At 33.6% G+C, this 72,089-nt stretch overlaps 1 protein-coding gene and 3 pseudogenes across 1 annotated transcript; all 4 read left to right on the top strand.

The window, feature by feature from the left end:
- The first annotated feature begins 21,749 nt into the window (after window positions 1–21,749).
- On the top strand, window positions 21,750–34,013 carry LOC149568137 (universal stress protein PHOS32 pseudogene; annotated as a pseudogene).
- Window positions 34,014–36,511: 2,498 nt separating this feature from the next.
- LOC149568136 (nucleoside diphosphate kinase-like) lies at window positions 36,512–41,273 on the top strand (annotated as a pseudogene).
- Window positions 41,274–41,360: 87 nt separating this feature from the next.
- On the top strand, window positions 41,361–51,201 carry LOC149568135 (amine oxidase [copper-containing] gamma 1-like; annotated as a pseudogene).
- A 9,470-nt stretch (window positions 51,202–60,671) lies between these two features.
- Window positions 60,672–63,206, top strand: LOC149568134 (voltage-dependent chloride channel 1, chloroplastic-like). The gene is made up of 3 exons (XM_089821134.1): window positions 60,672–61,563; window positions 62,294–62,461; window positions 62,560–63,206. The coding sequence occupies exons 1-3, from the start codon at window positions 60,904–60,906 to the stop codon at window positions 62,983–62,985; spliced, it is 1,254 nt and encodes a 417-aa protein (XP_089677260.1). The 5' UTR covers window positions 60,672–60,903; the 3' UTR covers window positions 62,986–63,206.
- The last annotated feature ends 8,883 nt before the right edge of the window (window positions 63,207–72,089 follow it).

The following is a 72,089-nucleotide window of genomic DNA, read 5'->3' as shown; positions in this document are numbered from 1 at the left end:
CATTAGGGTGGTATTTGATGTTGTGATTAGGCTCAGTTTTGGGTACCTTTTCTCATTTCAATTTATGAGTAGTTGAAGGAATAGAAGACACCCTCAAAGGATAAGAAGCATGTGCTAGAGGATATGGAGAAAATTTTTGTGACCTCTTACCCTTAATGAAAGGAAATGATGTCCTATTGGATCAAAATATCAAACAAAGGATGGACCTCATGGAAACAACAATGTCTTTTCTTTGTCCATGTAGGGTGATGAGGCTAATTATTGCCTCTATTTTATGTTAATATTAATACTCTATTTTTAATGTTGCCAAGACATTTGTGAACTTATAACTAGTTGAACTTATGATAAAGTCCAGATAGAACGATTAACCCATGGGTAGATAGTTATGTCCTATTTTGCCAATATTATACATATAATGCAGTATTTCATATAAAAATTGGAATGTATGTTCTAATATTTGGATTTAATTTAATTATTCTTATTTGTGTAAATATTTCTGCATCACAACTAATTTGTTAGGGAAGAAACTAGAGAATGGTCAATGGCATTCAAGAAGGAGTGTCAAGGCCCAGCTATAGTGGAAGAATCATAATGGCATCAGGAAACACAACTACTTCAAAGGAGGAGCTATTATTCTAGGAATGCAGGGATGAATTGTTGCTATATTCCCTTTGCATTTACTATTGTGTTGAATTGGTTACCTAAACTTTATTACTTATATCGTGAGCTATTATATTTCCTTCTTCTCTGGTAGATTTGTAGTCAATTTGTTTTCTTTCTTGTTTTAGAATAAGTGTTTATCCTCTATTTATAGGGATAGGATCGATAGTTTTGGTAGAGAAAAGTTTATGGAAAAATATTGTTGACTCTTGTAGTGCGTTATTTTACAGTTTTATGTATTGTTCTTATGTAAAGAGTTTTGGAATATAATGAAGTAAGTCTTGGTTTACATTCTATGTTAGTAGATTAGCAAAAACCAACCAAGGGGGGGCACTTGGGAGGTGGATTAAATTAGAGTAGTGTAGATTTTACTTCTAGTATTTTAGGTAGAAGTTATAAGTTTGTTCCTGCAACATCATACTTTGTGAATGTCTTGCAGCACCTGAAAGAGTAGTTATGGTGGATGGTCTGAGTTGAAATATAAGTTAGCACATAGTTGTATTTCTAGTATTCATTTCAAAAAAGAGTTAAGTGTGTTACTTTCTTGCAATACTAGTGTAGGTAATTTGTATGCATTTTAATTTCCTATAGCATAAGCATAATGACTCCTTAAGAAACCTAGTGCACATACTGCGCTGACCATTTCAAGTATACATCCCTAGGTTGACAAATTAAATGTACCTCATGGTGGGAGAAGTGATCCTTAGATTGAATAAACTATTCCTAAGTAAGGCCTTGGGCATGATTATCATATACCTATTGTGAGGCGGACCATATTTTGGTGCCATTGCCGAGGATGGTGTCAAGCTAGGAACATCTTTTTGGGTCATAGTTTTTTTAGTTAGTTTTTAGAGATTTGTACTCCTAAAAGTTGCTTCATAAGTGTGAAGAATTCAATTTCATGCATTGAAGAGGAAGACAATGAGATGAATATGGAAGATTTCTTCCATGAGAGTCTGTTAATTTGAATAATAGAATTGAAGAAGTTGATTTTTCTTTTGAGGATGCAAAACCTAATTTTCCAGCAGCATCTTCTTCTAGAGAAGAACCTTTGGATATAAATGGTCTTCAACCTTTTTCTGAAATCTTGGCCAACTTTCTTGATAACTCTGGTCCAAATCCACCTATTGTTAACAATCTCGTAGCCAATGTTCCCTTTCAGCAACAACCCCATAATAAAATACCTCCAGTAATGGCACACCCTACTTTTCCATTTCCTCTCCTAAGCCTCATAACCAATGGTAATCTCAAAAATATGCTCGCAGCTACTCTTCCAAAGTTTTATGGCCTTGTAGCTGAGGATCCTAATACTTTCTTTTTTGAGTTTGACATACTCTATCGTAGCTTTGACTATAACACTAATGCCCACAAGCTCAAGTTGTTTCTAGCAACACTAAAAGAATTAACTTTATGATGGTTCATGGGATTAGGAGCCAATGTAGTAGGTACCTAGGATGAAATGCAAACTCTATGTTTGGAGAAATATAAAGATTATTGCAAGGGGAGTGATCCAAGAGGAGATGATATTTTTAGAATATCACAAAAGGAGGATGAAACATTAGAAGACTATGTTTCATGTTTTTTGTACACAATGCAAAAGAACCCCTAGCATGTACTAGTAGAGGATTCAAAGAAACTAGTCTTCTTGAGAGGGGTAAACGATAATTGTCTGGAAGCATTAGATCTGATGGTTGGTGGTGATGTATACCAATCTTCTTGGGATGACCTCAAGAAAATCTGTCTTAACTACTCAAGGTCAACTGTGAAGAAAGGCAGAGGATACTGGTCTACAATCACTAAAGGGATTAGTCAAGGCATTTTAAAGCTCAAGATATCTAATTTACTCTCATATTTCAAGCAAGAAATCATAAATGATGTCGCTACACATCTCGACACCATGCCTACAAAGAAGAAGTATGCAGAAGCTGAATCATGATTGGCAAAGTACTATCCTTACTGCTACAAACAAAAGAAAGATTGTGCATGTAAGCTGATAACCAATATGGAGAATCAACATTTGCCAACTGAGTACATGAAGATAGAGGGGGACAATAATAATGGAAACTCTCATTGGTGAAGTAGGATCCCTACTAGAATATCCTATAATTGATCCAATAAGAAACCACCATGAGACACCAAGGGATAATGTCCAATGTCATGGATAGTGTACAAGGTACCCTCATGGGAGAAATTAATGAATTTATAGACCACTACAAGAACTACCTCCATAGAGATCATTCAATGGATACATGCATTCTCTCATAAGAGATAAGAATCAAAGGTAGTGGAAAAATTTGTAGAAACCATCTTGGGTCCCATTATAAGGACCATCAAGGTGGTTGACCCCAAATGTTTCTTGACACTTGTCATATTGTGCACAATGTATTCGATTAATGAACATTAATTCCTTTATGATGACATCCACTCAACAAATAGGATCAAATATTACACCTCTCATAGTTTTTCCATTGATTTTAAGTAGGATGTACAAGGGTAAAGGATCTCTTCAATAACGACCATCCAAATGGGTAGATGATATCTCTATATTATGCATCCTTTAATTGAGTGGTGAGATGCAAATGATTGTCATCGTATTGATAAATGAGTTATTTCTTAATGGAGGGGGAGAAGATGATGATGTAGAAATGTAGTTTTTAGAATGTGGTGGAAAATGATTAGTATAAATATGAAGTTCATTGTTCATCTTGTCCATTGACTTTTTCTTTTTTTCTTTTTTCTTCCTTTCATTGACCTATATGAAACTAACATAGCTATGGTCTTGGATGAGATGTCTAAAACATACATAATGCTTGGTGTCATGACTAGGTACACAATGAAATTGACAAAAAGTTGAACTATCATAGAACCAAGGATCTCATGGATGATATTAAAGAGAGGTCAAACCTCAAGGAGGGTCACTAGGTTGTCTTTTAACAAATTTTATTGGATACTTCCATTGGAATTACTTAATTTTGAAAATGAACAATTTTGTTGCAATTTTTTAGAGAAGTTATTTATTATGTGGTTTAGAGGAGTATGATCATACTATCCACAATATTATTTTTTAGGGAACCATCTAAGGAAGACATGCCTCTATAGGTGCTTGAAGAAGATGTTAGAATGATTTACAATAACTGAGAGGGGGGCTAAATTAGTTATCCAAGGTCTAGATGTACCATTTGAACTTTTGATCACTTCAAATACTTTAGATATAATTTCATTCCCTAGCTTGACCTCTATAGAAAATAATCAATAACATAAAATTGTAGTCCACTATCCTAATAATTATCAAACTAGCAGAATGTAAAACATTGATAGTAAAACATCTCAAATGATATCCCCACAAGTATGACACCAAGATTTAACATGGAAACCCAATTTGGGAAAAACCACCAATAACACCTCACCAATTTTTCATTCTTCTAAATTGGTCTTTTTTAGGATCCAACCCTATTAAAGGTTACAAAATACACTATTAAATGTGACCTTCTTAAAAGATTTTGTCACCCTATTAGCAGTGGCCTTGTTAGAGGACTTGAGAACATTCCATTAGAATGTCACCTTGATTAAAGGATTTACATATGACTATTAGGTTAGCCTTGATTAAAGGATTTCACTACTAATATAATGGTTAGAAAGTAACAACAAATTTGATCTAACAAATACAACTCACTTTGCAAATATAGATCACAATTTGGTCCACATGATTATTCACTGACTATCCTTCATTTTTATCACCATCTCTGATCTTCTTAGCAACCCTAAGTTAAGAAATCACACTTCAACACTTCACAACTCTTCTCATCCTCCTACTCAACTTTGCCAATCAATAGCATTAATAATAGCTTTAACCTTATTAGGTCTTCACTAACTTTGCTAACCTCTCTCTAAGCTTAGCCCTTGTACCTCCTTAAATAGGTAATTATGATCTTTTATTGCTTAAACATCACCATAGATCTTAGGGTTTGGTTAGATTCATCAAATCCTTCCATCATTTCGTCTCCTCTTTTCTCTTCTAGAAACTTCACCTTGAATTCTTGCATAGAAATGCTCAAACACAATTTCCTTCAAATTAAATGATTTGAATCATCCATCCTTATCTTCAAAACACTTTACATATTCCAAGAAATCAACTGTGTTCCAAGAAATCAACTATGTTAGTTGGAAATCATGATTTCCTCATCATCTGCCAAATGTTGTCCCTCAACCGATACTATGTTCTAACACTTGGTCATCACTGGATTACTCGATCGCTACTAATTTATCTTGGTTGACACATATAATGTCACTCAGTTGATGTTGATGCTCATTCAATATTATATTTTCTCAGCTTATATTGGTGCTTGGTTGACACTTGTATCACTTGACATAAACTTCAAGTTCCTTAATCTTTGACTATTTTGCTCAATCAAGCTTATGTATTTGGTCATTATTCTATCACTTCTTCTAGTCGTCAGTACAATTATCTTTTTTACTTGTAACATGATTAAAAAATCACTTTATCTTTTCAAAGTCTAACTAATAAAGTGCCTATTGTAATTCCTTATAACTCAACCTTACCTCTAGGTGCTTTTGTTATGTCCTTCTCAAATCCTCTTCATCAATCATCTAGATATGGCATTCTAATTAAATAGTAATATATCTTATCAATAAGGTTTAACATCAATGAAAACATAGCAATTGTCTCAAATGTAGTTTTCAACAAAAGATTCTCCATTTTTGGCCACGATGTGTTGATATTATCAGAGCATTGTAAATATTAGAACTTGAGTTGGGGTATCCATTTAAGAAAATCATATCTCTCGACACCCACTACAAATTATTGTTGAACATCATTTGAAGGTCATCATCAAGTAGGATAGGAGAACTTTCATAGACATGGACTATTACCTTAAAATGAAGTTAATCACATTCTTATTGATCTTCTATTTGAAATGAACAAGGTCAAGGATAGTTATTGTGTTCCCTATGTTTTCTTGGAATCAAACAAGGAAATTATATGTGATTTGATTGAATGTTAAGATGTAATAATTTAGAAGAGAGCTATACCATTCCATCTTGGTTCCTTTGAGAGACCAAGTGAATATCCTTAGAAAAGCATAATAGAGGCTATGATTATCACTACCTAAAGTAATAAAGGAATCAATGTTGAAATGAGGATCCCATCATCATTATACCTATCAAAATTTAAGGGCTTAACACGCCATGGTGGTGAAATATTGATATATTACAAAGAGAGTAAACTACAATGATAATATAGACTAAAATATCTCTTATTACTCATAGCGAAATGATTAGCAAGCAATTTTTGCAAATGATCCATATTTTTCAATATATATTGAGAACATGATTATGAGGTGAGGGAGGTTGACATGGATAACCTATGTTAGTAGGGTGTGTAAAGGACCCACTAGTAAAAACACCTTGGCTAATTCTATTATTAACGCCAATAATTTTCATATTGTATCCTAAGGTGACCTTTCTCATAGTGATGTTAAGTCTCGTATTGTTGGAAAGGGGATAATATTTAGATTCGATTATGCTATATACACATACATTTCAAGCATAGAAATAGAAATATGTGCACCAATGACATTGGATTGAGTTTATTGGGGGCTAGGTGGATTGAGAGATATATTATTGTACCCATGATCTTCCCTATTTCCATTATAAATTCAAGTCAGTTCTCATCTAAAATTAGCATCTCTCTCATATTGCTAATGGAAGACCCAACCTCAAAATACACATCCTCCTTATTAAGAAATCTTTTGAAATCTCTCAAGTTTATCTCAAGAACTAAATTTGAGAAAAAAAGAATATAGAGAGAATATTAGTGGTCTACTGTGAGAAGAGAAGTGGGAGAAGAATTTGTCAAAGTAGAATTCTCACAACTAGATCTAGGAGAAGTGAGTTGATTCCTAGTATTAGATTGAAAAAATGTGATGCAAAAGGATCATTGTAATTCTCCTTTCCCATAAACATTAGGCTTGGTCTAGTTGAACTATACTAGTTTGGAGGAATATTTAGTTGTAGGATATCATTATGATAATTCTTGAATTGATCTAAGTCATTAAGTTAATTGAATAGCCTCACAACATGAAAATGATGAATTTGAAAAGAAATGGAGTTGAAATAAATTTCACGTCAAGCTCAAAAAAATATGGAGAAGGGAATTCACCTATCTTGAGATTGATAAGACCCCTAAGGGATGTATTGACTCTTGCACCATTTCACTAAACTAGTTATTTGTTCAGCTAGGGTAATAAAGAAGATTAATTAACTAACTAGAAATAAACACTTAGTTAAATGTAATGTAAATTAATGAAACTAAAATAAATCTAAAATAATAGAAAATAAAATCAAGCAAGAGCCTGTAACACAATGGTAACTTGTGAGCCTCTCATGTGGGAGGTCTTGGGTTTGAATTCCCTTAACACATAAAAAATAATTAATTAAAATAAATAGCAATAATTAATCTAGGCTTCGACTGTTTACTGATCAAAAATAAAAGAAAATAAAATATTTTAATTATTGATAATTGGAAAGAAATTTGCAAAAGCCCACTAAGACACTTTGTGAGCTCGCTTTCTTGAACACTAGTATGAGTTTTAGATTGAAACACAAATGTGGGATGCCAATGCAATATGTGTGTTTCTTCTACAAATAGGGTACTAAAACTAAGAGAGAAAGGGTATAAGACTAATGACTAACTAAACAAAAAATAAATGTAGACTAATTTCAAGAAGGAAAGTGTGAATAAACTATGAAACTTACTATTACAAGGAACACAAGATAAATAAAATGCTCACAAAATATAGATAGGATAATCCCATGATCTCTTGCTCCTTCCTCCAAATATTTATCACAATTAGAAATTAAAATATTGAGGTTTCTTGCTTAAGAGGCCTTGCCACATTCAAACCTCCACTTGGTGTTTCCACCTCCATTGTTAGCCAAGATTGATAAATAGATAATAGATTTCTAATACAAGATAAATGATAATAGATGATAAATAAAATAATCAACACATAATGATATTCTTAATGAAGTGAGATGTTATGGTCCTTCATTTATTCTTTGGCATATTTGGTTGGAGAGGAACAAACAAAGCTTTCAAGATGTCCGGGTTGGAGCTATGGAAGTCTGGTGGAAGATTTTCCACTCTCTATATGAAATAATTCAAGATAACTATATGTGTTAAATGGGGTATGGCTCCTAGTGACCTTATCGTATGCAATCGCCTCAATCTTCATCTTTAGGGAGGGGTCTCAAGGGTTGGAAGTCAATGGTTCCATTGTCTTCCCATACAACATAAGTGATAGATGAAGAGTGAGGTGAATCATGAGGGGTATTGGACTCCTCCTCCACTTGGAGTTCTTAAAGTTAACACTAATGGTTCTTCCTAGGGGAACCCAAGTCTTGTTCGCATTGGGGGAGTGATTCATTGAAGTTTTAGTGATGTCCAATTTCTTTTCTTGGTGCATAAGGGTTGTTATACTAACAAACTTATGAAGGCATTGGTCATTTTACATGTTATGAAACAATATTGTTTGAGGGGATGTGGACAGATTATCTGTGAGTCTAACTCCCAAGTGATTGTGAAATTTCTTACTTCGTAGGCACTTGAGAATATTGGTTGGCATATGGCTTCAGTTGTTAATCAGACTCTTTTTCTTTTGAAGTACTCTAGAATTAGTTTATTTTACTTACATCCCTCAGGAATGGAATGGAGTTGCAAATTACTTGGCTAAATGGGATTCTAATCATGTGCAAGATTGGAATGCTATAGATAGGGGGAAATCACCCTCTGAATTATCTTGTGAATTTGATGACATTGTTGATTAGGATAGAGCTCCTTTTTGACCTCTCCCTTTTGTATCTCTTCTTGGCTGAATAATTTTTTACCCCTCTTTTAGTAATGAAATAAGATGATATGAATGCGAGGTAAATCCCCCTCATGGCCACAAAGTCAAATCTTGATGGGATGGAGGCAAGATTGAGTAGGTAATTGGAAAACTTGGTACATTCATAATATCAAAGTGCTAAAGAACTATGAAAGTTTTCCAAGATGATGATGAAGATTTTTAAGAGCTAGGAATTATAAGGAAGAGAACACAAATAAGGAAATTTGTGAGGTTTTAAGAAGGTTCAATGATTCTTAACATTAGTAGGTAGTTGAAATACGTATTTTGCTATATAAATAGTAGTTATAAACTCCAAAGGCCACCTATTCATTTTCAAATCTTTGGGGTAAGTGAATACTATGTGGATGTCTCTGTGTGCATCCTAAACCAAGTTTGACTTGTGATCAAGATTTCATATGGGGAAGGTGACAAGCTAGATGGAATCATATGAAAGCTTGAGAGGAATTTCAATTTTTTCCTAAGGTAGATGTATTATGCGATGAAGAATTATTCAGGGTATTATTTACAACACTAAAATATATGTATGTGTGTGTAAGAAAGTAGTCAGAATATAAAGTTTAAAATTGCTAACATATTTAATAGTTGAAATTGATAATTACTCACAATGAATATTAATCTCTATTTAAAAGGCTAATTATACCAATATAAAAGAGGTTGCACAACCCAAAAAACCTTAAGATAAGTTTAAATTTTTACAACACATACATCACAAGGTTTGACTCTTTGAAAGCTATTGTTGACAGAAGAAAAAAAAGAATGAAGTTAGATTGAAATGTGTGTCAATATCTAATAATTATATGTCTAAATATACTACTATAATTTACATATGATTGATAGGAAAAAAGTAAAGAGGAAAAGAAACATGATAATAAAAATCTAAAGGCTATTACTATCATTTTCTTAAGTAATACATATGAATAAACAATAAGACTTCAAACCTTCTAGTTAATAATAATATTGATGTTTTTCTTGTTATAAAAAAAGTCATCAACCATCATAAAAGATAAATAATCACTATTAAAAATTCAAATATTAACTTTACTAACATATGTTATTAGTTAACCATTTTTTTTCAACAATAAGTCAAATGTATGGCATGCAGAGAGGGATTGATAGTAGGAGTGGGAATTAGTGAGATTAGAAATTTGAATTATGCTTCAAGCTGGCCAGTTTAGGATTGTGCAAACAAGGGTTTAGGGGCCTATCAGGAGGAGGAAGACCAGGGGAATAAGCTAGCCTCTAGGCATGAGGACTCATGTGAACCAAGGAAGGACCCCGGGAAGGATGCATTGAGATTTGGTTAGACTATGTCAGGCCCACACCCTGCTCAAAAAGTCCATGATGCAGATTTGATTGGTTGGTGGTCTTCTCTCTTTGGTTTCAAACCCATAGGTAAGTCTTCCTTGCCGAAGATAAAGGATATCTTGGATAAGAAAAAGGGACAATACAATATTGAGATTCTCGATGAGTTAGTAGACAATAATATTTCTATAATGACCTCTTCTCTAGTTGGGTAGTTCATTGGACCAAGGTCGAATATCAATATTGTATGGGCCTATGCTAGGAACAAATGGGACTTGAAAGGCCATGTTGAGATTGTGTCAATGGAAAAGGTTTTCCTCTCCTTTGAGTTTTCTTTTCTAGAAGATCTCACAAGGATCCTCTACACAGGATCTTGGTCCTTTGGTTGATCAACCCTTGCTCTGTAGAAATAGGCCACAAAACTAGATCTTAATGATTCTTTCTTTGTTCAAGCTCCTGTTTGGGTTCACCTTCCTAAACTTCCAATGGAGTTTTGGTATGAAGATGTTTTTCATGGCATAGCAAAATCTTTTGGGGAGCTTCTTTTCATTGACCCCACAATGGTGTCAAGAAGTTGATTAACCTATGCACAAATCTATATTAGGGTCAATGAGAGCAAAGACATGCCGAAGGCTATATATCTTCACTCCAAAATGGGAATGCATATTCAAAAGCTATACTTTGAAAGTGTCCCTTTTGTGTGCTTCCATTGCAAAAAAGTAGGCCATGTGGGTAAGTTATGTCCTGTATTTTGGTGGAAAAATCTAGGAAACAGTCGTTGAGTAAGAATAAGACCAAGGGCATTTCCAAAGACAAAATAAAAAATACAAAAGATGGAGATAAGGTATGGAGACAAAAGGAAATTGTGAACCATGAAGGAGGGCCTAAGAAAAAATAGGAGGACCAAGTGGGTGCCCAACCATTAATAGTTATAGTGGTCCAAGGGTTAGAATCCAGAGGAATCTCCATAATGGAAGTTGATATGCTTAAGCCTTTGGTAGCTCAATAGTGAGCTACATAAGAGGTAAGCACTAAGGTTGTTTCTCATGGAACAAAATCTAAGGATATTGATATCCCCTAGATTTATAATCCTATGGAGGCTAATTAAAAGGTGGATTTTTTTCTAGGGAGTTAGGGATGGTAAACACTGATCATGCAGAAGATGAAGCTATATCACAAGTTCCTAACTCCCAGGACCTTGAAAGGTGTGGGGATGCTTCTCAAAGACTAGAAACTCCCTGAGGGAACCTATTATCAACCTCATCCTAGAGGTAGTATCCCCGAGGAAGGTTTCAAGAGTGATGGAAATGGTTAGATCCTCATCACTAGGCTAATTAACAAGAATGGGGGCTCTTTTTGCAAGTTGTGCCAATGAGAGACAGGGGGAGTGGACTATGGTTAGAAAGAAAAATAAAAGTAGAGACCCCTCTCTAGTTTCCCTAGCTACTACTAGGGGTAGAATGAAAGCTAATTTTGGAGAAAAACCTAAAACCCCTAGAAGGAACAATCACGTCCAAAACATGAAAGAGGAAACTATAAGGAATCTAACATATGTAAGTCAAAAGATCATCCAAAAGGCCTACCTTTCAAAAAAGAGATGAAGGTCATATCATGGAATATACATGGGCTAAATGGAGTCCACAAACAAGAGGTACTTAGAAATATGATTGGGATCATAGACCATATTTTATGCTTATTCAAGAAACCAAAATTAAAAAGGAGTTTGTGGAGAGCATCTCTTTAATTAGTAGTTTGGAGTGGTTTGCTATGAATTCTAATTGGGCCTCGGGGGGTCTTCTTACCCTCTGCTACTCTTAACATTTTTAAGACCCAAGTCTTATATGGTGAAGGTAATATTCTTCTCATTCAAGTACTTAATATCAAAAATCATGAAAGCTGGTATCTTTTGAATGTTTATGCTCTTAATTCTAAGATTGGTATGAGGAACTATTGGGTAAATATTATAAATATTTTAACTAGATTCCAAGTGGGAAATTGTATCACTATGATGGACTTTAATATCCCTAAGGGATGATGAGAAATAGGGTATTTGGCCCTGGATCTGGATACTAGGTAGGACCTTTCAGACTTCATCAATGATTTGGCTTTGATAGATGTTGACCTTTAGGGAGGCTTCTTCACCTAGTCTAATAGAAGAGTCAGTAGAGATTGCATCCAAGTGCGGCTAGACAAGGCTCTCATATCTTTAGATTGGATGAATTCCAACAGCTATAATTTGTCATTATTAGCTCAAACTAGTTCTAATCACTCTCTTATTTCTCTCACTATTGAGCCCCTTGCCATCAACATAATTTCCCCTTCAGATTCGAAAGAATGTGGACTTCCTACCTAGATATCTCTCTTCATATCTTAGAGAGGTGGAATATTCACATAGAAGGCACTGCCATGTTCAAGGTGGCCAAGAAGTTGAAACATATCAAAAATAAATTCAAAAAGTGGAATAAGTTAGATTTTGGTAACATATTCCAATCCAAAGCAAAAATCTCAGAGGACCTCTACTGGAAATATAATAGGAGTAATTGAGAGGGTAGGGGTGAATCAATTACCACAAAAATTAATCCTAGATCCCTTAGATGTCAGTAAAAATCAAAACTCAACTCTTTTGTAACTCAATAAACACATAAGAAAAATGTTGTAACTCGGTAAACGCTAAAATAGCTCAACAAATCCTTAATATGAACATCTTAAGATATTATCTATGGTTAATATTACTTTAACTTAGTTGCAAACACACAAGAGAAATAACATGAACATAATTGACACTCAGATTTAATGTGGAAACCCAATTCGGGAAAAATCATCAATTGCAACTAGTTACTGATTTTCACTCTTCTAAAGTGAGCCCTATTAGGAGCCAACCATATTAAAGGTTACAAAACACATTGTTAGGTGTGACCCTATTATATGATTTAATCACCCTATTAGGAGTGGCCTTGTTAGAGGTATTTAGACAATTCAATAGAAATGCCACCTTGTTAGAGGATTTACAAATAGCTATTAAGCCAAATTTGTTAAGAGATTTAGATCATTGATACAATGGTTAGAGAGTAACAATGAGATGACTTGATTTCTGATGCAACTAAATTTCTAATTACATATCTCAATTCTAGCTTGTATAATTGATCCTTCTTGATGAAATGTATCTTTACATCTCAACAAGGATATTCTATTTATCCTTCTAATTCTCTTCCTCTTAGCATCATCAAATCTTTAATTATGTTCCACACATTCAATCCTCAACTTGACCTTATATTTATATATTAAATGTTGTCAAGTTGGCTTGAATACAACTTAGAAAAATTAATATTCATCTTCTCAATCAGCTAGAACCAATAGACAATTCAATTGAAGTCAATATGCCAAAACAAGAAAATCCTTCGTTAGCCAACCCTGCTTGGTAAATAATAACCAAGTGAACTCAGTTAACACTACATATTCACAAAGTTTCTTTGGTAACTGAGTGAGCTCGATTAACACTAGTTCCATCCAACATTTCCTTTTTTAACTGATTGATTTTAGTTAACACTCAACTTCTACAAACTTTCCTTTGTCACCCGAGTGAACTCGGTAGACACTTTCTTCTGAACTAGGCAAACTATGGCATGCTCGACAGACACAAAAAACTATCTTCAATGCCTAAGTGAACTCGGCGTACATTGATTGGTAATGATATGCCATTTTGTGTAACATCAAAGATAATACACAATTAGTTAATTGTTTCCAACAATCTCCCTCTTTGGCATTGATGACAACACAAAATATCATAATGCAATAAAATTTTAGAGCAAGAATAAAAATAAGGAATATATCCTTAGTTTCATTCTGATTTTCATCCATGAGAAATCCCTCTATCAATGTGAACTCCTTCTACCTTTAGTTTCTCCCTCTATCAGAAAACTTCTACCTTTGATATTTCCCTCTTTGTCATCTCTTGAAGTGATAATTTTTTTTGAGATATGACAACAAAATTCTCCCTCTTTGACATCTCACACCAGAGACAATATTTAGTATATATCAATGTACCTCATGAACTGATTCATTTGTAGTGTGCCTTTGTCAATACTACATCAACTAAATGATCTTCAACATGCTCTAGTTGATGCATCACTAAACTTCATTTAGTGAGCTTTGGATAGGGGAATGACCCCTAGCTTTCCTCTTAGATATAGAAATGCATCCTTGGGTAATGGCTTAGTGAATATTTGTGCAATTTGTTCTTTAGTATTCACATATTCCAATCTTACCTCTTTATCTTGTACCAATCCTCTTTAAAAATGATATTTTATAGCAATGTGTTTTGTTTTAGTATGCATCATCAGATTTTTGTATATATTTATTACACTCATGTTATCACAATATATAACCACTAGATCCTTAATCTCTGTCTTCATACCTACCAACAGTTGTTTGAACCAAACAATATTAGAACAATTGATTGTTGCTGCCACATATTTTGCCTCTAATATGGACTAAGAAATATAATTATGTTTCTTACTTGTTCAAGACACTAGTTTTTTATCAAGAAAGAATGCTCCACCACTGGTGCTCTTTCTATCATCAATACTTCCTTCCCAATCAACATCTATGAATACTTTTAAATCAAAATTTCCTCCTATTTTGTACCATAAACCATAGTCTTTAGTACCTTTTAGATATCTTATGATTCTTTTGATTGCCATCATGTGATTTTCTTTGGAATTTTCTGAGAATCTTTCCACCATACCGACTGTTAATGCAAATATCAGGCCTTGTATGCACTACATACTCCAATTTTTCAATCATTGATCTATATGTGGTCTAATCTACCTCCTTGGAATCATCATTTTTGTAAAGCTTATATCTAGTAGACATAGGAGTTCCAACTGGTCTTAAGTTTTCTATTCCAAATTTCTTTAGTATCTCTTTGATATATTTAGATTGAGTAATGTAGATACTATGTTTCTTCAACTATACTCTATTCAAGGTATGCACTATAGTACTGATTTCTTCCTTCCAATACTTGACTGCAACATTCTTTTCTATCATCAATGTTCTTGCACAATCCATGATGGATCTATTCCTTCTTATAGCTATACCATTCTGTTGAGGTGTACCAAAGGCTAATACATGTCTCTTAATTCTTTTTTCGATGCAGAATCAATGAACTCATTGGAAATAAATTCACTAGCTCTGTCTAATCTCAAACATTTCAACTTCTTTCTAGTTTATTTTTCTACTCTTTCCAGATACCACTTAAATTTTTAAAAAGCTTCAAATTTTTCTTTTAGATACATTATAGTCATCATTCTAGAATAATCGTCAACGAAAAGAATGAAAAACTTATCTCCACTATAACTCTCTCTTCCAATAGGTCCACATAAGTCTGTATGTACAAGCTCTAAAACTTCTTTAGAATGATAGTTCTCGCTTTTTAAATTAGTTTCTCCCATCTTACCAATTTGACAATTTTTGCATAGACCCATATCAGGTTTCCTCAAGCTAGGAATACCTTTTACTCTTCTATTTTTTCTTATCTTGACCAGGTTATCAAAGTTCACATGACATAATCTTTTGTGCCATAACCAACTTTCTTCTACTTAAGCAATAAAACATGAACTTTCACTGAGATCTAGATATAATAGATTACCTTTTGTTTGTTTGCCTAATCCAACTAGATTTCATTTTCCATCCAGCAATTTGGCCTTCCCATTCATAAATTCTAGCTTAAATCCAATGTTATTCAAGTGTGCCATACTCAATAGATTATGCTTTAGTCCTTCAACCCAATAAGCATTGTTACATCTAAGTTCATCGGTTAATGAGATACAACCTTTTCCCTTTATGCAACAAGGTTTATTGTTTCCAAATCTCACACTACCACCATCATAATGTTTCATGTGCTCAAACTTTATTTTTCTCCCAGTCATATGATGTGAGAAACCACTATCAATAATCTATGTATCATTTTTGCTAACATGAGAGATAAGTGCCATTTTATCTCCTTCATCATTAGATTCATCTTTTACAACAATATATACCATTTCATCTTCACTATTATTATAATATTTAGCCATAAAACAAGATTTCTTACCTTTTTCCTTGTAGTTTTTGAATTCCTTCTTGCCTTTGTACCTTTTTTTTTTTTTTTTTCATCCATGTCTTCTCTATTTGGGCACCTTGTAGCAATGTGACCAACTTCTTTACAAAAAAAAAAGATTAGAGGAATCTTACCTTTGTACTTTCCTCTACCTTTGGAATATTTCCTTGCAAGTAAGGCTTTGACAACTTCAAGATCATTTTCTAAACTTTCTTCTTCTTCACTTTTTAATTGTTTGGATTTTGATTTCTTACCCCTTTTCTTGAGTGAAAGCTTGGCTTCAAATGCAAACTCAACACCTTTGGAACTAGGGACATAGTTATCATAGTTATCCAACTCAAAAGCTATCAATCTTCCAAATAGAGCATCCAAAGTTATTTTGCTATTTTAATCACATCCCATCTCTTGAATAGTAGACACTCTAATTTCATAGATAGAAGGGTTCTGAGAACCTTGCTTACAACTATTTTGTCGTCAATGTCTCCTCTAGATGTTTTGATTGTGCTCACACTTGCTTTAATTCATTCAGAATATTTTGCAATATTTTCAACTTCTTTCATCTTCATCTTCAAATTGTCCTCTAGAACTTTCACCTTTACCTCTTCTTACATTATCATCTCTCCCATAGATAGCTTTCAATTTGATCCACATATCATAAGTTGTAGTACAACTTTTGACTTCATCAAATTCAACATAATTAAGAGCATAAGTAATGTCAATCATCATGATGTTATGATTTTTCTTTTCAGCAATATCTTCAATTGATAATGTTCCAGCAGGAGTCTTGTATTCACTATCAAGATATTTACAACCTAAATCATTGATAGTTGCCAAATGTAACCTCATAAGTCATTTCCATGCTGCAAAGTTGTCTCAATTCAACTTGGGTATCTCTCTTCTGTAAGACATCCTAATCTTTAGCTTTGGTCCTTAAAACCTTCTCTGCAAGCACCAAAAGCTCTAATAGCAATTGTTGGAAATATAAGAGGAGTAATTGAGAGGGGAGGGGTGAATCAGTTATCATAAAAATAAATCTCAGATCCCTCAGTTGTTAGTAAAAATCAAAACTCAACTCTGTTGTAACTCAGTAAACACTGAAATAGCTTGACAAATGCTTAACATGAAAATCTTAAGATATTATTTGTGGTTAATATTACTTTAACTTAGTTGCAAACACATAAGAGAAATAGCATGAACACAATTGACACCAATATTTAAAGTAGAAACCCAATTTGGGAAAAACCACCAATTGCAACTAGTTGCTATTTTTTACTCATCTAAAGTGAGCCTTGTTAGGAGCCAACCTTATTAAAGGTTACAAAACACACTGTTAGGTGTGACCCTATAAGAGGATTTGATCACCCTATTAGAAGTGGCATTGTTAGAGGCCTTTAGACAATTCAATAGAAATGCCACCTTGTTAGAGGATTTATAAATAAGTATTAAGCCAACTCTGCTAAGAGATTTAGATCATTGCTACAATGGTTAGAGATTAACAATGAGATGGCTTGATTTCTGATGCAATTGAATTGCTGATTACAGATCTCAATTTTGGCCATCTCAACAAGGATATTTTGCTTATCCTTCTAATTTGCTTCCTCTTAGCATCATCAAATCTTTAATTATGCTCCACACATTCAATCTCAACTTGAGCTTATATTTATATCTTACATATTGTCAAGTCATCTTGAATACAACTTAGAATAATTAATATTCATCTTGTCAGTTAGCTAGAACCAATAGACAATTCAATTGAACTCAATATGCCAAAATAAGAAAATCCTTCGTTAATTGACCCTACTTGGTAGATACTAACTCAAATTGATTTTCCTATGTTAACCAAGTGAACTCGGTTAACACTGCATATTTACAAAGTTCCTTTAGTAACCGAGTGAGCTTAGTTAACACTGGCTCCATCACACATTTCCTTTGTTAACTGAGTAAGCTTGGTTAACTATCAACTTCTATAAACTTTCCCTTGTCACCCAAGTGAACTTGGTAAACACTATCTTCTGAACTAGGAAAACTCTAAAATTCTGAGTAGACACAAAAAAACTGTCTTCAATGCTCAAGTGAGCTTGGCATACACTAACTGGCAATGATATGACATTTTGTGTAACATCAAAGATAATACACAATACATAGTTAATCTATTATTTCTGACAATAACATCATTTAGGGTGTTACTCAAAAGGAGGGTTACAATTAGGAGAGGCTAGATGAGAAAAAATATATTCTTTTTGATCTTCACAATATTATTGGTCAAGAGGCAGCTTATTGGAAACAAATTTCAAGAGCTGTCTAGTTGAAAGAGAGGGACCAAAACACTAGATTTTTCCATATGTCTACTTTGAAACATAGAGTCCATAATATAATCAAAAGAATAAAAAAGGGGGTTGTTGTTTTGGAGGAAGAAAAAGATATAGTAGCAGAGGCCATCTCTTTCTTCTCTAATCTTTTTACTAGAGACCTTAATCTTTAAGAAGATGATTAACAAGAAATTATCTTTAATATCCCAACTTTGATCTAGCCAGAGCACAACTCTATGATTGAGGCTATTCCTTCCCTCTAGAAATTGAGAAAATAGTATTCTCCCTCCCTATAGACAAATCCTAGGGTCCAAATGTTTTCCCTACTTTCTTCTTCTAATTGTTCTAGGAAGTGGTTCAATAGGATGTTATCAAAGTGGTCCAAGAGTTTTTTAGAGCTAAAAGTTTGCTCAAGGAGGTAAATGCTACGTTCTTAGTGCTTATCCCTATAGGTTCAGGAGTGAACTCTATGGATATTTTCAAACCTATCAGCCTCTCAACTCTTTCTACAAGATTATTTATAAAGTCCTTACCAATAGGATTATCAAGACCTTCCCTATTATAATTTCTCCTCAACAGTTTGGTTTTGTTCCAAGGAGGCAAATCTTGGGTTTTATCATGACTCTTCATGAAGTCATCCACTCTTTGGAAGAAGGAAAGAGATAAGGCTTTCTCCTCAAGCTAGACTTGTCCAAGGCTTATGATCGGGTTGACTGGTCTTTTCTCATCAAGGTTCTTAGAGCCTTTAGGTTTGATTCTAAGATATGCAAGCTTAAAAACTAGTTGATTACTACTTCCTCTTTGGCTACTTGGATCAATGGTTCTACATCGACATTCTTCAATCCCTCAAGGGAGTTAAGACAAGGGGACCCCCTATTGCTCATTCTCTTTATCATTTTGGCTAAGCGTTTGGGAAGGATGATTTCAGCTAACAAAACTTTAGGGCTTTGAAAGGAATCAAACCCTTTTCTGGTTTCACTAGTCTTCTCTCATCAACAATTTGTGGACGATGCCATTATGGGGGGTGAATCTTTGGTTGGGGAAGCTAGGGTGGTCAAAATGATGTTGAGCTCTTACACTAGGGGATCAAGGTAGCTTATCAATTGGAGCAAGAGCTCTATCTTCTTCATCAATACTTTGGCTATGAGATAGAGGAAGATGAATGATATTCTAGGATGTGGCATAGGTAGCCTTCCATTGACCTATTTGGGTCCCCCTATAGGCCTCAAACCCATTAATTTTTTCTAGATTAGTCTTATTGATAGGTTTAATAAGAAATTAGCTGGCTAGAAGGGTATTACCTTAAGCCAAGAAGGAAAAATTTAGTCGATCAAATCCACCCTTCAAAATCTTCCAACCTATGTGCTAAGTCTTTTTGGGATTCCCAACAAGTTTGTAGACCTTATGGATAAGATCCATAGGAATTTTCTATGGTCTCATTTGGAAGACCATAAGGGATTTCCTCTCATTTCTTGGGACAATGTGTGCCTCCCCAAACACTATTGAGGTTTGGGTTTTAGAAAAATGAGATCTTTCAATAAAGCTCTTCAAGCTAAACAAATTTGGAGAATCTTTTCTAGCAAGGGGGATTGGAGAGATATCATGGAAGATAAATACCTTTGGAGACCTTCTATTCAATACTAGTTCAATGAAGACACCATTCCCAATGGCTCAAATATTTGGAATGGAATGATCAAAGCCAAAGAACATACCAAATGCAAGGAGAAGTGGAGAGTTGGAAATGCTAGTGAAATTCTTTTTTGGCAAGACAATTGGCTGTTCCAAGGGCCTCTCCTCAATTTTCCTACTTTTGATAGATGAGCTAATACTTGAATTCAGAGGTTTGGTAGTAAAGTCAGTGACTACAGATTAGGCCAAGAGTGGAGAGACCTTTCTTTAGTCTCTAAGGATCTAAAACCTTTGATGACTATCCTCCACTTAGTGATTTTGAATGCTAATTAGGACCAATTAGTGTCGGAGAATACTTCTAGAGGCATTTACTCAATGGCTTCTGGGGAGCTTTGATGAAGCAAGATTCTAAATCTTTATGGGAAAATTCCTAGTACCTCAACCTTATTCCTAAAATCAAGATCTTCTTTTGGATTTTCCTCTAGAATACGGTTCTAACTATTGATAATCTCAACAAAAGGGGATCCTATATTTCTACTAGATGTGTTCTATGCAAAAACTAGGCCGAGTCTATGGACTACTTGTTTATTCATTACACTTTTACGAGAGAGTTGTGGTCTAGTTTCAATCAAGGTTTTGGTTTGGACTAGTGTGCCCCTACCTCAACTATAGACTTCTTTAGGTAATGGAACAATTCTTGGAAGGGTTCTGGTCTGTATGCCATTAGCAAATGGGCTCTTCTCCACTTCGGTTGGGGAATATGGAAAGAACACAATAATCGTATCTTCAAGGATATCAACCTTCCTACCAAGATTGTGTTGAGTAAAATTCTAAATGCCCTTATGGAAAATAATATTTTTCGCAAAGGATCTAACCCATTGGTAGGAGACACTAGAAGAAGTAATGACACATAGAAAAAAAGAAAAGAATTCCAATGGTCATTACCCCCAGATGGGTGGCACAAAGTGAATTTTGATGGGGTAACAAAATTTAATCTAGGAGAAGCTAGTAGTGGTGCGGTGATTAGAAATTTCTTTGATTATGACATAGCAGCTTTCACCTTCCCTTTGGGGTACCAAACTAACCACTTTGTTGAGGTGTGTGCTGCCCTTCATACTACTAAGCTGGCAAAAGATATTAAAGTTAAATTCCTTTGGCTTGAGGGGGATTTTAATAACATCATAAAGTGCCTCAAAGGTGAAAATTATCCTTCCTAATCTATTAAGAATATGGTGGAAGAAACCAAACAAATCATGCTCACTTTTGAGAGGGTCTATGTATCACATGAATATAGAGAGGCAAATTTGGTAGCTGATTGGATGGATAACAAGGCAATCAAAAGGGACATGTCATATAGGTGGATTAATGGTGATGAGTTCTTATTATTAGTTAAAAGCATGATTGAGATGGAAAGAATCTAGGGGAGGACAAATAGTACAAAGAGAGATGATGAAAGGTAATGTTTTTAGTTTCACATATAACTTAATGAAAGCTAAGCACAGGTTGAACATGAGGAAACTTAATTTGGTGGCTTTTTGGCACATTTTTTGGGTGTTTTGTAATCTTAATTATTCTTGCATTCCTAAGGACAAAAGAGAGTTTAGTTATGGTGAGATATATTAGAGGTTTTTTCTTCGCTCTTGGAGTTTATAGAGATTTTTTTCTACTCTTAACAATACTATGGTGGGAGAAAGCCATCATAGAGAGCTAGAGGATGAAGCAACAAAATGGAAAAGGAGGTCAAAGGTTTGGGAGAAGCTGAGGGAAGGTGGCATTTCAAATTATATTTAGAAATTGCACGGTTGGAACCCTAAGGTGACTGAACTTATGGTCACGTCTTGGAGAGAACGGAAAGTTAAGATTGATGGAATTGATTTCCAGGTTCATGAAGGTGTTATTATAGAGGTCAGTGACTCCCCTTCTGAGGGAATCAAATTCTTTAGGGATAAGAAAGTTTCCCTCAATGATGTTAAATAATTTGCCAAGAATGCTAAGGAGACAAAGGATATTGTGAAGATGAGAGCATACTATGAACTGGCTTCAATAAAAAAAACTCTAGAGGTTTGTTCTTAGGGAAATCATCTCCTACATTATGATGGACACAAGGTATGATAGAGTTTGTACCCATCACTTTTTCATCCTTAACCACTTCACGTATGGCATTAAGATCTCCATCCCTTACTACCTCTTCTTCTCTATAAATAAGAATATCATGAGATATAAGAAGAAATATTATACTAACCTGACTTTCCATGAGGGCTTGTTGTTACTAATTTATGAGCACTTTAAGGCTCAAACCCATGACAAATCCATAGCCCAAAAATTGGAGTCCTTGGAGGACATAGAAAGCTCCTATCTCCCATCTAACACTGAGGATAGTGATGGGATTCATTTGGTTGATGAAGATGAGGTAGCTAATATTGTAAAGGATTTGGGTAAAAACAAGAAAATAAATGAACCAAAAAAGAATATAATCAAGGATGGGAAAGGCTCAATAGGTAAAATGATTAAGTCTAAGGTTAATCCTGCTAAGGACTATAATGAAGAGGATGAGAGAATGGACACAGAGGAGGAGAATAATGTGAAAGAAGAGGGTACTATCAAGGTCCTAGGTTGCATGAAGGTGGAAAGCCCTACCAAGAGGAGAAGGGGCATTAAAATGGACATAGATTAAGATTATAGTAAGGGATAGGAGACCCTTCTCTAGGTCAAGGAGGAGATAAATGAAGATTATGGTACAAAAAAAATACATATACTTTTGGCTCTAAGGGCAGGAAATTGGTCTGGAGAAACTTTGAAACTTGAACTATGAAGATGGATATTGGGAGAGAAAATATCCAGCCAAAGGTATTGGAGGGTAATGATGGCATAATTAATTTGGAGGAACTTATTGATCTGGCCATGGTGATTCTTAGTGACAATGCTAGGGAGGTGGAGATAAATCTCCTCAACAATTCCTAGAACAACATGGTGGACAATTTCTAGTCTATCAAGTGGATTTTTCATGAAATTGGGCAAATAAAGAACAAGTTGTAGGGTCTAGAAAGGAAGGAAAAGGAAGACAAGATTGATAGAATCATCAAACTGGATTATAGGGTTACTACAATGGAAAAAAAGAATGGAAAGAATGGAGACCTCTCTCCACAAAATTGATAACCAAAGCTTCAATATTATCAAAGACTTAAATGATAATATCAAACAATTGCATACTATGATGGAGGTTAGCACAGGGGTGAAAGATGACATAGAAAATGAGGACAACAGGATAACAAAAGATGATGCCAACCCCCTTGTTGAGATCCTGAGCAATAACATGAGATTGAACAAGAAGAAATGGGACAGGGATGACTCTCCTAATGACATAAAATTGATGAGTGAAGTAGTAGAGACAATGGAAATATTGGAGCTCAAGTCTGTAGAGTTGGTCAAAAATATGGTTCCTTGATTGGTTCACTTGGCTTTTATATTTTTCCCTTGATTTTTTAGTTGCTAGGCTTGCCTACTCTTTTAGAGGCTATTTTTTATTTTTTCAAGTTCTCGTGGCCTTCTATGGCCTATCATTTCTTGTTGAATTGCTTCATGCTCTAGATTTAATGTTGGTTTCTTTTTTTTACTGTTGGGTTTTAGGCACCTGTTAAAACTTGTTTTACTTAATAAAAAACATATGTTATTAGTTAAATTCAACATTTACTCAAACATATCATTTCAAGATCAAAATTCATATACAATTCCAAGTACACTAATATAAAAGAGGTTTTGCAATCCAAATACTCTTAAGATTGGTTTGACCATTTACAATTCACAAAACACAAGGTTTGACTCTTCCCAAAGTCACCATTGACAGATGTCGAAAAGAAAATAAGAGGAAAAAAATAGAAGATGACATTTGTGTCGATATGTTGTATAAAGTCATTAGAAAGTCTAAGAATAATGCTACCATTTACATATGACTATTACAAAAAAAATGGAAAAGGAAACACAACTTGAGAACTATATATATATATATATATATATATATATATATATATATATATATATATATATATATATATATATTTGTGTTTTGACTCTTCCCAAAGTCACCATTGACAGATGTCGAAAAGGAAATAAGAGGAAAAAAATAGAAGATGACATTTGTGTCGATATGTTGTATAAAGTCATTAGAAAGTCTAAGAATAATGCTACCATTTACATATGACTATTACAAAAAAAATGGAAAAGGAAACACAAGTTGAGAACTATATATATATATATATATATACATATGTACATATATGTACATGTATATGTATACATATGTACATATGTGTACATATACATGTACATGTACATATATGTACATATATTTACATATATGTACATATGTTCATATATATATATATATATATGTAAACATATATATATATATATGTACATATACATATATATATATATATATATATGTACATATACATACGTATATATATATATATATATATATATACGTATGTATATGTACATATATATATGTATATGTACACATATATACACATATGTATATGTGCGTATATATAGATATAGATGTATATGTACGTATATATATGTATATGTACATATATATATATTTATATATGTATAGATATATATATATATATATATATATATATATATGTACATATATATGTATATATGTGTGTGTGTGTGTATATATATATATACATACACACACACACACATATATATATTACATATATATACACACACATATATATGTGTGTATATATATATATGTATATATACATGTGTATATATATGTACATATATGTATATATATACATATATGTACATACATATATACATATATATACATATTATATATATAGATATATACATATATATACATATATATACATATATATCTATATATACATATATATGTATATATATAAAGACAAATAATATTGATAAAAATTATGTTAGCATATCTCTTACTTTTTACTTATCAGTCTCTTGAAAACTATTTATAAACAAATAGATAATAAGACTTTAACATAAAATATAAAGATAAATAGTAATAGAAAAATAATGTTAGTTCATTGTTTGCTTTTAACTTATTATTTTCTTAAAAAAAAAAAATACAAATAGACAATAAGACTTCAAACCCTTTGGTTAGCAATTATATATATATATATATACTTATTAACAAATAGCTCATTAACCTTGATACATAATAAATCATGAATTTTTAAAATTAAAATGCGATCAAATGAAATTTAATCATATTGTTTCATTAATAGTAACACAAATTCAGAGTTTAGCTTAGTGATCTGGAACTTCACTCTTTCAAGGACAAACCCTCCCTATGATTTCTCAAACGATGTACAAAAGGCCCTCATTCGTACATCGCTGAAAAATCAAGAATCAAATACACAATATGATCAATCATGAATTGGCAAAAAGTGATTGACATCTACTTGGACTAATATTTTTCTTTTTGCTGAACAATTAAGTCCCAAAAGATGTGGACATTTTTACAAACTTATCATGATTCTTATTCTATTGTAGATAGAAATACAAACTATAGCCCAACAATCCAAAACTTAGTTCTTTAGAGGGCAAGCTCTTTCCATGTCCTCCCAAAAAATGTATAATGGACCCTCATCCATCATAGACAATTTTAAAAAAACCTTAGAAATCATGAATTAATCAAAAGTGATTGTCATACTCTAGCTCAATAGTTGACATTTTAGTTATATTGGAAGAGTCTTCCATATACCCTTTTAAGTCTCTTATAATAGATGTCCACACACACACTACCAAAAAATCAAAAATTGAATTCCCCTTCTCCCCCCCACCCCACCATTTTGAAACCTGAAACAATCGACCCAGAAGTGGGAAAAAAAACTTTCTGAAGCCTAAGATCCCAAAACTCCCATAAATTGAAAATGAGACTTGGGGTTAGGGAGAAGTTTGACCTATCCTAGGTCAGGGTTGAGGTCATCCATGACCTAGGTTAGGGTTGAGGTCAACCTTGACCAAGAAGGTCATCCTTGACCTAGAAGCCCTCAATTTCATAGAGTAGTTTGTTTGAAATAGGATAGAAATAGAGAGAGAGAGAGAGAGAGAGAGAGAGAGAGAGAGAGAGAGAGAGAGAGAGAGAGAGAGAGAGAGAGGGGGGGGGGCAAAACTAGGGGAAAACTACTAGATCCATGCAAACACCCATTCAAGGTGCTTGACATAACCCCATACCACTTACTTGAAGGGCTAAATGCTCTAAACATATAAGTGCTTCCATTTTAAAATGATACAATAGATAGACAAGGGATATATACACCAAGAGAAAGAGAAAACAATACAGACATAAGAATTAAGGACACAATTTCTTCCTTTATGATAACAACATTCTTGAAGTCCATAAACCACTGAAGAAACCTATGCTCAAATGAAAGTAAGTTTTTGCAATGGTGTGGGTTAGGATCATAATCTTGTAGATGACCAATTACAACTTACTCCATTAGGGTGGTATTTGATGTTGTGACTGGCTTAGTTTTGGGTACCTTTCCTTATTTCACTTTATGAGTAGTCAAAGGTATAGAAGACACCCTCAAATGATAAGAATCATGTGCTATAGGGATGGAGAAAATTTTGGTGACCTCTTACCCTTAATATAGAGAGATAGGAAATGCTGTCCTATTGGATCAAAATATCAAACAAATGATGGGCCTCATGGAAACATCAATTTCCTTTCTTTGTCCATGTAGGGCATAGATGAAAATAGAAAAAAACATCATTAGAGGTTGCAAAGTCCTCAACATGCACATAGGCTTATCCTAAAATATGCACTGGCCTTGGGTCTTTTTTGAAGAGGGAAAAAAGAATAAAATATTTTGAATCATAGGGGTGGATTAAGATAAAGGAAAAAAAATGTGAAGTGTAATAGGTGCTACAATTTTATAAAAAAAATCCTTGGACAAGCTTTTAACAAGATATGAGTGGAAACTCTCATTGTTGAAGTAGGATCCCTACTAGAGTATCCTAGAATTGATCCAAAAAGAAACCACCATGAGATACCCAAGGGACAGTGTCCAATATCATTGATAGTGTACAAGGTACCCTCATGGGTGAAATTAATGAGCTTATAGACTACTACAAGAAATACCTCCATAGAGATCAGCCAATGGATACATGGATTCTCTCATAATAGATAAGAATTAGACGTAATGGAAAAATTTGTAGAAACCATATTGGGTCCCATTATAAGGACCATCAAGGTGTTTGACCCAAAATGTTTCTTGACACTTGTCATATTGTGCATAGCGTATCCCATTAATGAAAATTAATTCCTTTGTGATGACATCCACTCAACAAATAGGATCAAATATTACACCTCTCATAGTTTTTCCACTAATTTTTAGTAGGATGTACAATGGAAAAGGATCTCTTCAATAAGTACAATCCAAAGGGGTAGATGATATCTCTATATTATGCAACTTTTAGTTGAGTGGTGAGATGCAAGTGATGGTCATCATATTGATAAATGGGTTATTTCTCAATGGAGGGGGAGAAGATGATGATGTAGGAATGTAGTTTGTAAAATGTGGTGGAAAATTATTAGTATAAATATTAAGTTCATTTTTCATCTTGTCCATTTTTTATTTTCTTTTTTCTTCCTTTCGTTGACCTATACGACACTATCATCATTATGGTCTTGGATGAGATGTCTAAGACATACATAGTGCCTGGTGTCATGAGTAGGTACAAAATGAAATTGACAAAACTTTGAACTATCATAGTAACAAGGACATGGATGATATTCAAGAGAGGAAAAACCTTGAGGAGGGTTAGTAGGTTATCTTTTAACAAATTTTATAGGATACTTCCATTGGAATTACTTAATTTTGAAAAGGAACAATTTTGTTGCAATTTTGTGGAGAAGTTATCTATTATGTGGTTTGGAGGAGTTGATCACACTAGCCACAATATTATTTTTTAGGGACCCACCTAAAGAAGAGATGACTCTATAGGTGCTTGAAGAAGATGTTAGAATGATTTAGAATAAATCAGAGGGGGGTTGAATTAGTTATCCAAGGTCCAAATGTACCCATTAAACTTTTAATCACTTTAACTGCTTCAAATCTAAACATTCACTGGCTTAGCCTCTATAGAAAATAATCAATAACATAAAATTACAGTCCACTATCCTAATAATTATCAAACTTGGAGAATGTAAAACATTAATAGTAAAACATCTCGAATGACATCCACAAAAGTATGATAACAAGATTTAACATGGAAAGCCAATTTGGGAAAAATCACCAATAACATGTCACCAATTTTTCACTCTTCTAAAGTGGTATTTTTAAGGATCCAACATTGTTATAAGTTACAAAATACACTATTAAATGTGACCTTGTTAAAGGATTTAATCACCCTATTAGGATTGGCTTTGATAGAGGACTTGAGAACATTCCATTAGAATACTACCTTGATTAAAGGATTTAAATATGACTATTAGGTTAGCCTTGATTAAAGGATTTCAACACTGATACAATGGTTAGAAAGTGACAACAAATTTGATCTAATAAATACAATGCACTTTGAAAATATAGATCACAGTTTGATCCACATGTTGATCCACTGGCTAGCCTTCATTGTCATCATTGTCTCTGATCTTCTTGAAAAGCCTTCAAGAAATCACACTTCAACTCTTCACAACTCTTCTTAGCCTCCTGCTCAAGTTTTCTAGTCAATAACATTAATAATAGCTTTAACCTCATTAGGTCTTCACTAGCTTTGCTAACCTCTCTCTAAGTCTAGCCCTTGTACCTCCTTAAATCAATAATTATGATTTTTTTTTTCTTAAACATCACCATAGATCTTAGGGTTTGGTTAGATTCACCAAATCCTTCCATCATATCATCTCCTCTTTTCTCTTATAGAAACTTTACCTTGAATTCTTGCATATAAATGCTCAAACATGGTTCCCCTCAAATTAAATGATCTAGCTCATCCATCCTTATCTTCAATAGGCTTTACATATTCCAAGAAATCAACTATGTCAGCTAGAAATCACAATTTCCTCATCATCTGTCAAATATTGTTCCTTGGCCAATATTGTGTTCTGACACTTAATCATCACTAGATTAATTGGTTGTTACTAAATTTTCTCATTCGGCACATATAATATCACTTGGTTGATACTGACACTTGTTCAATACTATGTTTGCTCAACTTATACTAGTGCTCAATCGACACTAATATCACTCGGCATAAACTTCAAGTTCCTTAATCTTCTACTCTTTTTCTCGATCAAACTTACATATTTGGTCATTCTTTGATCACTTCTTCTAGGCTTTAGTCTAACTCTCTTCTTCACTTGTAACATGATTAAATAATCACTTTATCTTGTCAAAGTCTAACTAATCAAGTGCCTATTGTAATTCCTTATAACTCAACCTTTCCTCTAGGTCCTTTTTTTATGTCCTTCTTCTCAAATCCTCTTCATCAATCATCTAGATATGGAACTCTAATCAGATAGAAAACTATTTTAAAAATAAGGTTTCACATCAATCAAAACATAACAATTGACTCAATTATAGTTTCCAACATAAGATTCTCCATTTTTTGCCATGTATTGATAATGTGTTAGATCATTTTAAATATTAGAACCTTAGTTGGGGTATCCATTTAAGAAAATCATATCTCTTAACACCCACTACTAATTATCAATGAACATCATTTTAAGGTCGTCATCAAGTAGGATATGAGAACTTTCATAGATATGGAATATTACCTTAAAATGGAGTTAGTCACCTTCTTATTGATCTTCTATTTGAAATGAACAAGGCCAAGGATAGTTATTGCATTCACTATGTTTTCTTATAATCAAACAAGGACATTATATATGAATTGATTGAATGTTAAGATGTAATAATTTAGAAGAGAGCTATACCATTCCATCTTGGTTCCTTTGAGGGACCAAGAGAATATCCTTAGAAAGATATAATCAAGGCTATGATAATCATTGCATAAAGTAATAAAGGAATCAATGTGGAGATGGGGATCCCATCATCATTATACCTATCAAAATTTAAGGGCTTGACACCCTATGGTGGTGAAGTATTGATATATTACATACAGAGTAAACTACAATGATAATATGGACTAACAGATCTCTTATTAGTCATAGTGAAATGATTAGCAAGCAATTTTTGCAAATGATCCATATTTTTCATTATATATTGAGAATATGATTATGAGGCGAAGGAAGTTGACATGGATTACCTATGTCAACAGGGCGTGTAAAGGATCCACTAGTAAAAACACATTGGTTAATTCTATTATTAACACTAATAATTTGCATATTGTACCCTAAGAGGACCTTGTTCATAGTGATGTTAAGTCCAATGTTTTTGGAAAGGGGTCAATTTTTAGAGTCAGTTTTTTCATATACACATACACTTCAAGCATAGCAATAGAAATATGTGCACTAATGACATTGGATTACGTTTATTGGGGGCTAGGTGAATTGAGAGATATATTCTTTTAACCATGATCTTCCCTATTTCCATTATAAATTCAATTCATTTCTTATCTAAAATTAACATCTCTCTCATATTGCTAATAGAAGACCCAACCTCAAAATGCACATCCTCCTTATGAAGAAATCTTTTAAAATATCTCAAGCTTATCTCAAGAGCTAAATTTGATAAAAAAGAATATAGAGAAAATATTAGTGGTCTACTATGAGAAGAGATTTGGGAGTTTAGAATTTGTCAAAGTAGAATTCTTGCAACTAGATCTAGGAGAAGTGAGTTGATTCCCAGTATCAGATTGAAAGAATGTGATGCAAAATGATCATTGTAATTGTAATTCTCCATAAACACTAGGCTTGGTCTAGTTGAACTATACTAGTTTGGGGGTATGTGCAGGATCATGTTCAACCAAACTATGCTCTTAAGTGGCAATAAGAAATAAGAAAATAAGGGTTATGTCAACTTGACACATAATTTTCTACTTGTTATTAGCTTTATATCAAAAGTTGAGATAAAATAATCTCTAGGAAATTGAATCTAGTTTCTAAACTATTAAGACTTATCTCAAAAAACTAAAATTTGATTGGTCAAAATTTTGAATTTTAATGCAATATTACAAAAATTTTAGAACAAAAATAAGAAGTAGATGTATGTTTGACCACCTTAATCAAAATCAAATGATATTATTTTTTAATAATATTATAGATATTATTAGTAGACTCATGCCTAGATGTGACACATATTTTTGGGTATTTTTATTCTAAATAAATAATAAATAATTAATTTTTTACTTTAGTATTTTTGGAATATAAAAACTCTCATGTCTGACCACCTTAACTAATTCAAAACTCTATAAAATTTAATTTTTAATTTTTTCCCCTTATAGTGGAAGAAACATAGAATGTGATGCATCTTTTGGATTTAAAAAATATTTTACCATTTGCAAGTTATAGTTGTTTTTCAAGTAGTGTGTCACTCAACACTTTATACGTAACTCCATTAGAAAATAAGTAATAATTACTTACTAAACTGATAATTTGATGAACCTTACATTTATAGAAAGATAAGAACATTCTTAAGAAACCCTTTTCATTTCATCAAATTTTGGCAAAAAAAAAGTCGTCAGCTACATGTTTGAAGTAAAAAAAATCACATAAAAATAGGCCAAAAACACATTTTTAGGATGTTTTTAAAGTTGACCATTTAGGGTTGGTATCAAAAGATATAGTAGACCTTATAAAGATATTAATTGTTTTCATTTAGTATCAAGGTGGGTGGGGAAAAAGTTGGAATAGATTTTGAAATGGTTTGAGGCATTTCAGAACTACATATTTTTCAGATTGCCACTTTTTGGCACACCATGATCCTACACATACCCTTGGAGGAATATTTAGTTTTAGAATATCATTATGATAATTCTTGAATTGATCTAAGTCATTAAGTTCATTGAATAGCCTCACAACGTAAAAATGATGAATTTGAAGAAAACTAGAGTTGAAATAAATTTTGTGTCAAGCTCAAATAAATGTGGAGAAGGGAATTCACCTTTCTTGAGATTAATAAAACCCCAAGGGATGTATTGACTCTTGCACCTTCTCACTAAACTAGTTATCTGTTTGGATGGGGTAATCAAGAAGATTAATTAACTAACTAGAAATTAAATACTTAGTTAAATGCAAGGTAAATTAATGAAACTAAAATAAATCTACAATAATAGAAAATTAAATATTTTAACTATTGATAATTGGAAAGAAAATTGCCAAGGCCTAGTGAGACACTTTGTGAGCTCACTTTCTTGGACACTAGTGTGAGTTTTAGACTACAACACGAATGTGGGATGCCAATGTAATATGTGTGTTTCTTCTACAAATAAGGTATTAAAACTGAGAGAGAAAAGGTATAAGACTAATGACTAACTAAACAAAAAATAAATGTAGACTAATTTCAAGAAGAAAAGTGTGAATAAACTATGAAAGTAACTATTAAGAGGAATACAAGATAAATAAAATGCTCACAAAAAAGAGATAGGATAATCCCAAGATCTCTTTCTCCTTCCTCCTTCAAACATTGATCACAATTAGAAATTAAAATATTGGGTTTTCTTGATTAAGAGGCCTTGCCACATTCAAACCTCCACTTGATGTTTCCACCTCCACTATTAGACAAGATTGATACATAGACAATAGATAACCAATAATTGATAAATGATAATAGATGAGCAATAAAATAATCAACACATAATGATATTCTTAATGAAATGAGATGTATGGTCCTTCATTTATTCTCTAGCATATTTAGTTGGAGAGGAATAGACAAAGCTTTCAAGATGTCTAAGTTGGAGCTATGCAAGTCTGGTGGAAAATTTCCCACTCTCTACATGAAACACTTCAAGCTAATTGTGTGTTAGATGGGGGTATGGCTCCTAATGACCTTACCATATGCAATCACATAAATCTTCATCATTGGGGAGGGGTCACAAGGGTTGTGAGTCAATGGTTCCATTATCTTCTCAAACAACATAAGTGACAGATGAAGATTCGAGTGAATTGTGATGGGCATTGGACTCCTCCTCCACTTGGAGTTCTTAAAGTCAACACTGATGGTTCTTCTTGGGGAAATCCAAGTCTTGCTAACATTGAGGGAGTGGCTCATTGTATCTTTGGTGATGTCCAATTTCTTTTCTTGATGCATAAGGGTTGTGATACTAACAACCTCATGGAGGCGTTGGTCATTTTACATATTGTGGAGCAATCTTGTTTGAGGCACTAGTACATTTGACCCCATTTTTAGACCAAAATTTTTGACCATCTATTAAAATAGGGTCAAATTTGTTGAATATGCAAGGAAATGCATCTTTTTTTTAAATCCATTCCCATGTTGGTCAAAATTTTGACCAAAACAGGTTTCATAATGTTAAAATAAAAAAAGTTCTATTTCGTGTGAAGATAAATGCACGCTTGTTGAGTGGGAAAAGTAAAAGGTCTTTGCAGTGTGAAGGTAGTAGACATTGGCGTCAACTGGGGCACCATATCAGCACATAGACCCCCTCCTTCTGTTATCTACAACCTAGGGACAACGTGATTCTGGTTCATGTGTGCCCTGCAAGTGTCCTTTACAGTGTTGATTGGGGTTCCATTGATCTCTCTGTTGAGGACAAACATACAGATGAGGAGTCACCGCAAAAGCTCAAAGACGACTTTGACAATTTCACATCTACTAAGGCCACTAATCTGGTGTAGCCCCTTGTGGATGCCCATATTCCTTTTAAGATCCACATCATCAAGGATCACGATATGAAGGAGTATCTCTATTTGGAGGTCAAGAGGCTTGGCCTTAGTGTAGTTATAATGGGGAGTCGAGGATTTGGAGCTTCCAGGAGGAACTCAAAGGGCAGGCTTGGTAGCATCAGCGACTACTGTGTTCACCATTATGTCTGTCCTATTGTAGTTATCAGGTATCCTGATGAGGAGAAGGAGTGTAATCTTTATTAAGTGCAGCCCACCAAGCTGCTGAAGGATTCTGAGTTGGAGATGAGGTTGTGCCTAAGGAGGATGAGGCAGATGAAGTTCATTCATAGGTAGGTTTCTAGCTTTTTAGCTTTGAAATTTTGTGCTTTTGATTGACTATGCTATTTTGTATTGCGATTTGTGTGGAGTTGACTTTATGTGTAAGGTTTTGTATTGGATAAGTTAAAGAGTGGGCTTTTTATTTTGTTGTTTTTCCAATAATTATTTATAAATTTTGGTGCTTTTGGTCCAAGTTAGGGTTTTAGTGTTGTTGTTTTAGGGCTCTTGGAGATGTTTTGGTTTAAGTTAGGGGTTTTGGGAGGTTGGTTTTGTGGTAAGGTTTGTGGTGATTTTTTTTGGCATAGAGTTGTATGTTTTACAAGTTTGGATGAATGCCATGCTATCATGTACACTATAAATAGGGTTGGTTAGATTTAGAATCAGTTTAGATCAGGTAAAGTACAATGGGTATATATTTTTTTGGTCTGAATCATGAAAAACCTGGTGTACATTTCATGCAATGGATACAATTTTTTAAAAAACTTGCAAAGTTGATTTTTGGGGTAGGGTATAGTGAGATTATCTAATTTTTGTTTGGGTGTTTTGTCATGATTTTCTATAATGAGTGGTGTAACTATAATTGTTTATTTTAGTGTCATCATATGAGATCACTAGTACATTTCCTTAATTTATTTGGAAATATTACCAAAATCACAGCCCCTTATTAATTGTAGTAATACATATGCAATTTTGTTGAGTGATCTCTAAAGCTAGATTATGTTTGTTGTATGCCCTACGACAGCTGATTTTCTTGATGGAGTTAAACTTGTTTGTAATAGCCCCAATCAAATTCATGATCAATAGTGTCGTATCAATTTTAGTTGTCTTTGTGGTCTTCTTATTGACACAGGAATAAATACTTATCTCGACGAGGAAAGAGAAATGTGACTTGTGATCTCTAACTATCATCTTATGAACCTCAATCACTTATGTATGATTTCCAATAGGATCAACTTGTTGCTAGAACACTTGGGCATCTTGTATGGTGCTCTACAAAACCCAACCACTCTGACATAAGTGAGTTTTGAATTGGATTTTCCAATTGCCCTAATTTTTAGCTAAAATATTGCCTCCATTCATTCTTGCTTGCACAGATAAAAGCATCAAATAATATCTCTTTTGGCTTTCTGATCAATTTTTTTCATCTCATTTTTCATCACTCGATTTATCTTTTTTATTTACAATACGTCCATCTCATTATACTTTATACAATTGTCCTGTTTGTAACGAGGATTTTGAGGTTTCCACAAGTAAACACTTTTGATAGCAAGGTTTTCATGAATACAATAATATGTTTTTCTTCTATTATAAGAACAAGGTGGTGGTTGTATATATTTTTTGTCTTGTGACTTTTGTAGGATATAATGCAATGCATATTTAACAAGCTACATGAGCTCAAGTGAGCATGAGGAAAAATGCTTAAAATGTTCACCTTGCATTGAACAAATTTTATGACAATGACATTTACATGTTGCTTGATAACAAGATTCCCAAAAGAATAACGTGTATAATAGTTGCAATGTCATTGAAATCCATGAAACACTAGTTTTAAACTTTAAAAGTTCCTAAAGTGGTGCATAGAAAATTTTGAAAAGAATCTTCACTGCTGCACACCAATTATATAAACCAGTGGTTTTAATGATCTGAACTTTGCAAGCGTACTGCACTCAATGAATTGTTGTAAGTTGAGAAACACACAATGCATGTAGGTGGAGGGTACTTAGTCAACTTGATGATAAAGGCTTATAAGGATTAAACACATCCTTAATAGGATTGAGATGTGCGTGCTAATATTTTTCTTGGATATTTTACTCGATTTTGAGCTTAGGATATGTGCTGAATATTTCACACAATGTTCTAGTTTACTTTAATTACTAGCATTTTTTCCTTTTCTTATCTCCTATGAATGATAAGTGTTGATTTTAGTAGAATGTATTCCTATTTGTAGAAGCATATCCTTTATGTGCTGAATAATATTGCTAGTTTACTTTGACTTGTAGGATTATTCACTTCACTTATTATTATAACAGTCTGAGGAACTCTTGGCCTTCATGTCCTATAAAGGGTTCTAGTTTGCTATTGTTTTAAAACATAATTCATAAATCACAATAAGATGGAGACAATTTTGAAATTAGGACTTTCTATTTAGGGCTTTTCAGGCTTATTTGTTTATTGGCTATCATGGTCCTATAAGCTGTTTGGTCTCGTTGACGTTGTAAAAATATTGATCATTAGTCCATTCAATCATGAAACAAGGCTTCATAATTTGAAGGTCGGGGTCACACTACTAGACTCTTCATCAGATAAAAGCATGAAGCCAACCGATGTAATAATTATGTCCAAGATTTATGCTTTTAAATAATGATGGGTCTAATAATAAGATTGAAATGTGCTACTCCTAATGGAATTTTTGACAAGGAATGAAAAAAGACAACGAAGCACCCAATGAAGGAACTAGTCTCAAGCAAAGCAGCTAACCACAACAAATACCTTTTGAAAAGGAGCAAGAATGCCGAATTTGAAGAATGTAGCTGATGTGGCTTCAATGAATGTTGCTAATTTAGATGAGTTGATCAAGAAATATTCAACTGAGATCCCCAATAGTGAAAATGAATTGTATAGACATCCAAAGCCAGAACCTGTCACTAAGTTACCAATGAAGATTTTCCAAACAAAGCAGTTATTTGATAAACCATCAACTAAGGTTCAAATAGGCACAAAAGCAACTCAGGCTGGATGTGGATAAAGCCAAGGACAACACTATGGAGCAAGATTTGAAGAATGCCCAGGATCATAAGGCAGAAGAGCAACAAGAGTGCGCCGAAGCTGCCTAGACCATGCTCGAGATGGAGAAGTAGTCTGCTAGGTTGGGTCTCTGTCCTTTGGTTTTTGTTTCTCCTGGCTTTGGCTTTTTGTCTGGTCTCTGTTTTTCTGGTTGGTTCTCTGGCCTTTTTAGTGGGCAGTTGTTTTGGGCTGGGCCTTTGGGCTTATTTTCAGTCGTAAGGCTTATGTTTTGGCTGGGCGTTTTTTCGCTTATTTTCAGCCTTTCTTGTTGTTAAACTTATGGGTTTCAGGACCCCTTAAAACCTGTTTACCTTATCAAAAACTCAGTTGGAGAATGACCAGGTATTGCGTGATGAGGTTAAGGATGGTGTGATTAATAACAATTTTCTTTCTGAATCTCAAAAATGTTCTAGTTTTGTGACTCGTGAATTTGAACATCTGGGGGACAGATTGATTAAATTAATGGATTGCGATATAGAGTTTGTAGCTGTGAAAAATTATTTCCTTACTAGCCTAAATAAAATTGGACTTGCAACCAGTGTTACTGGTATTTATCAAAATTCACATATAGGTAGGTTGGGACAGGCTCGACTATAGATTTTCAACAAATAAGCTGAGATAACAAGAAATTATTGTGGTATAGCAAATGTTGTGGGTTCCCTTTGCATGTCAATATGGAACTACATGACATGAAAATTAGCCTTATGGTTTTCATTTGGAGGGGCTTCAATCTGCAATGGTTGTATGTCGTGAGTGTTATTTTTGGCCAGGGGATGTCTTTAAACTTTCTGCTTCGAAGTTTTTATTTAGAATGCTTTTTTTGGTCTAATGAGCAATGTTTTGGTTATGTTTAGTATAATATTAGGTTTATGTATAGGGTGTTTAAAGAAACTATTATTTTTTGGTGTTTAAAGAAACTATTGTCTAGAATAGCAGAACAAGGTGGTGCATTCAATTAATTATCCCTTTAACAATATGATTGAATGAATGACTCAAAGGTTGTCAATGTGGCCAAAGCAGCCTATGGGACCTCCTAGGTAATGAAAACACTCTAAATTAGGTTAGCTGGAACATTAGACCCTTTGTAATTGCTTCTTTAGGTGTGTTCATGGACATTTAATTTTGATCACTAAGTTTTCTGTCATGTCTCACTATTTTTTCAAAAGTACTTGAATTGTGCCTTCTAAAATCTCCCAAAACATGGAGCGGATGTCATTGTATGTTGGGCACTCCATGATAAATGTCACTCTGTCTCTACCGCTCCTATGTTGCAAAATATTGTCTCCTTTCATTCTTCCCCAGGTACCTACCTGTTTCACTCCTCAAATGATGAGAACTTGTCCTATGCTACATTATGGGCACTTTAGCTCTCCATTCATTATTTTCTCCTTAATATATGCTTTCTATTTGTGATCTTCGAGGGTTTGAATTCTTTGATATAATTGTCCTTTTTGTGCCCATTCTTTTTTGACCATACGAGACTTCTAAATTTTCCTTCATGGACTTCTTTATTCTATCATTGTTATTGGGATTTTTTTTGCACATAAACTTTCCATTTTTTGTTCTTTTGGCATTTTGCTTCATCTACAATCTCTTCCTCCTTTCATGTCTCTTCTCTATGAATTGTAGGCCAACAATTGTTTTCACAAATTCATTTTTCTTAACATCATAAACCTCTTTTGGGAGGTGATGATGGATAGGGGTACAAGAGGAGGGCTCAAGATATATGTAACTCTCCCTTATAGATATACAGCTACAACCTGCCCAAATTTTAATATAACTAGATGGATTTGTGGGTTCAATTAGGTAATTAGATGTTGCATAATTTGTTGAACTGCCTAGATTTGATTGTTTTGTCAAGGTCATCACCACCAATATGTAGAAGTGTTGAATCTTCAAGTTGTTGTATGATTGTTCATGGGGAATACCAATTGATGTTGCTGTCTATAGTCAATGAATTAAAGTTATAATTTAGACTATCAAAGCATCACTGTCCCATACCCTTTTGGCTAGACTATCATACCACTAGAATGACCCCTTTGTTCTGTTTATGTTATACCTTATAGCAATGGGTTGTTCTAAATTGCTGATGTTTGTAAGTGTTCAAACCTATAATGAATTTTAATGATGTAGTTTGTGTTATTTGCAATGAGTGAAATTAGTTGTGATTAAATTAGTAATATATTTAAAATTGAGAGATGTTTGACATTTTTTTTGACATCTATGTGTAATTGATAGTGCAATTTGTGATCTATTTTGCTGTTAGTGTTAATGTTGACTTCCAATGGAAGTGTTTGATTTTAATTCATAAAATTTCATGAAATTCTACTTATGCTAGTAGGCTCACATTGTAGAATGTGTCTGATAGTATCACTTTTTGGTTTGTTTGCATGAACTTTACTAAATGAAATGAATTGCTAGTTTCTTCCTCTATATGTCTTCATTTGTAATATTGTACTATGTATTGTGCAAGAGTTTGAAGGAATATTCTTGGGTGGATAATGATTCTTTCCTTAATTCTATATGTCTTCATTTGTAATTTTGTACTATGTGTTGTGCAAGAGTTTGAAGGAATATTTTTGGGTGGATAATGATTCTTTCCTTAAGTATATAGGTGGGTGAAATCATTTCAAGGTTTGAGAAAAAGGGATATTATCTGAAAGGTAAGAATCAAATCCTTTTGTGTAATCAAACTTAACAGAAGCATAATATATTATTTTGATGGATCCCTTAGGAAAACTAAGTTATTATTATCATGTAACAATTCTAATATGCATTGAACTTATTGTTAGGTCTAAAAATGGTCTCTGTGGAAAGATCATTTGCCAAGAAACACTACAAGGACCTATCTGCAAAACCATTCTTTGGTGGTTTGGTAGAGTACATTATATATGGACTACTGGTTTCTATGGTCTGGGAGGGTTAAAATGTGGTTGCAACTAGCCGAACAATCATAGGAGCAACAAATCCTCTGGCTTCTTCCCCTGGAACAATTAGAGGCGATTATGCAATTGAGATAGGAAGGTTTAAAATGTAACCCTAAATATAAGAGAACATAAATTTCTTGCTCATGTTACTTTAATTAAAATTGCAACATAGAATTTTTTCTTTTTTTAAGCTTCATCAATTCTTAACGCACTTTTCTTGTTGTGTGCATAGTGCTTATGGTCTTATCCAGATTATGATGTGCCATTTGTATGCCATTGATTAAATTAAAATACCCAAACCATGTCTTCCAAGTTTTGACAATGCATTAAGTTTTCATACGATGCTATTGTTTCTATTTTTATAACCTTTGTAAAAGGCCAACTCATAATCCTCTTGACTTAGGTATATGCTGCTCTTTGGCTAAGTAGTTATGTTAAAAGAGGAATATCTATTTTGTGGAATTTACAAGGAATTTTACCCTACCATCATCTTCAACCATATTGAGGGTTTTTTTTTTACCTCATTTTTTTGTTAGTGCTTGCCATTCATTTTGGTAAATGATTTTGTTGTGAGGGGTATGAATATGTGGTGAGATTTGCCCAGGGCTTTACTTGTTGCAGTCATCTACACACACTTTGAAGATCTAAACCCACTCTTTTGGAAGTGACTATGTGTTTTCCCTTGGGTAGGGGATTGTTAGAAGGGACACATCTATGATGTGAAGTTTACCCAAGTCTTTAAGTTTTGAGTTTACACCTTGCATCATTTGCAACCATAGCTTGAGTTTGAAGCTAGGTCAATGCTAATAAAGTCAAGCATTCACAACTTTACACATTTGAATGTCAAATTTTATCTCCTATTTATGCTTCTTTCACTACAAATTTAAGAAGAGTTAATGATTAGATTTTCCTTCCCTAAAGTTTGAATAAAGCACTTACTGTGAAGATGAGCCATAACCCCAATTTTTTTAAATGTGTAATGGATGATAGCTAAATACCAACATCATAGCTTTGTAAATTTGTGGTGGACAACAACTAATTAAGATGATCCCAAATTGTGATACTAAGATTACTATACAATTGAACCTAGAAAATAGAATGCTACTGATATGGAATATGGAAGCCTAATAATGAGGATTTTCATTTTCAAAATTTGTTTCTATTTTTAGTTTTTTCTTTGCCAAATTTTAGTTTGCAAGTTGAATATGCATTCATAAATGACAAAATGTTAAGGGAACACACATCAAGCATGTTTGAGTAAATATGGGGAGGAAGGCTCTATTAAACCAGCTTTTTTGATGGATCTTGTAAGTATAATCATAGATGTCTAGCTAATGTAGGAAATGATTCAAGTTCAATGTTTATAACAATTTGGGAAACTCTTTTTTGGATTGTTTCAAAAAATTGTATCCTATTGTTCTAATAATATGCAATGCTTGCAGGAATTTCATCCATGGTAGTGATGCAGTGGAAAGTGCAAAGAAAGAAATTGCCCTATTGGTTCTAGAGGGTGTGTCTGACTGGTAGAGCAGTCTGCATCCTTGGGTTTATGAGTCTTGAGATTTGTGATCCGTTTTAATGTTTATATTTGAGAAGTTTTTAGGATGTTATTGAGGTACTTATTTCATCTCATATCCCAAGAGTAAAATGCTCTTAGTATTTTTTTTGGAGTCTACTTATTCTGTTATGGTAATTATGAAGTACATGGTTCTAAATTTTTCAGTTCGGGACTTATCTGTTGATACTTGAAGTTGTATGTTCACAAGTATATCATCAATTATAATACATGGTTTTAGCAATAATAGATTAATGAATGGTGGTCTAGCATATGATGTTGGTGTTTATCTTGCTCTTGAAGATTGCTCCTACCTGAGGTATGAAAGATTATGTTCAAAGATGATGTCTTGGTGGGATTTTTTTAAATGTTTGAATTCTAAAATATTCTCTCCTTTAATATGCATATTCTTTATTTAAGAAGGAATGTTTGACTTACTATTAATGAGGAACAGTATGCTGTGTTGTGCCAAGTTATTTTGGGGAATGTTGAGGAAGTTCCTCTTGGTTCTCTTCAATTTCATCTGAGTTGTGAAAAGTTTGATTTTGGCATTAACGATATCACCATTCCAAAGCATTACATTATTTTGAGCACTCACATGAATACACACATTCTTCCAAAATATGTTGTCAGTTTTAAGCCTCCTCACCAGTCTCAAGGGGAATAAAAGCTCCATATTCCTCATTTTCAAGAGGTTCCTTCTCATTTTGAAAGTTAAATACAAAGGATAAATTCCTTTGATTCTTGTTGCTATTTTTGATCTAGTGAAACTGGTTCAATGCCTCAGAATCAATGAAATTTCCTTGTTCTCATCTCCTCACTCTCTTTGTGTTGTTTAATTATTTTTACCTTCACATATGAATGAGTTGATTTCTATTCTAGATATATATGTTGTCTATAAACTATTTGCAGGAAATTCCTGTGGTTTTCTCTTTCTCTTGGTATTTGTAGATTCTTTACATAATTGGTGTTATCCATGAACATTTCTTAACATTCTACTTGGACATAGATATTGATGGTAGAGACAACTCCTTTTTTTAGGTGAAGATGGCGAAGCATAGGGTGAAGGATGGATCAACTCCAAGGAAAAGTTTCTGGACAACAGAGATACACATTGCTAAAACAGAGAAGGATGCTCAAATTAAGCTGAACCTCTATCATCCATTCAAGTTTCATATGATCAATCCATTGAGGAAGACAAAGATAGGAAATCTAGTAGGATACAAAATTGTCCTTGGGGGCACAACCGCAAGCTTGCTTGATCACAATGATCCTCCTCAACTCCGAGGTTCCTTCACTAACAACCAAGTCTGTACCAAACTTTGAATTTCATTTTTCTTTTAAATGTTGGTGAACTTTTTCAGTAATTAGTGATGCTAGCATGGCACCCTTCCCTTACATGAAAGGTTTTTAACCTAAGCTATGAATCAGTGAGGTCACAAACAAGGGACCTCATCCCCAATTATCAATACCGGTGCTCAAACCTGCGAGCACATTAGAGCATTGAAGGTGACCGGTGATGTTGGCGTGACACTCTTCTAATACATGAAACATTAAATTCTTTTGACCTTGATCTATAAATCAATGAGGCCACAAAAAATGAACCTCATTCCCAATTATCAATATTGATGCTCAAACCTACTAGCACATTAGATTGTTAAAGGTACAAAACTACGATCACAATGAGCCAACAGGAGTTTGAGCCTTTATGGTCACAACAATATCACCATCATAAAACCAAAACACTATGGGATGAACCCAATCAGACTTTGAATTTCATCTCTTATATTTGTTTTTGAAATTAATGTTGGTATATATGGCCAAAACCAAATTGTGCACTGTAGTTGGCCATGCCTATTTTTGTCCATTGTTTTTGTTGAAGTTTATTTAGAATCAAAACTAAACATTAAGTCCGAATCTACCTCGCTTGATGGCACTGAACACTTTTTCATGTATTAGATATGGATAACTCCATACAACTGTAGTGAGGAGTGGGATGGTGGGTTGTATTCTTATCAAAGCCAAGGTGATGATACTCTGGCTGCGTGGTCTGACAGGTAAGTTTGAATAACGTGGAATTCATACATTTACAAAGAGTTTTTCATGGACACAAAAAGATTAATGTATTTCTATAGATTGAATTATATTGTATTAGTTTCTATAAGTTGAACTTACTCAAATCTCAAATGTAAGAATCACTTTCCCCAATTTTGTATTAAATTTTAATAACCAAACTTATTAGACTCAATTTATAAAAGGGACCCAATCTTTATATGAAGCTCTTTATGATTTTATGTTTCAGGGATCACCCAACTAAGAAAAAGGACATTGTACTCTGGTACACAATGGGCTTCCATCATCTTCCTTTCCAAGAGGACTACCCAATCATGCCAATAGTCTCTTTTGCTTTTGAACTAAAGCCAACAAACTTCTTTGAAAGAAATCCTATTATAAGGATTGCACCCATGTCTGACAAGGACCTTCCAACATGTTCAATGTGAGCTCCATGAACATTTTCACCTTTTTATCATGCACTGAAAGAAGTATAGGAGCCAAATTTAAGGTCATGTCTGTTAAATCCACAACTTTATCGTATGATAAAAAATGACCATTTTTATATTGTGGATAAAAATGTTATACAAATGGTCGAAGGTACTTTTTTTAATGACAAAGTCCATGACATAAGAACTTAAATGGACCTTCCAATATGTGTAATGTCAGCCTAATGAACATTTTCACCTTTCCACCTGCTTTGAAAGTTGTAGAGTAGTCAAATTTTAATTCAAGTTTGTTAATGTATACTCAGTTAAATCCACAAATTCATCTTACAGTGAAAAAAAATAAAATTTTCAAATTCTCAATCAAGGTGGTATAGGCATTATAAAGAAATAAGGACATTGCTTCTAATTTTACAAATAAAGTTCTTAGAGACATAGTTTTCAATAAGGACATTGGATCTGATTTGACAAATAAAGGTCTTACAAACTTATTTTTCAGCAAAAATAAATACTTTATGTAATAAATCAATGTTAGATGGTTCAAAAATATTATATAATCTCCAATCTATAATTCAAACTTTTGTAAGAGATAAAGAAATCGTGATCAATTAATAAATGTTTCATTGTTGGTGTGAATTAAAACATACACAAACTCCATGTTGGACTACCAATGTAAACAAATCATGATCAATTAACAAATATTTCATTGTTAATGTGAACTAGCTTACTCAAACTCCATGTTGGAACGAATGATCGATCCGATTTTCCCAAGCAAGCTTGCATTGCTCTACTCAAAGTCCCTCTTTGGCATAGTTGAGTGTGTATCCCTCTCCTTCCTTGGCTTGGTGATCTCTCGAGGAGTTATTTCATTACTTCAATTTTGTTTGCCCTTGACTATATTTTTTTTCTTGTTTACTAAATTTGTTTGTACTTATTGCTAATATAAATGTTTTGTGTTTTGTTTGTCTGGATCTCTACCTTGGCAGTGATTTTCTTTAGCAAGAGCAATTTTGGGTAGAGCTTTGTATGCTCTTGGTGGCTTTGATGGCCGACAATACCTGAAGTAAGTTCACATTTCCAATTTTTAAGTTGTGTGTATCTGCATCCAAATAAGGTGATTTTGTAATCAATTTATGTATCTTTGATGTGTTAGTGTTATTATATTCAGTCTAGCTTTTTACTTCAGCTGTTAAATTGGAGGGAAACAATAATAAATTGTACATAATAAATGAAAGACTATTGGGCTTCACATACACCCCACAAGAAGTACGTCTATGTTTCATAGCAGACCGGTAGTGCAAGTAAAATGTGGGGTACTTGTCGAGGTGCAAATCTTTAGTTATTTAGCCAATTAAAGTCATTTATCTCAACATATGGCTACTGAAGTTATTTATCTGGACAACATGATGAAGATGAGTGGTTAGTATGTTCTTCAAGTTCCTTTCTAAAATTTTTACTATGAATTTGTTCCAGTTGCAATACAGTAGTTTTACAAGCATATTTCCATGGATACTACATGGATCCTCAAACTTGAGTTTATAGAAGTCTTAGAAAGTGCATCTTTTGAGCTAAATTTCTCTCATGGATCATATGTTATAGCTATCAAATTATATATTAGATTTTTGTGATCTCCATTAGGCAATTTATGGCAGGTCTTGCCTAGATTAATCACAACTGCACACATTTGTTAGAACTGTTGGAAAAAAGATAATGGGAAAGGACTAACACCATGCTGTAGAAAAACTACATATGTTGGGTTGTTTATTATTTGTTTCTTTTTGTTCATAAGTAAAAATGGATCTGTCATGTAACTGTGCACCTCTAGCACAGTTATTTTATTATTTCTTTTTACTGCATAGTATTTCATGGAGTTTGATATATTTATAAATATTGTATGTTGTCAACATATTTATTCAATGGCTGTAAATAGTAACACTACCTATGATTATGAGATCCATGCTTTCCTTATAGGTTTTATGAGATTGGTGTTGTAGCTACTCTATATGAAAATGTTGGATATTCTCAGTCTAATATATTTATTGCTTTGGCTCACCCATGATGCAGTTCAGCAGGCCTTTTTAATCATTGTATATTTCGGTGGAAATGATTCTTCGGATCCTCACCCCTCAGGATTAGGTCCTCATGTACCACTTCCTGAATACATTGAGAACATTAAGAGAATGGCAACCTATCTCCAGGCACAAATTTCATCAGTATTCTGTGTTTGGATTTCTTCAATTTCGTTTGAAAGATACAAATATTTCAATTTTTATGATGACAATTATCTAATTTGAGTTTGGGGTAAACAAATGAGGACCTCTCAAAGTCGACATGCTTGATTTTTTAAAGTTGATTAGTAGTGCTTCAAGGTACTATTCTTCTTGTGTGTGTGTAATGGTTCACAATTTCATGATTCTGTAATCTACCTATTTGGCCTAACTTTTTTGGATTCTATAGTAGTATTTTTGCTCCAATAGTATGGACAAATGAATTGTGTCATCAATATTCTAAAGCCTATGTGCAAGTCTGCAAAGAGGTGGGTGTCAAGGTTATAGATTCATTACTACACTCAGGAATGGGCTCATCTTCAATCTTCAGAAGATTGAATATGAGCCCATTCCAGACTATAGTAATGAACCTCAAAGCTCCTTCAACTTGAGCATATCATGTCCTTCAGATGATCTTTCTAAAGCTGCTCTAACATTGTATCCTTTAGACTTTAGTTTATATCTACCAACAACAAGACTACTTTGCGTCATTAGAATCATGAATAAGGAATGTAGAGGTAAGCTTTTCTGGGTTTTTGCTGAGAACATGTTGATATTAAAGTAGTGGGGTTGCTTGCCATTTTATGAAAATTTGTTTGGTGTAATTTAAGATTTGAAGAAAACTATTGAAATTTTTCCCGTCCTTCCTATTTTATGCAAATTAAATATGAGATTCATTATTACTTGAATCCTCTACAATTTTCAATAACCACAGGGATACTAAGAGCATATCATCTTGGAATGTTGGTATCATGGCTATTTAACAAGGTTGCATTTAATGTTAAGTGCTTAGTAGAACATAATTCTGTATCTCTTATAATCTTGTTAGGTGGTTGAAGGCTTTTTTTTTTGAGTGCAGGATTACACACAATACATTCATTCTCATGAGAGATGAGTCCTTGTGAACTATTACTCATGAAACATGGGTTAATGAGTTTGACTTAAAATCTACAAAGTTGAACATGCATAGCAATATCATAATTTGACTTGTTGTGGAAAATATCTCCTACTTACTAATAATATATTGTTGTGTTAGGTAGTTAATGGTTGGTTCTTATGGGGAAAATGGTTTTAGAAGCTAAAAAAGTGAAGGCCTTTTGAAAAATAATTGAATATTGTAACTGATATAGAAAATATAAAAACAATATAATATTTGTGAAATTTTATGTTACTTAAAAATGTGATTCTATATTTTGTTTCCTTTTTTTAATCTTGTAGTCCACATGTTCATCAATGTATCATCAATGGCCTTTAGCTATATAAGCTATAGTCTTATTCTAATATATGTCCTTTCCCCTTGTAGTCGAGCTGTTGGGTACAAGTGTGGACCGCATCTAAATGAAATTGTTCCCCTGCTTATTAACTATTGTAAAAGTGCATTTGAAGCTGATGAGGAGCTAAGAGAATATAGCTTGCAAGTGTTAAAAGAGTTTGGTTGTAGAGAAATTATGTATTTTCATCTCACACTATTTGTTAACATTAATGGTTCCATTTTAAAAGTTCATATCATCTATATTGAAAGTATATGTATGTTTTGTGAAATGCATCTTTAGATTTCATTCTTCAAATAGAAAACCCTGATTATTCAAAAATATGTAAATAATCACCTTAAAGATGCAATTTACAAGCATTGGAGAGTTTTGTCCTATGTTGTGCCAGAGATGTGGCTGTTTATTGTGATACAATTTTGGAACTTGCTCTGGACTACATAAGCTATGATCCAAACTACACTGATAATATGGAAGAAGATACAGAAGAGAGTAATGGAGAGGAGGATGAGTATATTAAAATTGCTTAAGAGAATTATTTGCTTGACAAAATTTAATTTTTGCACAATGGTGTGTTTTATTTTCATGTAATTATGAATTTTATGACCAACATGTGAATACTATTCTGTTGATGTAGAGAGAGTGCTAATGAATATAGCAATGATGAGGATATCGGCTGGAAGGTTCAGAGGGCAGCAACTAAGTGTTTGTCTGCTGTGATAACATCTCGTCCAGAAATGCTATTAAAGCTGTATGAAGAGGCATGTGATTTGAACCTTTCTCAATTGTTGCTGGGAGATATTTATCATTTTCATAAAAGTTGACTCTATTTGTCCTATACATTTGCCATGTTTTTTGACCTTTGTGTGCCCAATAATTTTGGCTTAGTGTCTCTTCAGAGTTTATGGTTTACCTCTAAAGAGTGACAAGAATGGCCCTTTGTCTTTGTTAGAGTCAAGAGGATACATAAATTCCATTCTCTTGGCATAACACTAACCTGCTAATGTTATGCACAAATAGGAATAAATTGAGTTTGAAATGATATATATCAGTTTTTATCTCATTTCAAAATGTGGTTAGCTTTAGGAATTCTTTTATAAGATGTTATATGAAATGATTGCTAGCTAACACTTGCCAAGGAAACATAACTTGCTTCTTCCCATAGTGAATTCTACTCAAGGTTTTGGCATTGTGAAGTGTAGCCTAGTTCTTTATGTGCCAACGACAATACTGAGAATGCTAAGAGATGGCATGGTTACTCTCGTTGATGTTATTTCTTTTTTGATAAATATATCTATTGCATTTTCCTTGGTTTTCTAAATGGGAAGTAATCTAAGGGGAGAACACTTCATTATGTTTCCAAGTAAGTGTTTTTATAAATATAAAATGATAGCATTATTTAGACTTGCACAATACACCAAAATTTTCTTTGCTTCAAGCGATTTGGAGGGGTGACTTGGTGAGCTGGCTTGACGAGCCGACATGGCGAGCGAACTTAAAGAGTCAACTTGGTGAGGTGATTTGGTGAGCATACTTGAACAGTTGACTCAGTGAGTCGACTTTGGGAATAGAGCTAGCAAGCCAACATTGTCAGCAGCCTTAAAGAGGCGACTTGGTGGGGTAGATTGGCGAGCCTACGTAGAGAGCCCCACTTGGTGAGATGAGATGGTGAGTCAACTTGGTGAGATGACTTGGAGAACTAACTTGGTGAGCAGACTTAAGGAGTCAACTCGTTGAGGCGACTTAGCGAGGTGACTTGATGAGTGAACTCAGAGTCAACTTGGCAAGTGTACTTGAACAATCGACTTGTTGACATGACTTGGTGGGGTGACTTGGCAAGCCCACCTGGCAAGCGTACTTGAATAGTCGACTTGGTGAGCCAAACAAGTGAGCTGACATGGTGAGTGGGCTTAGAGAAGCAACTCAGTGGGGCAACTTGGAAGGCACACATAATGAGCCAACTTGCTGAGGCAAGGTGGTAAAACCACTGGGTGAGCTGACTTAAAGAGTCGACTCATTGAGGTGACTGGGTGGGGGTGACTTGGTGAGCTGACTTAGGGTGTGGACTTGGTGAGCAAACATAAAGAGTCAACTTGGTGAGTGTACTTGAATTGTCATCTTGGTGAGATGACTAGGGGAGTCAGCTTGGCGAGATGACATGGCGAGTCGACTTAAAGTGGCAAGTTGGTGGGGCAAGTAGGGGTGACTTGGTGAGCTGACTTGGAGAGTTGGCCTAGGGGGTAGACTTGGTGAGTGAACTTAGAGAGTCGACTTGGTGAGCGTACTTCAATTGTCAGCTTGGCGAGCTGACTTGGGGAGCCAACCTGACGATCTAACACGGTGAGTGGGCTTAAAGTGGCAACTTGGTGGGGCAAGTTGGCGAGCTGACTTAGCAAGGCCACTTAGATACGCGACATGGTGAGCTGACTTGGTGAGCAAGCTCAATGAGTGGACCTAAAGATTGACCTTGATGAGGCACTTTGGTGGGGTGACTTGATGACCAAACTCAAAGAGTCAACTTGGTGAGCATACTTGAACAATTGACTTGGTGGGGCAAGTTGGCAAGCCAACTTAGCAAGTCCAATCAATCAAGAGGAAATAGTTGAAAGCTTAGAGTGACACAAATTTTAGATGATCATATGAAATGAAATGGGTGTACGAGTACAAAGAAACTAGAAAGACATTGTGTACAAATGAAGGCATGAAATGGATGGTTTTGGAGCACTCAGCATAGACACTCAACATTCAGTACATATCATCATTCGAGATCAAATGGGTGTATGGGATTATATGCATAGTGAATAATAAAGGAGGGAATTGAACCCTCCCTGAGGCTCACAGTTGTTGAGGTCCACTTCAGCAATGGCCCTTCCTCTGAAATTGCCATCTAAAACCTTTCTAATGAGATAATGTGTTCTGAGATCTTCATCAGTGGGATGGAACGTGAATCCAGGAGGCAGTTGTGCATCACACATATCATGGTTCCATGATAGAACGTGAATCCAGGAGGCAGTTGTGCATCACACATATCATGGTTCCATGATATGGGTGATGCACAACTGCCTCCTGGATTCACGTTCCATCCCACTGATGAAGATCTCAGAACACATTATCTCATTAGAAAGGTTTTAGATGGCAATTTCATAGGAAGGGCCATTGCTGAAGTGGACCTCAATAACTGTGAGCCTCAAAAAACATTTGACCAAGCATTGGTCAAAATTTCAACCAATGCCTAACAGTTTTCTACAAAGCATTGGTCAAAATTTCGACCAATGCCTAGTAGTTTTCTACCAAGCATTGGTCAAAATTTCAACCAATGCCCTGCAGTTTTCTACCAAGCATTGGTCAAAATTTTGACCAATGCCCTGCAGTTTTCTACCAAGCATTGGTCAAAATTTCAACCAATTCTTGGTAGAAAATGTGCTAGCAATTTCAAAAAAATTCAACCAACATTGGTTGAAATTTCAACCAACCAGTAGGTTGGTCGAATTTTCAACCAATGTGTTGGTCAAATTTGGTCGAAGTTTGGTCAAAAACTGGGTCAAAATTTCAACCAATAAAGGTCAAAAAATGAGCCCAAATGTACTAGTGAGGGGATAGGGTAGGATTATCTATGAGTCTGACTCCCAAGTGGTTGTGAACTTTCCTACTTCATTAACACTTGAGGATGTTGGTTGGCCCATGACTTCAATTGTTAATCAGACTCTTCTCTTTTGTAGCACTCTAGAATCAATTTATTTTACTTCCATCCCTCAGGAGTGGAACGAGGTTGTAGATTGCTTGGTTAAATGGGCTTATGATCATGTGCATGATTGGAATGTTATAGCTAGTGGGAAATTACCCTCTAAATTCTCTTGTGAAGTTGATGACCTTGTTGATCAGGATAGAGCTCCTTCCTGAGCTCTCCCTTTTGTATGTCTTCTTGTCTTACCAAATTTTTACCCCTCTTTTAGTAAAGAAATGAGATGATATGAATGTGAGAGAACTCCTTCTCAAAGCCACAAAGTCAAATCTTGATGGGATCGAGGTAAGATTGAGTTGGTATTTGGAAAAGTTGGTAGATTCATTATATCAGAGTGCTAAAGAACTATGAAAGTTTTTCAAGATGATGGTGAAGATTGCTAAGAGCTAGGAATTATAAGGAAGAGAACATAAAGAAGGACAAATGAAGGAATTTTTTGAGGTTTTAAGAAAGCTAAATGATTCTTAACATTAGTAGGCAGTTCAAAGACATATTACGCTATATAAATAGTAGTTATAAACTCCAATGGCCATTTTCCCATTTTCAAATCTTTGGGATAAGTGAATACTATGTGGATGTCTTTGTGTGCATCCTAAACCAAGTAGGACTTGTGATCAAGATTTCATATAGGGAAGGTGATAAGGTAGATGGAATCATATGAAAGCTTGAGAGGTATTTCAATTTTTTTCTAAGGTAGATGTATTATGCAATGAAGAATTACTCAGGGTATAATTTACAACACTAAAATATATGTATGTGTGTGAGATAAAGTATTCACAATATAAAGTTTTAAATTGCTAACATATTTAATAGTTGAAATTGATAATTACTCACATTGAAGATTAATATCCATTTACAAGGCTAATTATACCAATATAAAAGAGGTTGCACAACCCAAAAAACCTTAAGATTAGTTTAAACTTTTACAATACATACATCACAAGGTTTGACTCTTTGAAAGCCACCGTTGACATAAGGAAAAAGGAATGAAGTTTGATTGACATTTGTGTCTATATCTAATTATTATATGTCCAAGTATACAATTATAATTTACATATGATTGACAGGAAAAACATAAAAAGGAAAAGCAACTTTATAATAAAAAATCTAAAGGCTATTACTGTCAGTTTCTTAAAAAATACATATGAATAGACAATAAGACTTCAAACCTTCTAGTCAATAATAATATTGATTTTTTTCTTGTTATAAAAGAAGCCATCAACCATCATAAATGATAAATTATCAATATTCAAAATTCAAATTTTAACTCTACTAACATATGTTATTAGTTAAATTTAACAATTACTCAAACATATCATTTTAAGATAAAAATTCATATACATTGCAATTACACTAATATAAAAGAGGTTTTACAATCCAAACACTCTTAAGACTGGTTTAACCATTTACAATTCACAAAATACAAGGTTTGGCTCTTCCCAAAGTCTCTATTGACAAATGTCGAAAAGAAAAACACATGACATTTGTGTCTATGTCTTGTATAAAGTCATTAGAAAGTATAAGAATAATGCTACCATTTACATATGACTATTACAAAAAAATGGAAAAGGAAACACAACTTGAGAACAAAATATATATATAAAAAGACAAATAATATTGATAAAAATTATGTTAGCATATCTTTTACTTTTTAGCTGTCATTCTTTCAAAAACTATTTATAAATAAATAGATAATAAGACTTTAATAGAAAATATAAAGATAAATAGTATTAGAAAAATAATGTTAGCACATTGTTTGCTTTTTACTTATTGTTTTCTTAAAAAACTATATACAAATATATAATAAGACCTCAAACCCTTTGGTTAGCAATAATATATATATATATATATATATATATATATATATATATATATATATATATATATATATATATATATATTTCTTATTAACAAATAGCTCCTTGACCCCAATACATAATAAATCATGAGTATTTAAAATCAAAAGTTGATCAAATGAAATTTAATCATATTTTTTCATTATTAGTAACACAAATTTAGAGTTTAGCTTAGTGATCTAGAACTTAGCTCTTTCAAGGACAAACCATCCCTATGATTTCTCAAACAATGTGCAACAGGCCCTCATTCATACATCACTGACAAATCAAGAATCAAATCCATGACATGATCAATCATGAATTAGCAAAAAGTGATTAACATATACTTGGACTAGATATTTTTCTTTTTGTTGAACAATTAAGTCCCAAAAGATGTGAACATTTGTAAAAAATTATCACGATTCTTATTCTATTGTAGATACGAATACACACTTTAGCCCAACAATCCAAAACTTAGTTCTTTAGAGGGCAAGCTCTTTCCATGCCCTCTCAAACAATGTACAAAGGACCCTCATTCATCATAGACAAATAAAAAAAACCTTAGAAATCATGAATTAACCAAAAGTGTTTGTCATAGTTTAGCTCAACAGTTGAAATTTTAGTTATATTGGATGAGTCCTCTTTATACCCTTTTAAAATGCTTCAAATAGACCCACCTCTCCCCCCCCCCTGCCATACACTACTAACAAATCAAAAATTGAATCCACACCCCCCAAAACTTACTTATGAATTAGTAAAGAATAGTTTTGATTAAGTAAAAACAAGTTTTAAAGGACCCAAAACCTTTTACAAAGTAGCATAAAAATAAAAACTGAGAAACCCAAAAGAACTGTGCATCAACACCAAGAGCAACACAAGCTAAAACAAGTAGCTAAAAATAATGAGTTGGAAAAGACAGAAAAAAGAAAGCAAAATGACAACACAAAACCAGCTACAACATCTTCAGTAGATCTACTTCCTGGTCTATAAGGATATTCATTTTTTTGTATAGGCCTTTAGATCATCCATTTCTTTGGCTTTGACACCATGTATCTTCTTCAAGTTGGTCCTAGTGTGCTTGCTAGGTCCTTGGTCATCTTTCACTTCCTTAGATCCTTGACCTTTCCCTTGTTCAAATTTGTTAATGTTGTTAGCCACTGTCTTCAGAATAGAGTAATTTTGATTCGCTAGTTTCTAAATTGTCTTCTCCATATTAACCACTTTGTTATCCAAACCATCCAAATTCTTCTAGAAATATTTTATCAACTGATCTAGAGCTATGTTTTTGGCTTTGAGGGGTGGAACACGTTTTATTAACTTCTTAACCTCTTTAGCATTACCAACCACCTCAGAAAGTTTATCAATATGTTGTCCCATAGTTCTCTCCCCTCTCGTAGTTTTGCTGAGTTGCTCAAATTCTCTAACAATGTCCTAAATCTGCTACTGGAAACTACTAATCTCCTTCTTCATCAGCCCCAAATTTCCAAAAATCTCTTTCAAAAACCCTTGGTCATCATTTCCCTTGTTATGTGTAAGGTCATACTTGTCCCCACCAAGATTGTCTCTTTCATAATCAGTCTCCTCATGCCCTTTAGCATACATCTTCCCTTGGCAAAGTGCATTTTCCCCTTTTCTCTCCATCCTCTTAATCAGAGGTTCATCATCAGAAGGTATGCTTGGGGCCCTGTCCATATTCTTCCCCTTGTTTGTAGAGACCTTACTAACAATACCACTTCTCCCATTCCCCTCTTCCAACTCCTCTTCAAAATTTGTATCCACATTAGAATTAGTCTCCTTAAGCTTCCTTTTCTTCACAGATGACCTACCAGGCTCTAGCTTTTTCCTCTTCTTGATCTCAATCTCCACAACCTCATCCTCTCTGTCTTCATCAAAGCTCTCATCTCGATCACTCCCCTCCGTCTCACATTCCATAGTTTTCTTATTGAAATGAGGCCTATCCACTTTTTTTGATTTAAAGAGGTTCATAACTAGCACCATTAAACCCTCGTGATAGGCATGGTCACCTTTAGGATCATTTTGAATAGCTAAAATTGTAGTACCCAATGATTACCTGAGGTAGAAGGGAAGATTAAGCCTAACCCTATGCCTAAAATGGTTCACTAACATAAAGTGGTATCCAAATATCTTAGTAAAGTGGCCATCCAAAGTTAAGTATTCAATAACAATGAACATGGAAAACCTCTAAGGGAGAGATATAGAACCGGGGCTAAAATAAGAATTACCAATTTTAACCAGTCTATTTCATTCCTTTGTTATTTCCACAAATTGCTCCCTAGCCTAATTTGAAAGCTTCCTATCTCTGTAAAATTTGATCCCCTTTGTGTCAAGGCCTATAGCTTCCACTATGATGTCCTCAGTAACCTCCATTCTCTGATTAGCCACCAGGATGCTCCCATCATTCAATGTTTTAATGAATTGACAAGTAATAGAAGGGTTACTACCTTAAAGCTTTGTCATAAAACCCGTAAACTTCCCCTATTCTAGAATATAACAAATCTCCTTCTTCTTTTTCTAGTCCTTACAACTAGCTGGTTTGACCCTCTTTCTCCTTCCTCCCATTTTCTTTAATTTGTTGTAGATTTTCATAATCGTAGGGTACACATTTAGAAAGAAAAGCTCAAATTTGATATTAGAGTAGAGGGAATTGATAAATAAACATGCCTCCAATCCATGTGACAATGAATAAAAAGTCTCTGCCAATCCAATCATAATCCATACCTCCCCAAATCTGCCCAAGTAATAATTAATACTTATAGTCTTATTCATCATTAATAAACCTTTTTTTCCTACTTCTCACCTTTTCATGCTCAATCAAGGATACTCCCTCGAAAGGGATATTATCAACTTGATTCTGAATCAACTTCTCATCACTTTTGCAAGTCACATTCGCAGCCCAATCAACAACATGATTAGTTTCTCTATAGTTATGAGTGATAATTCAAGTCTGAAATGAATTAATTAAACAAATGGCCTTACAAATAATATTATGAATTGTCCAAGAAGGATTGTCAACTTTATTGAGACAATTAATAATACTAAGGGAGTTTCCCTCTAGCCAAATCTTGTCCAAATTCATACTCTTAGCATAACTAAGACCATAGAGAGAAGCATTGGCTTTTGGAACATGATTTATTTGTTCCCCAATAGGGATCACCATCACACCCAAACTATCCCCATTCATGTTTCTAATAATGACACCACAACTCGTTGTCCCTGGTTTTCCCTTCGATGCCCCATCAAAATTAATCCTACACCAGCCCTAAGGAGCAAAATCCCACCTAGCCAAATTCCTAAGGTTATTCCTATTTTGAGAAACACTCAACCTTTCCAAATTCCATTTCTGAATCACTTTTTCTTCCCAATCTGTCTGGGGTTGATGCCCTTTCCCAATAGTCCTAATTTTGTCAATCACTGGATGCTTGATCTTATAGAACAATTGGACAGAGTTAGTCTCCTTACCCCTAAAGACAAAGTTAGTCTCCTTACCCCTAAACACCCTATCTTTTCTTTCCTTCCACACTCCCCAACAAAGAAAAGGGAGGATGAAATCACAAAGCTTCATAATTAGCGAATTACAAGTAGGAGACTTCTATCCTTTAAAGAACTATTGAATAGTAAGGGGGGGTACCCAAACCAAATCCAATGAGCCATATATCATTTCCCATAGCCTTCTAGTATAAGAGCAATGAATAGTCAAATGATTAACTAACTCTTCTGCTTCCTTGTAAAGATAGCATCTATTAACAAAATTCATACCCCTCTTCATCAAATTATCAATGGTTAGAATTTTATCTTCCAAAAGAGTCTAGAAAAAATGTTCAATTTAAGGTTCATTCCGTTATACCAAGCTTTAGCCCAGCAAGGTGCCTGATATTCCTCAAAAGCATTGGTATATAAAGATGAAACAGAGAATAGTCCATTGGGACTATACTTCCATATTAAAGTATCCTCCTCTTGAATTAAAATGAAAGCATTTAGGATTTTGTTGAGATCATTAAGATTGATATCCATTCTATTGAGGTTAACCCATTTTTTCTCTTCCTAATAATCAACAACAAAGATTCCAAATAGGTTCTTGCACTGATCCATAAATCCATTCCACCTCTAATAAGAACTGAGGGTATGATCCATAATCCAAATATCATCCCAAAAATGAATATTCCTACCATTTCTAGCCTTCCATCTAACTCCTTTATTTATAATCTGCTTATTTTTCTGAACATGTTTCCATATTTTAGAACCCCCTTGGGAAACCTCATTACTAAGGAAGAGGTTAAACCCAAGATTCTCTCTATTATATTTATACTTCCAATTGTCTCTCCATTCTCCCTCCTCTTGATGCCATCACCAAATAAGCTTAGCCAAGAAAGAATCATTCATTGTTATAACCCTTCTAAGACCAAGACCTACTTTTTTGATAGGCATGCATACTTTATCCCAAGCAATTAAAGCCATTCTTTTCTTCTTTTCCATACTCGTCCATAAGAATTGTTTCTAAATCTTCTCAATTGTTAAGGCAAGCTTCCTGAGAATCTTAAACACACTCAAAGTGTACAAAGGAAAACTTTGTAACATGGATTTAAGACCAATTACCTTTCCAGCCTGGCTAAGGAGGTATCCTTTCTAGCTAGCTAATTTTGAATAGATTTTGTTGATCAAAGAACTCCAAAAAGTCTTAGGAGGGTTGAGCCAAAGAGGTAACCCAAGATATGAGCCCAGAAGGGTACCAATCTCACAACCAATGATTTTTTAAATTTTATTTTGTCTATTTTCAATGACATTGATAAAATAAATCACACTCTTGTGCCAATTTATAATCTGACTAGTAGCCTACCCACAATCCTTAAGAACTTTCTTAATGTTTCTCGCATTTCTCACAGAAGCTTCTCCCATAACAATCGAATCATCCACAAATTGCTGATGAGAGCAAGTAAGATTTTTAGAGGAAGGTCTAAGCCTAACAAATTCACCCAAAGTAACCATTTTCCCACATATCTACCTAAACATTCATCCATAAGAATGAAAAGGATAGGAGAGAACGGATCTCCTTACCTTAACCCACGGGAGGCTTGGAAGAAAGGAATTGGAGAACCATTAACCAACATAGAGAAGGTGGCAACGGAAAGCAACAAAAGGACCATCTCCAAAAATCTCTTATTAAATCCAAAAGCTTAGTCCACATTTTAAAAACTTCCAGTCCACCCTATCATAAGCTTTTGATAAATCTAGCTTAAGGAGGAACCCCTCTTTCTTAGATTTGGTAAGGGAATGGACAATTTCATGCACTATGATTATAGAATCCAAAATTTGTCTGACAGGAACAAACCCATTCTACTATCTAGAAATCAGATTAGGAAGAATAGATAAAATTCTAAGAGTAAGAACTTTGGATATAACCATGTAAAAAGAGTTACAAAGACTAATTGGTTTGAAATGACCTAAACAATTAGCCCAAAGTTTTTGGGAAACAGAGCAAGAAAGGTACCATTCAATTCCTTCAGGAGTTTCATAGACCCAAAGAACTCTTTCACACCATTAAAGATATCCCCTTGAATATTGTGCTAGTACTTATGAAAAAAGAGGAAGGGGAATCCATTTGGAGTAGGAGATTTGTCTCCTTCAAAGGAAAGAATTTCCCTTGTAATTTATTCATTGTTGGGGATAGCAGCAAGTTTTTTATTTTGTTCATTGGAAATGCAATTTGGGATACAATCCAAAAACACCTTTTACTAGTCCTTATCTAGATTGGGATCACTCTTTAGTAAATTACTAAAAAAGTTCATGGCTTCCCTTTTGATAGCTTCATCACCTTCAATAAGAACCCCATGAACATTAAGCCTAGAAATCTCGTTTACCATTCTATGCTTCAAAGTAGTTATATGAAAATATTTAGTATTCCGATCCCCCTCACTCAAAAATACCTTTCTAGACCGCTATCTCCAATATATCTCTTCCTTAGTAATTATATCATGCATTGAACAATAATTTTCAAATCTTCCTCCTTCCTAAACACATTCTCATAGTCCTCAGCATGGATGTTGTCTTGAATTTTGTTTAACTCCTCCAAAATCCTCCTTTTGCTGTCAAAGATGTTCCCAAAGGTCTCCTTATTCCATCTTTTGATATTTTTTTAAAACATTTCTCAACTTTATGAAAACTTTAAATATAGTTGTTCCCTCAACATGAATGTCCCACCATTCTTTAATAAGGTCTTTTAGCCTATGATAGAGAGTCCACATCTTCTCAAATCTAAAGGGATAGTTCTTCTTACTTGTAATAGGGTTCACTAAGAGAAAAATGGGGTAGTGATCTAAGCCCACTCTAACCTGTGCAGAGAGGGAATATTTATACTTCAAAAACCAGTCATTACTAATAAGGGCTCTATCCAACCTTAATTGATCAGGTCCTTCCTTGATCTTTTGTTAGTCCAAGTATAATCCACCACATGCAATTCCATGTCATGCAAAAGATAACTATTAATGAACTCCATCAACTCCAATCTGTTGTCAAAATTAGTTTGGCTGCCTCCCTTCTTCTCATTCTCTTTTAGAGGTGTATTGAAGTCCCCCATAATTATCCAGTTTTCATCCACAAAATTCTTCCTTTGATTAGAAAGAGCATCCCAAATCTCTTCCCTACCCCATTTAGAGTTGGGGGCATAAATGTTAGTTAAAATCCAAGAAGTCCCATCCTTTGCATTATAAAATCTAATAATCATCATTTTCCTATTCTGAGATATAAGCTCTCTAGAAATATATCCATTATTCCAAAAAACTACCATGCACCGGTAAGCTCCATCAAAGTCTCGCCCAAATACCTTGCCACTTTAAAAAACTAACAAACCTTCAACTTTCTCTTTTAACATTTTAGTTTCTAGAAGAAGAACCATATCCGACTTATTATCCCTAATCATGTTCTTCACCATATCTTGCTTGTGAGGATTATTTAATCCTGTGATATTCCATGATATAAACTTCATTTTTTATGGAAAGATTTTGAATCTAAGATAATCCTCTGACTACCATCCACAATACTTCTATTTGTCTTCACAATTCTTTTTTGCACATTAGAAGGTCTTCCTACAAATGTAGAAGTTAGGCCAACATCCCCATATTTGATACCCTTCCCAACTAGAGTGAAAGGTAGACAACTATTTGTGGCTTTGTTACTCTTGATATCTCCCTTTTTAGTGCTCTTTCCATTTGGAGTGCTAATATGTGTAATATCCCCTATCTTATTGCTCCTCATTTTCTTGAGCACCACAACATTCTCTTTGTTCTTTTTAAAGGAGATCTCCTTCTCCTCCTTTTTCAATCTTAAAAGCTTCTTAGCCCCCACTGGAGTCCATGTTGCTTTAGAGTCTTCCTCCTCACCCATTTAGAATGGATATTTTCTTGTTGTTTGAGAAATAGTCAAATCCCAAACTTAACTAAATCATTTTTGTAACCTCCTAAACATTATATCATATATTTAATCATCATAGAATTCTAAATATCATTAATTAACCAAAAATAAACCTATATGTACTCTACTATACACCCTCCTTAAAACCACTCAACAAATAAAAAATTGAACTTACAACCCTCCTAAAAACTACCAACAAATCAAAAATCAAAACCACCACCGCCTCCCCCAACCCCACCTAGAGTCATAAATTAGGAAAACAAAAGTGGACTTACATCACATCAGATATTTTTGATCGACAACAAGTAGTCAAGTGGATAAAAGTTGTGGATAAAAACTTGTGACGTAGTTATGTTTGGAGTGTTTTTAGGATGAGGAGAAGCACGGGGGCGATGAAAAGTATCTTTCAAGCCATAAAGCTGTGGCCCAAAAAGATTTACAGTCGTGGAAGCATTTAACAGGCCAATTTCCCAAGTCGGTGAAGGGCGGTTAAAAGGCAAGAAAGACGATGTCTGGAACAAACAAAAAGGAAATAAATGGGCAGAGAATGTAATGCCAATATTTCTCTTTGTTTTGGCAGGGTGAGAGTTGAGAGAGAATATGATTCACTTGGGATGGGCTCAAAAACCACACTTTTACTTGCATTTACCTTCTCCTTCTCCCCAGATCTCAAGAAGGCAGAGGGCGAGGGTGATTGTATGCGAGCAGAGAGGCACGAGCTACGTGGAGAAAGTGAAGGGGAGCGTTTGGAGATTGGTGAATGCAATTCCTGATTGGGCAGATGGAATAAAGGAGAGGGGAATGCAGCAACGGAGGGCCTTGTATACCCACGAGGACTGGCTCAAGCACCGGAGCTCCAAGCGCCACATTAGGCACTGGCTCTCCAGCTTGTCCTCCAGGGTCATCTTGTCCCTCGTCCCGCCAATGTGCGCCGTCACGGTGTATGCGGCAGCGATCGCGGGCTACAACACTGGCGTGGTGAGCCACGTGTTGCCCGGGTTCATGCCGCTGCTCCACTCGCCCACGCTCCCGTCGGAGCTGGTGGCGCCGGCGCTCGCCCTTCTCCTCGTGTTCCGCACCGAGGCGTCGTACTCGCGCTACGATGAGGGTCGCAAGATGTGGACCGATGTCATCTCCACCACCAAGGACTTTGCTCGCCACGTCAGCGCGTGGACTAGGAGTGAGACTTGCAATGGGACCCACTCGACACTCTCCTTCGACTTGCTCAGTTACATAATGGCCTTCCCTGTTGCTCTTAAGGTCATCATTTCTACATCCCTCTCTTAAGATTTGCTAGTGTAGTTGTTTCTAGATTCAATTTTGTTAGGATAATGCATAGTAGTGTGAGATCTAAAATGTTGATATAAATATGTCTTAACACATTGATATAAATATGTCTTAACACAATTAAATTGACAAACAATAGATAGTTTGATATTTTGATTGTGGAAAGTTTGATATTATTAATTTTCTAGTATTGTTACTATTGTTTATGGGGTTTGATTGTGTTAGGATGGTGGATCATAGAGTGTGATTTAAAACGTTGATACAAAAATCTCGAACCCAATCAAATTGAAAAACAACATATAACTACATTATGGATTGTGAAAATTTCATATCCGCAGTTTTAGTATTGTTATAGTTGTTTCTCATGTTTGATTTTGTTAGGATGATGGATCATGTCGCATGATCCCAAATGTTGATGAAGAAATCCAACACAATCAAATCATGAAACATCATATAGCAACATTATGGATTATGAAATTTTGATATCATTAATTTTTTAGTGTTGTTTTTGAATTCGATTGAGTTAAGATGTCGAATCATATAGAGTGACCTATTTAAAAATCCCTTGCACAATTGAATTGACAAATAAGACATAATAACATTATTGAATGTAGATATTTTATATCATAATTTTTAGAGTATTCTCAATTCCTCTTTCTTTAAATTGTTTTTGTAATACTTGTTATTATGGTTATGTTAGCAGTGCCACATAATTCATGGGTCTGATGTGGAGCAAGATTTGGGAAGGCTTCTTTCAAAAGAGGATTTGGCACTTGTTCTCTCTTCTCATCATCGTCCAAATTGTATCATCCAATTTCTTTCAGAATCTCTTTTGTACCTTCCCCTCGACGATTCTAAGAAAAGACTCTTGGTGAGTATAATTTTCATATTATACAATTTCTTATTGAACTTGAATTGAAAATCTCTAGTATAATGTTTAGTCTAACTTAGTACTTCAAATTGACACAGGACTCTCATATTTCTGAGTTCAATGAGGCTGTGAGTGTATGTGAGAGACTAATCCGATCACCAATTCCCCTATCATACACACGATTGACATCAAGGCTTTTAGTGTTTTGGCATCTAACATTGCCAATTATCTTATGGGATGAATGTCAATGGATGGTGGTACCTGCTACACTCTTCAGTGCATCATCTTTGTTTTGTATTGAGGAGGTCGGAGTTCTAATTGAGGAGCCTTTCCCAATCCTTGCACTTGATAAGATGTGTGCAATAGTTCATGAGAACATCATGGAAATGTTACAATTTCACAACCAAGTTGAAGACCACATTCGCAACAAAATGGATAGATTACCTCTTTCATCCTCAAAATTTAACAATTTAATGTCACCCTCATCATGTGTTTGCATGGAGTCTCACAAACAACACTTTTAAAGCTATTATTCCTCCTTTCTCTTCATACACATCCATGATTTGCATAATGAATTGATGAGCTCCACAAACAACCCTTTCAAAGTTATTCATGTTACCATGATTGGCATGGTGAACTATTGTTGACCTCTCCTACCTACAGACTATGTAGATATATGTTTATCATTATGTAACTATAAAACTATGTAGAAGATTAATTTATTTTTATTGTATTTTTATAGAAAGTCTCATACTTTTCTTAGTATAGTGAACTGCCACATGGAAATTTTATTTCATATGTTTATTTTGTTAAAGATTTTTTTTTACAACATAATATTTTTTAGATTTTGATTTGTAATATTTAATTCTTTGTTAACATTAGGTTTGCCTACATCATTTTTGTATAAAATAAGGTAACTATTTCTAGTCTCAAGTCCATCATCATATCAAATATTTGTATATAATAATTATCAATGATTGTATGTTTCTTTTAAGAAAAAAATTAATAAAACAAGAGCTCTATTTGAGCAAGAGTCCCTACCTATTGTGAAAAGTGTGAAAAAATGGTATAGCTAAAGACATGTAATATTAGTTTGAGATATAAAATGTGTATTTAGAATATTAATATTTTGATATTGGTTCTAGATATTTTATATGTTTAGTGCATAACTTGGGTAGCTTGCTCCTGTAAAATAAATGACCTACCAATGTTTCTACAGGCTATAGGAGACCCATTGTTTCTAAGTATGATTATATCTGTAATAGCATCTACTTTACTGGGAATAATAATGAATCATATTGTTGCAATAATTTATGTACAATGAAATATATTTGATTATAATAATGTAAGAATATTAAGTTAAATCTTATGAATTTATAAATATGTTAAAATTAAGTTTCATAAAAATACTTATTTATATTACATTAACTGTATTTATTTTTTAAAGAAGTAATATAATTAAGTTGATAAATTTTAGGAAAACTATTACTTATATTTTAAAAACTATGATTTTATGAAAACATTACTAAGTAATTACAATTAAAAATGCAAGTACAATTTTTTAGAAATATATTCATTTAAGCTATGTGTAGAAGTGATTAAAGTTTATAATTTGTAATTTTATTAAATAATATTTTTTGTCAATCTAAAAATATGATAAAAAGTAATTTAATTTGAAACAAATTATTTAAAATCTTATTATTTATGATTTTGTATTTTTTAAAAAGAATGAAGTTAAATATTTTTTTTTAATAATATTAATCTTTAATTAATAATAAGAGATATTATTTTTACTATTCTAACACTTTATAGAATTTTAAAATAGAACTATGACATTTGAAAACTTTGCAATTTCAATTTTTTTAATAATTTGTATAAATTAAGACATTTGATTATTATTATATTTTATTAAAAATTTTAATTTCTATATAAATAAAACTAAAATTTAATTGAAAATAAAAAACATCTTCAATTGATTTTCTTAACGAATAATTAAATGAAATAAAATATAAAATATAAAATATTTTAACATATAGTTAAGAAATACTAGATTTAGTATTTGTATTTTTTATAACTCAATTTTTCAAAATAATAGTAAAACTAAAACATTTTATTAATGTATTAATTTACTTCTTTAATTAAAGTAAACTATGCTTCTTGTCTTTAAAAATAAACCTTTCTAAACCTCTGGCCGACTTTGTGCATAAATCAATAATAATAAAATATACAATCAATGTTTCAAAAAATAATGGTTTTTATTTGCAGGAGATGAACTATTAGTTGTAGATTGTCAGACGTACCCTGCTAATTGCGCTTATTGCACTTAGAGCAAAACGTGGACGATGAAGATTGAATTAGACAACTTGCAATAAATCATGGTTTTCTTTTTTCTATAAATACAACATCAATATATTATGTTAAAATGATAATTTTATTATAATAATAGTGTACTATAGATATGTTATAGATATGTTGATTATAGAATAACTAATCAAGAAAAAATACAGAAAAAGATAGAAGGAAGAAAAGTTTAAATTGTAGGAAAAAAAAATAAAATGAAAATACTTCTATTGAAAAACACAAGACATTCAAATTATAAACTACTAGTACTATAAAAGAAATAAGAATTTGAAATATCATCACATAATTGAAATTAATATAATGATAATTAAAAATACTTTTCTTATAAATAAATTATAAAAACAAAAACAAAAACTAGATAAACCAATCTTCATTGTTAAATAATTCTAAAACATAATTATTAATTTAAAAAATATTAAATACCATAGTGTACATTTCTTCATTAAGAAACTCTATTAATATAACTTATTAAACGTAAAACAAACAAAACTTAAATTTTAAAAAAAAAATTGTACTTCATTGCTTTGACCCTTGATTCTTTGCAAAACAAATTATGTTATGCGTTTCATTTAGCATTAAAAAAAATGAAAAAAAAATGATTTGTGGTTTATCTCGGATGCAAATTTAAATATTAGTACTTGTCTTTGCAAATGTATAAACCGTTGATATTTAATGTGGGCCTGATGGGAGACAAATAATAGTTCCTTGCTTCTAAAAGATAGGGATGGAAAATTAGAGCCAAAAAATAGAGACGAGCTTCACGAGGAGTAGATATAGATGCCAAATGAGAGGCCCAAATTTGGGGGTTAAAAATAGATAGTGCGAGACAAAACAGGTATTTTAATCTCCTTTTTAGCGGCGCCCATTGGCTCGTATTTGTCATTCAGAGAAATTTCAGCGGGAATTGAGCATACGTCATTAAGGGTCCATTCGGTTCGTGGAATGTAAAAAATCCGGATTTCTACAAACCTTGGTTTAGCCAAATCAAGGTTTTGTATATTTTCATTCCAATTTTTGGGATTTTACTGAAACTGTTTGTTTCACTTGGAAGTTGCGTGTGAAGTGCGTAAGCTTGGAGTTGAAGGCAAATTTCAAAAAGTAGTCCAATCTATTGTTTTTGCACTCCTTAAAAAACAAAATCAGGTTTTGATTTTCAATTCTTGCCTACTAGTAGGAATTTGGAAAACCTGGTTTTGAGGTAAAAATTGGAAGTCACGTATGCTAATTCTATTTTGCAAATTTTGAAACAAACGTACAAATTTTCAAATCCGGGTTTTGAAAAAGCCAATTCCTGTCATCTTCCATGAACCAAACGGACCCTAAATTAACACGACAAATTTTCTCAACAGTTGGCAGAGTTTTTAGTGGGAACATATTTAGCCAAAGGTGGAGACAAAATGGATCCATCGCTATTTTGTCTGAGGCGTGGACAAAGTGGGATGATAGAAAAATGTCAAACAGTACAATAAATGTTAAACAATACAGTACAATAAATGTAAGTAATGATGTCTATCTATAATTTTTCATATTTTTAAAGTGGGAAAATAAAATAAACTTGAGCAAAAATGCAAGGGACCAATTGAAAAAAAGGAATAAATCAATATAAATTAATTTAAAAATAAAAAGTTTGTTGAACTTTAGAACTGAGTATTTTTTTTTGAGTTGCACAAATTAATACGAGTATAATGAAAACATTAGTACCCTCCTATATATAGGCAGGGACTAATGATCTAATACCAACATATTATTTTGTTGTCCCATCCTAAGATTATTAAAGTGAAAAAAGACATCCCAACAATTTGGATCTCTTTCATGCTAAAAAGTAACAAATGCAAAGCTTCTAGTGCTATCCTTCGACTATAAAAGCTAGAGTAAATACTCAGATACAATTAGGATTGCCTTTTGATGTTTTTGTGGATTGGGTATTGATATTAATTTTGTAGCAAAATCAATACTAACTTGATATTGCATAAACCTTGATTATCATGTATAGACCGATTCCCTAAAAGTATTGTTTAAACTAACACTTAAAACCTAGTGAATGTTTATAAAAAAAAGAAACTAGAAGTGAGCAAGATATTTTTAAAATCAACTATTAATCAATAAGAATTTTGGAAAGGATAGATTCAACTTGGTTAGTTGACATTAATATTATTGAAATTATTATTACAAGATATCATGTCACAACCCAAAGTCTAAGGTTGTAAAAGATGACAATTTTTGAATAATTTGTGTTTGTATATATTTTGCTACAAATTCCAAATTGAACATGCATTGGTTTTAAGCTATATGTCTATTACAATATTTTAAATGTTTGATTTAAATCCTTGTTATTTAGAATGGTTTGAATTTTACTAAAAATCAATATACAAGTAAATATCAAACTAATATATTGTCATACATTTGAATATTCTATACATTTATGTTATAGATCATTTACAAGCCTTGTGCTTATTCAAGCAACAATGGAAGGAATACAAGCTTATTAAAGCTTCTTACGAGCAACCACACTAGAAACAACGATTGGGAGACCAAGATTCACAACTTACAATTCCACAAGGATGTCCCTCTTGGGATACAAACTTGGATCTCCACAAGGAGAACTCATTGCTTCAACTAACTAAGATAAATCCTTTGAACATATTCTATACATTTTAGTAAATTAAATATACTCAAATACCTAACAAATTTTTTGTTTTTATTTTCTTCTGCATAAGTATACAAACATCTTACAAAAAACTAGACAAGTTATGAGTCATAAAGGCTTGGAAAGTAAAAATATATGAACATTGGAACAAGTGTGTTGATATAAGTACAAGTTAATAGAATTAAGATTGATAAAATCAACCATTCTTGCATAATATCAACATAAAAGTAGGAATGATATACACAATCTTTTTATGTATTATACTTGTAGGTATCTATAGTTTAAATAAATTAATGATGGAGGGGGATATGAGGTGTAAGACCAATTCTGCATCAACCAAAAATAATCTTTTCATAATAATTTGTGTTCTTATAAGTTACAACAATATTACAATTAGCATTTGTTCTATCACTGACATTTCTTACTCTAAAGGCACATACTTAGTTCTAGATAGATCACTATGCACACCAAATTTCCAAACAATAAGTACTATTTTTGCTATATTTAATGATCATATGAGCTTTGTGGCACTACTTACTTATATTTTCTATCTTCCTAGACATGTGGAATTTTGTGGTATAAATTGCAATGTCCTGCCAAAGAGCCCTTGGAACATATGATTAAATATGCCCTAATTTAAGTTTTTTTTCAATTACATAATCATTAACTACAACTATGCATGAACATAGCATTATTACTTAAGGCAACCTTCAAACAAAACAATAATCAACACATGGTCTTGAACAAGTAGAAACTTAAAAGTACTTCCAAGGGTTCCATGACAACACCAAACATGAACAAGAATAGACATTCACATTCTTAATACACCACATGAGAGCCTAGAAAACATCCATGAACCCACAAGATGATATCGAACAATCATCCATGACCAACCATCAAGGAGACTAAGTCCATTCTCAACTCAATAATACAAGGTTAATTTCTAACATGAAATGAAATATGAGTTAAACCAGATAAAACCATACTATAAAAAAAGTAAATACATGAAAATATTCCTGAGGATGTAGGGAAACCAAAAATAACACCAATCTCTACATAGACCTTGAGGAATTACCCATTGTAATAAATGTGTTAAAAAAATACTAGTACAAGTGCACAAAAAAAATGAACATATGCTTGGAAGAATTCAACATACGCATAAAAATAGTTTAGCATATGGGCAAGGGTAGTAGATGAATGCATAAATCTTCCCCAGAAGGTCAAATTTACATAATCTATCATGCTAAGACCAACACATGATGTTACTATTGCTACCTCCAAACTAGGGAGTACTAGATACACTAAATTAACATTAGTTACTCTCAATTAATGCATCAAGAAACATCACATATAGACAAAACACAATAACTGAGAACATAACATGAGAATACAAAGGAGTAAAAGAAATCACAAGGAAAGAAGGTGTGATCCAAATCACATTGAATCTCTTGAGCATATCCATCAACTATATGTTGGTCCCCAACAGTGGTTGGTCATGTCACCTAAACATCTAGAACCCTTAGGCCTACCCTACTATGCTCTCAAAGGTAGACACATCGTCCAAACATGAACTTACACATGCAATGGAATGAAATTATACACTCATGCCAATCAATGCATACACATTAAAAAAATCATAAACAATGCTCAACATGCAAATTGATATCCAATTTCTATACCACATCACCAATATATTTGGTCACTACTCAGAACTAAACTGGGGTTCGATGCAAAGATTCAACAATAGGAGTCTCATCGCATGAAACATGGTGGCCTATGCATCTTTGAGCAATCATTCTCTCATTAAGGAAGATTTTTTGTTTTGTTCTATATCAATAATCATAAACGATAATGCTATATTTGTACCATATCATCATTCATGGATGACAAGGTTGTTGGAAATTTGTTCAGCGCTCCCATTGGGATTTGTGACAAGGGCTTAATCACCTCCCATTTACTATAAGTTGAGTGGTTGTATTGTGCATTGATAGACCAGTCTTTTGGTGCAACGACAACCCCACTCTAACAAGTGGTATCCGAACTAGGTCACAGTTTCAAATCCTTAGATCCCTTGGTAATGCTGAGAGGGAGATTGTTGGAAATTTGTTCAATGCTCCCCTCAGGATTTGTGACAAGGACTAAACTACTTCTTGTGTACTATAAGTTGAGTAGTTGTATTGAGCATTGATAGATCCTTCTTTTGGTGCAATGACAACCTGACTCTAACAAAGGTAATTTTCCATTTCAACACCTTCAAATGTAGGGAAGGTAAGACATACCATATCAACATCATCAAACAATGACAATGCAATTACATTAATTCTTGTTATAATATTTTAAACCATTCATTTATTTAGTTATCACTTTACTAAGAGCTCTCCAAGGGTTAACTTGAGAGCTCTTTGTATCCTAGTCCACCTTAGAGAGCACCTCTACTCCATTTTCAAACAAGCTCATCCCTTTACAAAAATAAGGAAAAATGCAAGACAACTCAACAATTCATGAAGAAGGAAGGACTCAAAATCCATAAAACCATAAAGAATCATGGTACCCTCAATTGGTCTCAAACTGAAAACATGTATCACTTAGATCCCATCAAGAGCATAACTCTATTATGATGAGGATGTAGTTTCAAACACTATATATCTATAAAATCAAATGCAAGATTAAAGCATGCTTAAAACATACCCATACCAAATGAAGTACTAAATGTAATAGAAACTAAGAAATAAAAGGGCTCAAAGATCAAGCTTCCATCATGGTACAAGAAGAACTTAATTGGTCTTGGACTAAGGGTATAGTTCCACAAGGTAATCTCAAGTAGACATAGATCAACTACACTCAAGGGTGTAGTCTCAAACACATGCATTGATAATTCCTAGGAAAACCCAAGAGAGCACAAACAAAGTTGAGAAATGAAAGCAATAAGATAATGCACATACATTTTGTTGGACCCATCGTCAAGAGATATATCTTGAGGTGGTTCGACAAAATAATACACACAATATAATAACTATAAAGAAAATTACAACCAACTTGATGAAAATTTCCACATTACCCATAACATATATTTTGCAAGTAAACACTTAATCTGTTGGACTAACCACCAACATTCCCCTTCAGGATTTGTGACATGGCTTAACTACCTCATGTGTTCTATAAGTCTAGTAGTTGTATCGGGCATTAACAGGTTGATCTTTTGGTGCAATGACAACTCTAGCTTGTAGCAAGTGGTATCATAGCTTGGTCACAGGTTCGAATCTCCTTGGGTAACGTTAAGGGGGGAATTGTTGGACTAATTGCCAATGTTCCCCTTCGGGATTCGTAACATGGCTTAACCACCTCCTATGTTCTATATGTCTAGTAGTTGTATCGGGCATTAACAGGTTGATCTTTTGGTGCAACGACAACTCTAGCTTGTAACATAATCCATATGCAATAGAATAGACAATATACAAAAAAAAATGTGACACCATCTATATATCTTGGGAAAACCCTCATGAGGTAAGAACCCAACCTTGAGAAGAATCCATTGTCCTTGTATTATTTATCAAATCAACATTGCGGTACCACCATAAAAGCCTTCGAAGACCTATCCATAATAAATAAATCTATGTGGACAAGCATGAATCCACACCTTTCATGCCATGCTTCTAACCTCCTGAAATACTAATTTGGCTTACCTTAACAACTAACCTTCTGATGTATTTTATAGAAAATGGTTCCCACAAAACTACCAAGTGTTATTACATAAACCATGTGCTAAAATCATGTTAAGTCATTAATCTACATTCTTTAATGCCTACCCCTAGTTTACTTTTCATATTGTTTTTTCAAATTCTTTTAGGCCAGTTTATGGTTATGTTTTATGATTAGTGGTACTTGGTTACTAGATTTGACTTGATGTTATTTCATAGTAAGTTGATATATTTGATGAGCTATTTGATATCGGTTATTTCATGTGTTCATGATTATTCTTTCGATGATGATGCTTGTATATAGTGGTTTCAGTTATTTCATGATGATAGATAGATGGATGATTTATATGTAGTTTCTATGGATACTTACCCCATACTTGCATGTGTATGATGTACATGTATGTTTTACCTTATGTTTGACATTTCTAATGTGGTTGAGGGAGGGAGTCATAGTCACCTGCTGGTCGGGATCTACACGATGCACCACTCCCCATCATTGCTCATTTGGTTTAGATTTGTATGTATATGTACATGCTTGACTTTTATGTACATCGTAGGCATTGGGCATCCACTTCCTTGAATTGCTAGGATGAGTGTGCCCTATCACAGTACCTCAATGGTAAAGAGGGGAGATAGTTCTTGAGTCCAAATCCTAACTCTAAGCCAATTGTCCTTGAAATTAGGACAAGTATCTGAGTTATTTACCATTTCGAATTCGTCAAGTGACAAGAATTTGAGATTTTTACCCTTGAGTTTGATTTAGTAATTTGTCTTTGAAATGAGTTTTTTGATTTAGTTTTCTGGGTCTATTGTGATTTTTAGTTATAATTATATCAAATTAAGAGAATATTAAATGATTTAATTTAACAGAAATTTTATAAAGAAAAATCCATTTTTAATTACATTTAATTAATTGAGAAAT

This window comes from Cupressus sempervirens, chromosome 3, assembly GCF_028749045.1.
Source record: "Cupressus sempervirens isolate cs-2001-9-10 chromosome 3, ASM2874904v1, whole genome shotgun sequence".
In the NCBI taxonomy this organism is placed as follows: domain Eukaryota; kingdom Viridiplantae; phylum Streptophyta; class Pinopsida; order Cupressales; family Cupressaceae; genus Cupressus; species Cupressus sempervirens.
Note: the sequence above shows the minus strand (reverse complement) of the source record. Positions and strands in the feature narration are given on the sequence as shown.

Coding starts and splice junctions, on each gene's coding strand:
- LOC149568134 (XM_089821134.1), top strand. CDS start 60,904: ATGATTCACTTGGGATGGGCTCAAAAACCACACTTTTACTTGCATTTA. Junction 61,564..62,293: donor CCTTCCCTGTTGCTCTTAAG/GTCATCATTTCT, acceptor TTATGTTAGCAG/TGCCACATAATTCATGGGTC. Junction 62,462..62,559: donor ATTCTAAGAAAAGACTCTTG/GTGAGTATAATT, acceptor AAATTGACACAG/GACTCTCATATTTCTGAGTT.